Raw genomic sequence first — 72,089 nt, 5'->3', positions numbered from 1 at the left:
TCCTACAGGACTGTGTTGTAGAGACCTACAATAACCTTGCTCACTTTTTGGAGATCGCATTCTGTTTTCATTCTACAATGCCATCTCAGGTGATGCTGAAACTTGTAGTGTTGGCCAGTACAAAGTTGCCAACTGCCAAATCTCTTTCATCTTTCATCATGGGATCAAACTATCTACTCCATTAGCTCTAGGTGGCTAGGTAAACCCTATCCCCAATCTCTTCCTATCCCCTTCAATGCTCAAACGTTATCTGACACGCCAAACCAAAATGTCCCTAAAGGTCACTAAATGCCACAAGGCTACAATCTTTGATGGGGCATATCTTGGAGCTCGTGCAAGATATGGATGAGATTCCAATTCCTAAGGGACCATGTTGTAGAGAACTACAATAATATCTCTCACTTTTTGGAGATCACATTCCATTTTCATTCTACAACGCCATCTCGGGTGATGCTGAAACTTGCAGTGTTGGCTAGTACAAAGTTGCCACCTGCCAAATCTCTCTCATCTTTCATCGTGGGATCAAATTGTCTGCTCCATTAGCTCCAAGTGGCTGAGTAAACCCTATCCACAACCTCATCTTGTCCCCTTTAGTGCTCAAACATTCTCAGGAACGCTGAACCAGAATGTCCCAAAGGGTCACTAAATGCCACAGGGCTGCAAACTTTGATAGGGCATATCTCGAAGCTCGTGTGAGATATGGATGAGATTCTAGTTCCTATAGGACCATGTTGTAGAGATCTACAATAACCTCTCTCACTTTTTTGAGATCACATTCTATTTTCATTCTACAATGCCATCTCGGGTGATGCTGAAACTTGTAGTGTTGGCCAGTACAAAGTTGCCACCTACCAAATCTCTCTCATCTTTCATCGTGGGATCAAACTATCTGCTCCATTAGCTTTGAGTGGTCGGGTAAACCCTATCCCCAACCTCATCTTTTCCCCTTCAGTGCTTGAACATTCTCAGGTACGCTAAACCAGAATGTCCCTAAGGGTCACTAAATGCCATAGGGTTACGATCTTTGACAAGGCATATCTCAGAGCTCATGCAAGATATGGATGAGATTCTAGTTCCTACATGACTGTGTTGTAGAGACCTAAAATAACTTCTCTTGCTTTTTGGATATCACATTTCATTTTCATTCTACAACACCATCTCGAGTGATGTTGAAACTTGCAGTGTTGGCTAGTACAAAGTTGCCAACTACCAAATCTCTCTCAACTTTCGTCGTGGGATCAAACTGTCTGCTCCATTAGCTTTGGGTGGCTAGGTAAACCCTATCCCCAACCTCATCTTTTCCCCTTCAGTGCTCGAACGTTCTCAGGCATTCTGAACCGGAATGTCCCTAAGGGTCACTAAATGCCATAGGGCTGCGATATTTGATGGGGCATATCTCAGAGCTTGTGCGAGATATGGATGAGATTCTAGTTCCTACAAGATCATGTTGCAGAGAACTAAAATAACCTCTCTGACTTTTTGGAGATCACATTTCGTTTTCATTCTACAACGCCATCTTGGGTGATGTTGAAACTTGCAGTGTTGGCTAGTACAAAGTTGCCAATTGCCAAATCTCTCTCATCTTTCGTTGTGGGATCAAATTGTCTGCTCCATTAGCTCCGGGTGGCCAGGTAAATCCTATCCCCAACCTCATCTTGTCCTTTTCAGTGCTTGAACGTTCTCAGGCATGTTGAACTCGAATGTCCCTAAGGGTCACTAAATGCCATAGGGTTGCAATCTTTGAAGGGGCATATCTCAGAGCTCGTGCAAGATATGGATGAGATTCTAGTTCCTATAGGACTGTGTTGTAGAGACCTACAATAACCTCTCTCGCTTTTTGGAGATCACATTCCATTTTCATTCTACAATGCCATCTCGGGTGATGCTGAAACTTGCAGTGTTGGCGAGTACAAAGTTGCCAACTACCAAATCTCTCTCATCTTTCGTCGTGGGATCAAACTGTCGACTCCATTAGCTATGGGTGGCCGGGTAAACCCTATCCCCAACCTCATCTAGTCCCCTTTAGTGCTCGAACATTCTCAGGCATGTTGAACCCGAATGTCCCTAAGGGTCACTAAATGCCACAGGGCTAGAATTTTTGACAGGGCATATCTCGGAGCTAGTGTGAGATATGGATGAGATTCCAATTCCTACAAGACCATGTTGCAGAGACCTACAATAACCTCTCTTTCTTTTTGGAGATCACATTTCATTTTCATTCTACAACACCATCTCGGGTGATGCTAAAACTTGCAGTGTTGGCCAGTACAAAGTTGCCACTTGCCAAATCTCTCTCATCTTTCATCGTGGGATCAAACTGTCTGCTCCATTAGCTCCAGGTGGCCAGGTAAACCTTATCCCCAACCTCATTTTGTCCCCTTCAGTGCTCGAATGTTCTTAGGCACGCTGAACCAGAATGTCCCTAAGGGTCACTAAATGCCATAGGGCTGCAATCTTTGACGGGGCATATCTCATAGCTCGTGTGAGATATGGATAAAATTCTTGATCCTATAGGACCATGTTGCAAAGACCTACTATAAGCTCTCTCACTTTTTGGAGATCACATTCCATTTTCATTCTACAATGCCATCTCGGGTGATGTTGAAACTTGCAGTGTTGGCGAGTACAAAGTTGCCACCTGCCAAATCTCCCTCATCTTTCGTCGTGGGATGAAACTGTCTACTCCATTAGCTCTGAGTGGTCGGGTAAACCCTATCCCTAACCTTGTCTTGTCCCCTTCAGTGCTCGAATTTTCTCAGGCACGCTGAACCCGAATGTCCTTAAGGGTCACTAAATGCCACAGGGCTGCAATCTTTGACGGGGCATATCTCAGAGCTCGTGCAAGATATGGATGAGATTCCAATTCCTACAGGATCATGTTGCAGAGACCTACAATATTATCTCTCACTTTTGGAGATCACATTCCATTTTCATTCTACAATGCCATCTCGGGTGATGCTGAAACTTGCAGTGTTGGCCAGTACAAAGTTGCCACCTGCCAAATCTCTCTCATCTTTCATCGTGGGATCAAATTGTCTACTCCATTAGCTCTAAGTAGCTAGGTAAACCCTATCCCCAACCTCATCTTGTCCCCTTCAGTGCTTGAACGTTCTCAGGCACGCTGAACCAGAATGTCCCTAAGGGTCACTAAATGCCATAGGGCTGCAATTTTTGACAGGGCATATCTCGGAGCTCGTGCGAGATATGGATGAAATTCTAGTTCTAACAGGACCGTGTTGCAGAGACCTACAATAACCTCTCTCACTTTTTGGAGATCACATTCCATTTTCATTCTACAATGCCATCTCGGGTGATGTTGAAACTTGCAGTGTTGGCAAGTACAAAGTTGCCAACTGCCAAATCTCTCTCATCTTTCATCGTGGGATCAAACTGTCTACTCCATTAGCTCTGGGTGGTCGGGTAAACCCTATCCCCAACCTCATCTTGTCCCCTTCAGTGTTGGAACATTCTCAGGCACGTTGAACCCGAATGTCCCTAAGGGTCACTAAATGCCATAGGTCTGCAATCTTTGATGGGGCATATCTCGGAGCTTGTTTAAGATATGGATGAGATTCCAATTCCTACAGGACCATGTTGCAGAGACCTACAATAACCTCTCTCTCTTTTTGGATATCACATTCCATTTTCATTCTACAATGCCATCTCGGGTGATGCTGAAACTTACAATGTTGCCAGTACAAAGTTGCCACCTACCAAATCTCTCTCATCTTTCGTTGTGGGATCAAACTGTCTGCTCCATTAGCTCCGAGTGGCCAGGTAAACCCTATCCCCAACCTCATCTTGTCCCCTTTAGTGCTTGAAAATTCTCAAGCATGCTGAATCAGAATGTCCCTAAGGGTCACTAAATGCCACAGGGCTGCAATCTTTGACGAGGCATATCTCGAAGCTCGTGCAAGATACGGATGAGATTTTAGTTCCTACATGACCATGTTGTAGAGACCTACAATAACCTCTCTCTTTTTGGAGATCACATTCCATTTTCATTCTAAAATGCCATCTTGGGTGATGCTGAAACTTGCAGTGTTGGCCAGTACAAAGTTGCCACCAGCCAAATCTCTATCATCTTTCATCATGGGATCAAACTGTCTACTCCATTAGCTCTGGGTGACTGGGTAAACCCTATCCCCGACCTTGTCTTGTCCCCTTCAGTGCTCAAATGTTTTCAGGCGTGTTGAATCAGAATGTCCCTAAGGGTCACTAAATGCCACAGGGTTGCGATATTTGACGAGGCATATCTCGGAGCTCGTACAAGATATGGATGAGATTTAAATTCCTATAGGACCATGTTGTAGAGACCTACAATAACCTCTCTCGCTTTTTGGATATCACATTCCATTTTCATTCTACAATGTCATCTCGGGTGATGCTGAAACTTGCAGTGTGTGATGGAAGGATCTTAATTATATTGTTGGAAAGCGTATCTAGCATATCATTTTTGGAAAGAGAAATCATGAAACTTGGTAAATGTTTCATAAGTTAATGAAATGTGTCACTACCAGATTATGTAAACTTAGGATTATATGATCTCCAAGAGTTTGGTTATGTTCTTTAGCCTACCTTGGACGCAAGGTAGTGTGTAGCTTCTACTCCCTCTTTGTGAGTAATGTTAGTCACTTTGTATATGTAAATTGGTTTTCAATTGGGTATGTTATTTTCAACCTTAATGGTGATGAAGGATTAGCTTGAATCAGCTTGTAACTATCTAGCCACCAGATTTTTTGTGATTCCATCAAATGTGGGTTTTGTTCGTATTTATTTATTTATTTTTATTTTTTGTGCTCTTGACCTTTGAGGCTTTGAATTTAAACTTGTGCAATTTGGTTTTTGAAATTTTATCTTCTTGAGGTGGCTAGGAGGTATGTTCTATGTTGCTAGTTATGTGTTGTGATGTTCTCTATCAGGTTCAATGTGGAACATTGATAGAATGTATAAGGGAGTAGATTGCGAAGAACATACCATTGTCCTTTTTGTAATATACTATTTATTATGTTTTAATTAAAATCACTTCTAAATCCTATCTTCCACTTGGACCCATTCCTCTTTTGGAAATCCCTAAGATTGCCAATTCTTATTAATTCGAGTAGAGATAAGATGAACTAGATTAATATAGTGACCTATAGATCGAAGGAGGATGGTTAAGAAATGGTCTACCAGAGATCAGCCAAGGATAAGGATAGCATAGTAAGAAAATGATTATTTATCTGGTGGATATAAGTCTTTTATATAACAAACCATTTATATGCATAGTAAAAGAACTGAATATAGATTTGAGACATATTGATCACCTGCAGTCTAATCATCTTCACAAGTATGCAACTTTTGTTTCATTGTTTCATGTGGGTTTATTGAATTTTCTTTATGGGGTCATTTACAGATGGGATGTTCAAAGGTTGAGTTCCTATGGGCTCTCAATACTTCGACTATACTTTAAGTCAACGATTATCAATATGGGAAAAAATAGAACTCGTTGTATTTTGAAGTACTGAGAAGATGGCCTTGGCCTTCCCCAGGAGCTTCAGAAATGGGAGACATTAGGTAAGAGAGTGAAAATGTTACTATCGCTTCAATGCACATGACACAATTGGAAATACAAATTTTGATGGTAATCATTTTGTGATAAGGGAGAGACTAGGGATGATCATTGTTACTATCTCTTTAGTAGTGGCTTTTTGTTTTCTCTTGAATTTTGTGGTGGGGGATCAGTGGTAAGTCTCCTTGGATATTCCTTCTTATGATGTTAGTGACAAGTGTTTCTCTTTGAAAACACTTGTACAATCTTTTTTAAATTATTAGATAAAAACAGAGAATTGTAAGTATTAAACATGATTAGCCTTTAGTTCCTAGAAGATCTTTATTTCCCCATCAATGCATTTAGAAAGTTAAGTTTTAAGAAGATCATAAATAGAAAAAATTAGAGAAGCAATTAAAAAATTTATATTGATTGGAAACATGTGAGTCTTGAGTTTCCTCTGCCTTTTAAAGAACGTTCCTTAGCTAGCAGACCTAATTTCACATTCCATAAGAGTGTCATTGCGCTAAAGATTTAGGAAACCAACTGCTCTAAGATAAAGCTTCCTGGTCAATAATAATCTAGCCTATTGAGGTACATAATACTTCTCAATTAAACTTGTGTTAATTTAGTATTAATTTTGTAATTAACTACAATTTCAGTATCTGTGTATAGGGGGTGACTGAGAAAACTATTTGAGATCCAATTTGAAAATATATTTGTAAGGATCTCGACCAAGGTTCACAACTTCAATGATTAATACATTCATTCAGGCTAGAACCTCACTACAAAAAAAAAAATATAAAAAAGGTAGTGAATAACGTCATGTCTAGACCCAAATCAACCAATGAAAGTCAAATCAGCATAATGTGGAACAACAATATATGCATTGAGTGGGTTGTCATAAAAAAGCTTTAGAATAAAATTCATGTCTAGAATTAAAAGACCTTAAAGAACATTTATGCTTGTAACACAAATGGCCATTCAAAACTGAATATGATTACAATATGTGAAATAGCATTATAAGAACTTGTAATGCTCTTGTGAACATCGTGTTAATTCTTGTAAGAATCCCTAAGATCCTTGTTGTACTCAAAATTTTGTTGAAATTGAATTAATTTTTATCCTGTCAGTTAACTGGCTTAGGGTGATATATGCTTCTTGGATGGAATAATGAGTTCGTGATTAACTTTGTATTAAGATTCATAGCATCTTCTAGTTATTTACAAAGGAAATTTATAAATTAAGCTAATGTAATATGGCTTGCTTGAGAAAGATGTCTGTGTTCTTATTGATGGGTACTAATGACTATCCACATTTAGTTCTTCAATATCCTATTTGACAAGCTTTCCATAGACATTTCTTTGCCATACTAAGTATTTTTTAAAACATATTTGAGTAGAAGCACTACAGTAGATACTACATGATGTTTTAACAAATAAAGTAATGGGTTAAAGACTATTATTTCCAAGGTATTATGTCATAGTATTTTAATTGTAATGATCTTAGACTAATGATATTCTTAAAGGTAACTTTGACATGCAGCAAGAAAGACAACCTACAGCCAAGGCTATATTGTGCCTACAACCAAAGCCATAAATGCTCACAGCCAAAGCCACTAGTGCACATAGCCAAAGCCATGGATGCTTATAGCCAAAGTTATGAGTGTTCGCAACCAAATCCATGAGTACATGAAGTCGATGATCACAATTGTTTACAACTATTCACTAGAAACAACTTCTTTGCAGTTTTTGAGAAATAATAATAAAGCAAAAAAGAACATCTACTAGTTGGTAGACATAATGGAAACTCTCTAGCAATTGAATTTAATTTCATACATGCACATATCTAATTTAATGTCATACATGAACATATCTAATTTAACGTCATACATGAACAAACATATAATATAAAATGATAACCAATAATGTCATATACATTAACAAACACATAATATATTATGATAACCAATAATGTCGTATATGAACAAACATATCATATATTAACCAATAATGTCATACATCAAATAAATGTCATACATCAAATATAGAATGACATATGTACATCAAATGTATGTCAAATATGTCTCTCTGATGCTTATATATATACATGGGGAATGAAACAAGTCTCTCTCTCTCTCTCTCTCTCTCTATATATATATATATATGTATCAAATATCTCAACTACATCTTTTCCTTCCCACAAGGGGAAGGAAACAAGTCTCTCGACATCCTCTGCTGTCATGTGGAGGGAGATAGTGGAGATGACGAGGCCCTCCTGACACGCTCCCTTGACCTCTTGTTGAGGCTCTTCTCCAAGTCCAACTGATACAAAGAAAGTAGATATGAATCAATATTTATTATATGTTGAAATCAAATATATGTACATACAAAATCAATTATTTTCTTACCGCCAACAAATAGTCACTCTGTAAGTCCACCTCAAATGCTCGTGGACGATCAGGCATGACAAGACCCTACAAAAATTCAATAAATATAATCATGTATAAATAACATTAGAAAATTTGAGATTAACTAATAAACAAAAACTAAAATGAAGGAAATTCTTTCATACCTCCGTCAGTGGCTGTGAGCTAGCCACAGCTGCAGCCACTCCACTATCAACAGACTGTCACGGATGAGGAGGTGTGTCCAACATCATGAGCTGCATGTCATACAATACACATTATATCTAACATGAAACATGGAATAAATATAATCAAATGAATTAAATTAACATGAAACAACTATACTTGTGTGAAGCTTGTATGATGTCTCTACTCTGTGTCTGTGGTAAAGGTTGAGGGTCCTGTGGAGAACTGATGCACATGCATAATTTTTTTTGTCAATCCTTAATATGATCACGTAATAAATATATGTATTAATTAAAATGATTAAATTGATACATACCTCAGGACTCGTTGAAGGGACAAAAAATGGGCCTAGAGGATCGCTGCTAGGCCCAGCAACACTTTCACCCTAAATTTTGAACAATGTCAATAAATGCTAATTAAATAATCATTCACTATACATATGAAATGTGATCAAATTAGTAATTTACCTATGTGTCAATGCCAAATGTCTCGTTCAGGAACTGATCAGTGACAAGCCCATCATCTGCACCATCTCCGCCATGAGTGCTAAATGTGCATAGGGATCCGCATGAAGTACACATGTGACCACGATGCATAGAAGGCTCCCCCTCAACTAATGGGCTCATGGAATGGATGAGGGTCTGCGTCAAAGCATTAATGGTCCCTAGAGTGCTTGCCTCTACATATTCCTTCACAACTGAAGGAATAATCACATGCTCATGCTGTGGATGGACCATAAGTGCCCTAACTACATTAGGGTCACAACGTGCTCATGGCCTCTCAAATGATGAGCCCCCACCTCTACCCTGGGAGTCTAACATATCAAAATTTTTGGGGATCTCCCTAAGGAAAAACTCACAATATAATTTCTTCAAAAAATACATGGGGACCTCGTGATTGTTGCAAGGAGGGGTATCAAAAACCATCCACCATCTATCCCAAAAATTATTTCTAATAGCATCATGTATGCACCAATGGATGGGGAATCGTTTAGTACCCTCTCTAACAGTATTTTGCTCACCGAGTTTTCTAAATAATGCACATATACTACCTTTTGGTATTTCTTTTTTTTTAACATCTTCATATGACAATTTATTTGCATAAAATCTTTTTTGTTCATCCCTCTTAGCCTGCCAAATATCTAACTGACCACTAATTGAGCTTATCTGAGTGTTAATGGATTCGAGGGATGATGCCAATTGAGCCCTCATTGGATTGATTTGTCTGGATTCTTTCAACTGAGCAATGAGTCTTTCTAATTCAATTTTTCCTCTCTCTATTTCATTTATTATATTTTTTTGTGTGCTTGGCAAAGGTCTTGCAATTGGTTCAGGTTGTGGAATTTGTTGTTCTTCTTGAGGAGGGTTTCGATTTTGAGGTTCTTGAGGGTTTTGTGGATTTTCCAGTTGATTATGGACATTTCTTGATAAAAAATCAATTGAAATCCAACTAAATAAACAAATCTAAATGAAATTTGTAAAAACCTTACAAAACAATATCAAAAACCAATAAAACAATATGGAAAACATATTAAACAATGCAAAGTTAAGTTTATATCACTTACCTCATCGTTGTGGGTGTGATCGTTGTCTTGGATTTCGTCAGCGAGGAGGCATTTTGGCAAATGGTGGTGAAATTTCATTGTCAAACCCACGTACACGCTATTGGAGATCCAAAAAACAAGATGAAAATGATGGGCAGCGGGTCTGCAGCCCATCATATAACTTTTTTCTCATCAAAATAGCGTGTACGCGTTATTGAAAATTAGAAAAAAAAAAAACTTGTCATCTTTTTGGCACCACAACTCGGCGCATATGCCCCACATTGATGTCTTTGATTTTGCGAACAAAATTAATGGCAAAGATAGACAATGCACAATAGGTCAGGTTGATGGAAAATAATTTTACAAATGGCAAATTACTTTACAAATGGAAACTTTTTCGGATTTTTTAGAGTGTTCACACGAACATGTTGACATCAAACATGTTCGTGCGAACATACCCACGTTTGGGCGAACATACCACTCAATTTTTTCTGGCTGTCGCAAAATTTTGGGGGTGTGTTCGCATGAACATACCTATTATGTTCGCACGAACATGCAAAATTAGAAAAAAAATTAACTTTTTTTTCATTTTTTTTTCTCTTTTGACTTCCATAATTGTAGGAGAATGATCTCCTACTGTAAAATTAAAAATGTCAAAATGTGCTGCTTGGAGTAAGCTTTCCAATGACTATAATTGTAATACATATTTTAATCTTTAAGACTTTCAAATATGAGTTTAACTCATTATAGGTTCATTACCAATTCATTATTGATTGAACATCAACTGACACCTTGGGAAAATTAGTAAATTAGGTCAATTTTTTTTTGAAAAATATGTAAGAACTAGCTTATTGGGATACCTTTCTATTCAAAAAAATAAAATAGATTTATGATAAATTGACTTCAAATTATCTGTGTCAAACGGAACATATGTCTGAATTACGGTTCATGTCACTTCAAAACTTCATAAACTATACAATATTCAACCAAAATAAATCAAACCAAATGCATCCTCTAGATATTGATGTTGCAAATCTAACATTGAAAGAATTACTTCATTATAATTTCTAGGAAAAAAGTTATGTGTGGCAAATGGACTCTCACTCTTTAAAATAGTGAATTTTATTATGTACCACTTTTCAAAGGAGATAAAAAAAAATTGACATAATTTTTTTTTTAGATTAAAAAATATGGTTACAAAGTAGGAACAAAGTACTCAAAATCACTAGTTTATGTCATCTTGAAATTTTTTATAGTTTTGGAGATATAGTCACTTGAACGTAATGTTTGTTGCAAAAATATTGATTTTAGTGTCAAAATTGGTCAAAAAGTGGAACTCGTTATTGTGGGATCACCCAAGAGTAAGATTGGTTTTTTAGCTACCTCTTGTTTCAATGTTTGAAATGCCTTCTCTGTTGCCTCAGTCCATTTAAGATTTGTTTTCTGTCCTCTTTTGATGGTGTCTAGTATTGGTGTACAAATCCCAATGAAGTTCCTCACAAACTTTCTATAAAATTGTGCCAAGCCATGAAAGATTCTAACTTCAATCCCTATTTTAGGGGTAGGCCAATCCAATATTGCTTCCACCTTGCTTGGGTCCATTTTCACATTACCCTTGGACACTACGAAGCCCAAATAAACCGGCTCTTGCTGCATGAACACACACTTTTCTAGATTAATGGCCAGTTACTCTTCTTGGAGTCTCTTCATGACCAACCTTAAATGTTCAAGGTGTTTTTTTTTTTTTTTTTGACATAGATGAGTATGTCATCTATATATAATACTACAAATCTTCCTGTGAAGTCCTTCAAGACCTCATTCATCAATCTCATGAAGGTGCTTGGGGCATTGGTAAGCCCAAATGGCATTACAAGCCATTCATACAATCCATCTGTGGTTTTAAAAGCAGTTTTCCACTCATCACCCTCCTTGATTCTAATTTGGTGATAACCACTCTTTAAATCCAATTTGGTAAAGTACATAGCACCTCCTAAACAATCCATCAAGTCTTCTATTCTTGGAATTGGAAATCTATACTTGATGGTAATCCTGTTAATAGCCCTTGAATCTATGTAAAGTCTCCATTTTGCCCCTTTCTTGGATGCTAAGACCATAGGGACTGCACATGGACTAATACTCTTCTTAATTAGTCCTTGATCCCATAATTCTTGCACTTTTCTTATTTTGATATGGAGTAAGCTTATAGGCTGCTTTGCTAGGTAAAGATGCACCAGGTACATAGTCAATTTGATGGCTAATTACTCTTTTAGGTGGTATTACTGCTGGTGTGCCATATGAAATAATTTCCTTGAAATCATTAACAATTTGCTAAACTTCAAGAGGTATTGCCTGCAACTTCTTATCTTCCTCCTTTGGTTTCACCATGATAACACATCCTATGTTCTCCTCATCCTATGATGCTTGCAAGAACTTTTTACCACTACTAAGTAACACACTAGGTGTCTTAGAAGTTTCCCCTTCATTCTCTATTAAGGACTAAATTTTGAAAGTCCTCCCATCCTTCTTTAAAGAAATATCATTCTCCTTTCCATCATAGATCAGCTTTCTACCAAATTGCCATGGTCTTCCCAATAGAAGATGGCATGCATCCATGGGAAAGAAATCACAAAGCACTCTGTCTTTATAGGCTCCAATTGAAAACTCCACCCATGCCTTCTCATTAACTAGTACACTTTGGTATTGATTCAACCAAGTCAACTTGTAGGGGTTTGTATGGGGAACCTTTGTGAATTTCAGCTTCTTTGTTACTTCCTCTGATATGATATTATCCATTGACCCTGAATCCACTATAACCTTGCAAACTTTGCCTTGGATCTTGCACCTGACTCTAAAAAGAGCCCTCCTTTGTTTGGGTTCACTTGGATTAGGTTGCCTTATAAGTACCTTCCTGTTCATTAAGTTCTCACCCAGTTCTAATTCCAACTTGCTGACTTCTTAGTGCATTAGCTGCTGCTATCTTCTTGGGCATAAGCTACCCTCTTCTCAGTATTTGAGGTTGATGGTTTATCATGACACCTATAGGTAGGGTGTCCAAGCTGTCCACATTGATAACACTTCATGGTGGCAAAGTAGGAGTTGCTTCTTCTTGCTCCTCTTCCTCTGTTTCCTTGAGAACCCCTTCCTCTACCAAAAGATCCTCTTGTGCTAATTTTTGAACTTAGTTCCAAGAATCTACTCTCCCCATGGTTCCTTGATTCACCTCCTCTACTAGAACCACCTCTTTGACCTCCTCTAGAGTCTCTACCTCTTCCTCTATTCGTAGAAGTACGGTCCTTCTTTCTTTTTCATTTCTCTTCCACTTTTAAGGACATTTGATAACATTGATGAACTCTTTTAGGAGTGACAAGGCTCATGTCTTCTTGAATAGACCACTTGAGTCTATTCATATATCTGGCTAATCTGATGCTTTCATCTTCTACCACCTTAGATGTTAAGCATAGCTTTTGGAACTCTTCAGTATAAGAATGCACATCCATATCTTTTTTTCCTAAGATTTTCTCTCCTCCTATGCAGCTGTATTTCATAATCTTTAGGAATGTAGGCTTGTTTGATTTTAGCCACCATTCCTTTCCAAGTAACATTGGGACCTTTTCCTTCCTTTTACCTCTCTATTTGAACAAACTTATACTAGGTTAGAGCAGTACCTCTTAACCTTGACTTTTCCACATTGATCTTTTGAGCATCAGAGACACCATCACATTCAAAATGGTTCTCCATTCCTTCAATCCATTCCATGATGAGATCAGGATCCATCTTGCCACTGAATAGAGGAATGCCTTACAAGGCTTTGTTATTTATTTCCTTGATTTTCTTCAAGAAAGGATCTTCTGGTAAAACATGGTCTGGTGTTTGAGTTTCTTCTTCCAACTCAATGTATTTCTCTTTAGCTTCCTTCTCTTCTATCTACTCTATCTTCTCCTTGACTTTATTTTTTGTGTCTTGGACGTCGCTCAACAATAGTTCAAGTTGTGCCAATCTTTCTCTCAAAGACTTGTTGTCTTTTTCTTGCTCTTCTACCTTTCTTTCTTGTTCTTCAACCTTCTTTTCCAATTCAGCATTGGTTACCATTGTGTTGGAATCACTAGATTCACTAGGTGACAACATTTACCTTGCTTTGCACTTGCTTTGTCCCACACCTTAATAGGCTCTAATACCAATCTGATGGGGAGGCTTGGGATAGACTTGATAGTCTATGCTCCTGATCCTCAAATGGATCTAAGTGTTCTAACACCTCTAATGGTCTCTAGGATTCCTTCACACTCAAGGATCCCCTGACCTGCCCAAATCTACCCACCAAGTCAAGAATTCCAACTCATAAACATTGCAAGTTTGTTCCCTAGCATCCAACTCCCTAAAGACTTGTAAAGGAAATTGAGGGTTCTGAAAAATTTCCAAGTTCCAATAGGGATTGTGATGAGTTTTTAGGAGGTTTTACAACCTATTCTACATGACCAAAGTGATGGCAAATTTGGGTTGATACCCGATTGAAGACTTCATAAACAAGGCTACTAGTGGAGCCCCAATTAGGCCTCCTTGCAGATTTCTAGGACTTTTACCAAATTTCCCTTAAGGTTTCATCATAACTGGTAATAAGAACAATTTCTAGCAACGACCCATACTCCAAGATTTTTGAGCTCTCAAGCCTTCAATAGGTCGTAGATGCCAGTACCAATTTATGAGGGTTTGTGAGGGTTTTATGGATTCCCTGCTATCCCAATGTTTCCAACCCCTTCCAAAGCTCCTCCAATCTTCTCCTCCACAAAATTTTACCACCTAATACTCCTCTTTCTTCCCTCAAAAGGGTTTGACAAGAAACCCACTCCTCTACCTTGTTAAGGCTCTTTTAGTGCTGTCTGCTCCTTGGCCGGGTGCTGTTTTATGAAGCTAGGGCAAGGAAAATAAATTGCTTGCATGTGCATCCAAGGGCCCTGCATTTTTGTAAAAAAAAAATAGGGTCTTCACTTTAGGATTCCAAGGTTCCATGGTTTTCCCAAGATGGAAACCAAAGATACAACCCCTTCTTTACATGGTATGCCAAAACTGGCAGAATACAACCTATTTAGAAAGAATTAACAAAAACACTTGCAAAACTTGAAGAAACCTAACCTAATGATTGTACAAGGAATAATGAAATCTATACACACTATTCCATCTAAAAAATATCACAAAAAATTCTCTATTGACTTCAAAAATTATCAAAAACCAGTACTGTCACTGTTATTCAAGGCACAATTTGTTGTTCTGTACAATGGTTGTATAGTGACATTCTCCAATCCTTGGTTTAAGGTTTCTCATGACTTTAATAGTCTTCTCCTTGGGGTGAGCTCTTGGTTAGGGCTTCTTAGCCTCTTGGCATGGTTAGGTTCCATTAATGAAAAAGTTTCTTAGCAAAAGAAAAAGTTGCTGACACTTTTTAAGCAACTTTTGTTGCCTAAAGAAACCTTGCTTGAATGCTTCAATGACCTCTAAGGAAAGCCTATAAAGCACTATCATGTGTTCTAATTTAACTAAAACCAACCTAAGACTCCAAACCTCATTGATTTCAAGGTGAGAACATTCCTTGAATCAATGTGCCATTTACATAGGAAAGGCCTCTAAACTTCTAGGACCTTGACTAGACCTAGACACACACAAAATGAGCTTGAAGCTTTTATTCTAATTATATACTTCATAAGATCAGTTCAACATGTACCAAAAATGAAATGGTGAGAGCCCTTGGAAGGGTGCTCCTACACCAAAATTTTATGTCACACATGATGCTAATCTATTTAGTACTATTTGTAATAATATCACAAGTGACTTATCACTCAAGGAAATATCTTCAATAAAGGAAGGAATTTTATGGAAAATGTACTCTATCTTTTGAGTATAAAAAAGACATTGAAAACAAGATAAAAGAAAAAGAATCTAAACTTAAGAGCATCTTAGATGAATTACATCATCCAAATGCACAACTAATTCTGGAAGCAAGAATCAACAAATTTCACGATAAACTGAGATTGCTTGAGTTGAGGGAGGAGATAAATATAAAGAAATTTTACACATGATTCTAACCTATTTAGAACTATTTGGAACAATATCACAAGTGACTTATCACTTCTTAATACTTGTATCAAGGTATTAAGGAAATGTTTACAATAAAGGAAGGAATTGTATGAAAAATGTACTCTACCTTTTGAGTACATAAAAGAAATTGAAAATGAGATCAAATAAAAAGAATCTAAACTTAAGAGCATCTTGGATGAATTACATAATCCAAATGCACAATTAACATATCTAGAAGCAGGAATCAACAAAATTCACAATGAACTGAGATTTCTTGAGTTGAAGAAGGAGATAACTATAAAGAAAATTTTACTGCCAAGGGAATATCTTACCTTAAAAATTGTCCATGTGAAAAGGAAGGTCAAGGAGTGTACTAACACAAAATATTATTTTACAATATTTGTTTATTCTAATGTGAATGAAGTAGAACTAGTATCCTTTGGCTTATGTGCCTTAATCACCATATCAGAAGTAGCCAAGGATACATGGGAATAAAAAGTCACTAGTTTGAAGAGAAACTTTGGAGAGTTTATGACACTCATTAACAATCACAAAACTAGATGAGGAAGAGAAGGTTACAATTTTTTGACATGTATATAGATTTTGTCTCAACTTTTCTATTGATGTCAAAGTGGAGGAGTATTAAAGAAAATTATATACTTTATTGTAAGGAGTTATAAGTAGGATAAAGTATTGTGAAAAGGGGAGTAAAGTATGTAAATATGGTAAATATATAAAATGATCCAAATTTTTCAAATTATATTTTGGTCATCTGAAGAACTTCACAATTTTTGAAATTCTAAAGATTTTGGGAGTTAGCCAATTTTCTCACACATTGCCATCAATGCCAAAGGGGGAGATTGTTGGGAATTTGTCTAGGAGGATTATTAAGGATTATATATAGGGTTTTCATTTATGGAAACATATAACTTCTATGAAGAAGGAAAAATATTATAATAAGTTTTGGATATCTAGACTTAGAAAATTGTCTAAGTATAGTTCAAGAAAATGGTGAAGTCATACATTTTTCTCTAGAACAATTTTCTTGAAGAAGTTGAGGGAAGAAAGGTTATGATGTAATGATAAAGTTTCAAAGAGAACTTAAGAATATTCATTGTACAAACAAAGTTATGGAAAGTTTTATAGGTACATGTTATTTAGAAAGAACAAAGGAGATAACTTTACAAAGGAATTTTGGTTAAGGGATTGTTTTGGTTTACTTAAACAATGACTTAAAAAGGTTGGGACAAAATACTACATGTTAAACTTCACTTAGAAAAAACAAATTTTATGTTTTGGAAAGCCTACAAGGTATTGAAATTCAACTAATTAAATAGTATGGTATAAATGAGGACACTTTTTGTTTGAAAGAAGTGCATGGCATTCTGATTTAAAAAGGTAGGAGGAAGGTCCTAAACCCAGATAAGAAAAAAGGGAACAAACCATCTTTGCCTTGGGCCATTACAATCAAGCAAAAGAGAAGAAAACTCTAACCCCAACAGTTAGAGTCCCACCTAGAACTTACAAGAAATCAAAATAATCTAAACTCACCATGTTCTTCAAATAGTTTAAACCATCTATACATAAAACTAATATAATTCTAAACCTTAAGGGCCCATTTGTTTGCTGGGATAAGAATTGTAAATTATAATAGAAAAATAGAATGAGAATATAAATGGGGAATGAGAATAGAAAAGAGAAATTCCAATCCTATTTGGTTCACTTGGGATTTGATTGGGAACATGTTAATCCATTATTTTCTTGTACAAAAATGGAATAGGAATAAGGTCAATTTTTGTATTTTTAAAAATAGTTTTCTTAAATTTGTTCTATTTTAATTTATTTATTTTTGGTTAATTTTTTCAATAATGGTAAAATGGTTAATTTATTTTCATTTTTATTTTATTCATTGAAGTTAATGAGAAATTTAATTTATTTCCTTTTTTTATACAAATAAATATAATAAAATAATTATGTTTTAAAAAAATGTTAAATGTTTAAAAAAAAAAAAAAACTTGATTTAAAAAAAAAAATTTAGATTGGGAATAGGAATGACCTATTCCAATAACAACTATTTTTGGAATGGACATATGTTCATTTTAGGGGCAAAATTGGAATATGTTTGCCTATTCCCTATTCTGATTTTGGGTACCAAATAGAGAATACATTTCCTATTCCTATTCCAGCAAACAAATAGGCCCTAAACTACTAAACCTACTAAAAAAAATAAAAGTCTAACTACCCCAACAATAGTGGGGATTATCAGAGTTATCAATTAATAGGAACCAAGTCGACAATGTTGAGGGAATAGTAATATATTTTAACAAACCACATTTTAAATAGGCAACCATCAAAAAACCCAAAAAGTACCAAAAAAACAGGAAATAGGAACTAGGTTTGTTTGATGCTCTCCCAATCTTCATTAAGGTACTTGATCTCTTCAATCCAGTTCTTGATTTGTATGGCACTCTCTATCTCATCACACTTCTCCTCCTTGCTTTGGCTCATCTTTCTTAGTTTAATCTTCCCATTGGTCACCCTAAACACAACCTTTCTCATCATTTCCTTCTGCACCTTGCAGATGGTGGAAAAAACCACTCCTAGTTCAAGTTCAGTGATGGCATTTTTGAGCTTATTGTTTACCTCTTCAATCTTCTCATTAATTTCAACAAAAAAATTTTCATAGTCCTTATCAAAGTCTTCTAGATGCCTCTAAACAATGGAAGTGGAAAATTGTTTTTCCACATCCTCATTTTTATCATAAGACTTGATCTCTTCATCATCAAAAGTCCCTAGGTCCACCACCACTCTTGTTTCTTAGGGAAAATAGGTTTCCTCATTGGCATCCTTCGCTTCTTCCTTGAAATTTGTATCTTTAGAGGAGTAACCCCATCATTCTCTGACATTTTCCCCACTTCTATCTCTTTCACCTTATCCTTCATTTGGGAATTGTGAGATTCCTCCTTGCTTTCTTCCTTATAGCTCTTTTATTTTTTATTTTTTAATCTCGTTGATCTTCTCTCTCTGAATCTAGTGTTCCCCTTCTTATTTTTGGAGTCCATAAATATTTCCTCCACCTCAAAATTAGATAATTCCTCCTCACCATTTTTGTCGATGTCAATAATGTCTTCTAACATTTTTTTATTTTTTTAAAGGGGTACTGCCAAGGCTAGATTTAGTGGAAGCGTTCTTTTATTTTTTGGGGACCTCAAGTAAAATGTATGGTTCCATAGAAATATTGAGATTCTTGGACGTGGAGGTGTGAGGGATTTTCGTGAAATGAGGTGACTCCATTGGGGATTTATTCATGCAAATCTCTTCAATGACCATTGATAACTTAGGCCCTTTAGGTGTTCTAGGGTTCTCAAGGGGTGGGAGACATCTACCAAACCTAGATGGTGAGGACATAGATGATGGTAAAGGACAAAAATGATCCCTTAGTGAATAGGAGGGTTTTCTCCCAAGACGATGATGTTGAGCAGAGAGGAATACAAGAAGAACAGGATGCTAAATTTTCTCCATGTGTGAACATGTTAAGAAAAGGAAAATGGTAGCCATGATAAGTTATATACTAACTTTCAAGAGGGAAATATTTGATTAACGAGTAACATACAACGCCAAAGGGACTAGGAAGGGAGAGCCTATCATACACATTTCCAGAACTAACTCTAATTGGTTCTTCCACTCCTTCAAATAATTTGTGCCTAAATTTACTATAATCCAGTGTACCTTTTCTTTCAACTTGAACACCAATACAATCCAAGCCAATTGCTTCACCCATTATCTCTAGTGTCACCACAAATTTGATACTCCCTATCTCCACTTGACCCTTGTTCCATGAGTTAGAAAACTTAGTCGAGAGGGTGATATTGTGGCATTTCATTGCTTGGATATAGTAATATATTCTCTCCTTTACAAAATAACCCTAGATATCCTTGTTCCACTTCATTTCTTCGCTATTTTTGGGTTCTATACATTTCAATACACCACCCATGATGTTCTAATTCTCAAACAATTGGTTAGTTTTCTTGGGGCCCAATTTTAGCTTGACATCACCTTTTTATACAAGACCACTCATCATGGAAACTTTCTCTAAAAAATTGAAGAATATGGATATTATTAAGGAGCTTAAAATGTAGAGTGAAACTTTTCGTTTCCAAATAAGGGTGAAAAAAATTATAAGTCATAGAAGTTAAAATTAAAAAAATCTTGCCATAATTATTTCTCTCAATCCTGTCTCCTTACTCTTCACAAATATGGATCTTTCCCTATGGTTGATGTGACATATGCAGTAAATGATGCTGACACGTGACATAAAATGCATTGGTTGAGTGGGATACTTTTCAAATTGACTCCATAAATATCTAACAATGATATTATTAACCATCTTGGAAAATAAAAGAGAGAGATATGGATTAAGATTCACATGATTAAACTTTATTATTGAAACAATATTGGTCATATTTTTCAGCTTCAAGATGATTAAAACCTCATTAATATGAATATTGCAAATGACACTCGAACACATCTCAATAGGATTGTTTCCTTTAATGATCATAGGGCCTAAACCTACTAACTAGGTTGCTTGGCAGTCCACCAAGCATGTCTTGTACTCCTACCACATAAAATTATATAAATTTTTTTGATTTAAAACTATTTGATTTAAATCTTGCATCCCCTCCATCTTTGTCACCATCTTCCATTCTTCGTGGTTCAAACCCCACATAGCCAGGTAGTCCACAACTTTGTTCCCTTCTCTAAGGGTCTATTTGATTAACACATAACTAAATGATAAAAGTATTTTTTGCAATCATTTATTAAATGAGAAATACTCTACGAAAATTTGACTTTGTTTACAAGTAGGTCAATAATGAGCTCTGTATCTCCTTCCAACTCAACTTTGTCCACTTCTAATTCTTGTAGAGTTTTAATACTGAACCACAATGCTATTGCCTTGGCATAGTTATTGGACCTAATGCCCAATAGCTTAGCAAAGACAAGAATAATATCATATTTCCAATCTCTAATAATTCCTCTAGCTCTAGTGACACCAAGATTTCCCTTGGAACAACCATCCACATTACATTTCAGCCATCCCTTCTTAGGCATAATCTAGTAGAACTTTTTCCTTTTCCATATCTTCTGAAAGTTGATATCTATCAAACTTTGTTTGATATTCTAGTTTTGTTTTAGCCTTAGATCAATAAGGTTGTGGAACATAAGGATTTTGGAGAAACAAGCACAATTTAAACTATCTTTGGTGATATTTTTGATGATGTGGAAGATGGAGCTAATTTCCATCTTTTTATCTCTAAAGATTCTATTGTTTCTTTCTTTCTAGACACACCAGCTTACTATAGGAAGAATTATTTCTAGAGCATTAGTAGAGATAGGGAAAGACAAGGGAGAGACCTTCCATTATATCATCATATCCTTAATATTTATAGGGAATACCATGGCAAGATAACACTCCTTGAACACTAGATTCCAAATCTCAACCATGAATGGGCAATGTAATAGAATGTGACTGATAGACTCAACAATCTTTTCACATATGGCACATCTACTAGCCAACTTATGGCCACATTTAGATAGGTTGTCAAGAGTGAGGATTTTTTTGTGAGCCACAACTTGCAAAAAATAGTTTATTTTTGGTGGAAGATTATGGGTCCAGATACTCTTCCAGAATTTGTCTGCAACAAAAGTATCTTCAAGCAATTTGTAGGCCTAACTAATAGAGGAGGTCATTTCTATTATATCTCTAGATCTATTTTTCCTCCTGGGCTTAATTAAAGAGATTAGGGTCACAAAACAAGTCCATAAGAAAGGTAACCACCTCCTTACTAACATTCTTAATTCTTCTAGCCTCATGTTGAACATGCCACAGACTAATAGGGTCCTTCCATATGGCATTACCATTCTCCCATTCTAAGTAGTTTTCCACTTTCTCCCACACATTTACCTTCAACTAGTCTATTAGATCTTGGTTGAGTTCACCACCTCCTTAATAGGAACATCATCCTTCCAAATTGCTTCCCAGAATAGGCTTTTTTATACCATTTCCTATTTGGGTTTGACTATCTCTTCTAATTAGGCCCTTGGTTTTCAAAATGTTCTTCCATAGAATAGAGTTACCATTGGAGTTATTCTTTCTTAGATATAAATAGGAAGGACCATAGGATGATTATTCAACCCTCATGATCTTCGTCCAATCTTTATCTCCTTCTAAAGTTAACCAACCCAACTTAGAGACAATATCTTTGCTCATATTTTAAGATTTCTGACAACAAGGCCACCATCCTCCTTTGGTTTACATACCTAATTCCTATTGACAAGAGTCATTTTCCTATTTTCCTCCACTCTTGACCTCAAAAATCTCTTTTGGATTTTCTCCAGGATATCTACCACCTTTGTAGGCATTAAAGAAAAAGACATAAAGTGCACAGGGATACTTTGGAGGCACACTTTAAGGGGAAGGAGCTTACCCCAAAACCTTAATTCTCAATGACACTATTCCATTTTTTATGGCTCAGTTTCTTTGGGGAGAAAGGAAGACCAAGATACATATCCTGGAGACTTTGGATTTGACATTCTACTTCGACATAAATGTTTCTTTGCATGTCTTGACGAGTGTTAAAAAAGAAGCGTTTTATCTTATGAAAGTTAATATATTTGCCAAAAAATTTGGTATAGTTATATAACATGGACTTCCAAGCCTTCACTTCAAATAAAATGGCTTCTCTAGAAAGGACAATGCCATCCACAAATTATTCATGAGTGGTAGTGGGGATATTAGAGGCCACTTTGACCCCACAAATAGCTTTATAGAGATTCAATCTATTCAAGTTCCTACTTAGGACATCTTCCACAATTATAAATAGGTAAGGGGAGAGGGGATCTCCTTTCTTAAGGCCTATACTAGTAGTTAAAAACCCTAAGGGGTACCATTGACAAGAAAAACATAGCTTGTTGAGGTGACATAGTTCATAATCATCTTGTGGAACTTACCAAAGAAACCAAATCTGGTTAACACTTTATCACGAAAAGACGATTTAACCCTATCATAAGCTTTAGAAATGTAGAGCTTCAGAACCATGGTTAGTTTAACATTGAACTTCATTGAACGTAATGCTTCATGAGTTGTAATGACCACATCCATAATATTTCTCCCACCAACAAAACATTTTTGATTTTTTGAAATGATTTTTGTCAACATTGGCTTCATCCTATTCACGAAAACCTTGGCTAATGTTTTTAAATAGTATTACAAAGACTAATAGGGAAAACATCTTCATATATATGGGGTCAATTTTCTTAGGAATGAGCACAATGTAGGTTTGATTAGTTTTATTCACCATATTAATAGTTCTAAAAAAGTGGCAAAAAACTTTGAAAATATCCTTTGCCACAATATCCTAATATTCCTATAAGGATACTAAGGGAAACCCATAAGGACCTAGTGATTTGAAGCCTTGAAAGGAGAAAGCAATGCTTCTAACTTCCTCTCTTTCAACCTTTTTGGTCATAGCAGCATTGTCCTTGGGAGAGACAAACTCGAGAATGAATTCAAGTAGATCATGAGGGTCTTTGATTCCATCATCAATAGCTTCCATTTTTTAGAAGTAATTAATGGCTTAAATATTAATATCAACTTCCTCCATAACCACCCTATCATTAGAAACTTTAAGAGACCTATTTCTATTTCTACTCTTATGTTGCAAAGAGGTATAATAGAATAATTTAGTGTTCCTATTGCCTTCTGTAAGCCATTGGATATTGGATTTCTACTTCCAAAAGTTTTCTTCCTGGGAAGAGATAGAGAACCATTGCAATCTATAAGATCTTTCCAATTTTTGGGAGTCCAGGTTATTCGAAATATCTTCAACTTTCTTCTAGAAGATAAAATTTTTTCTTTCTAAGTCATTTTTCTTTTGAAAGATATTACCAAAGGACACTTTACTCCACTTCTTGACCTTTTCTATAATAACTTTCAGCTTAAAGTTTAACTTTAATAGAGGAGAGCAATTGGCCAGGGTCTACACCATCAATGTGTGATATTACTATTAGGATTTAACTATGTAGTTTTTGAGTCAAACTCATTGACCATGAATCCATCTCTCATGAGGTCTCTTAACTTTTCATTGGATTTCCACATTATCTCAAATCTAAAAGGTCCAAAATTTCTTTTTACAACTTTCCATTCCACGAGCATCGCACTATGGTTTGACCTCATTCTTCGTTTAGCCTCCAGAAAGAATTCATCAATATTACTCCAGTTGGAAGATAGAGAAAACCTATCCAATCTAATTTAGATAAGGATTTTTCTTTTTCTCCTATTGGACCATGTAAACCTTGCCCCTTTGAGGTCTAGGTTTAACAAACTAATCACTTAGAAGAAATCTTTCAAGTCTGCCATACTATTGAAGAAGTCCTCAGAGCCACCTAGTTTCTTCGAGGGGTGTAGAGGAGTGTTGAAATATCCAACTAGCATCCATCTAACATTCTGATTACTCTACATCATATTTTCAAGGAAGTCCCATTGTTTCTTTATTTTCCCTCTTGAGTTCATAGCATAGACATTCACATTATTCTAGTACCAACAATTAATGATGTCATGGGAGACTAAAATAATTGAGTTCACATCAAAATATAAAATAGTACCTTATATTTTGTTCACATTCCAGATGATAGTCATCTTTCTAGAAGCACAATTGGCTTCTTAAGAGATGCAAGAGGACAACAGTTAGATGTAGGGCATCATCTTATCTAGGTTTTCTTTACTAATCTCAGTTTCTTAAATGAGCACCATATCAACTTTAAAATGAACTAAAGTACTTTTCATCATATATTTCTTAAAGTGACTATTCAAACCTCTTACATTCCCGGAAAGTATTTTGACCATAGTAACAAAGGTGAAACTACTCTAGTTTCTGACACACCAAAACCCTACAACCAAAACACTCAGTTATAACCATATAGGGACTCCATTGCCTACCAAAATATTCTTGGGGTCCCTCAATCATTTAGTGTGGTGTTGTAATGTAATGTTTTAATATTATGATGCACACTTTATATTATCAACTTATTGATGCAAACCTGATGAAGTATGGCACTCTATAGTTGTGTGATAAATTTTTGTGAAGAGAGCTACAATAGACAAATCAAATATTGAAGATATCAACATAGTTAGGAAGTTCTTTGTATCCATATCTTTTGTGTAAAGATTTTAACTATTGTATATACATGTTTGAGAAGTCTGCCTGGCTTGCTACTTTTGTAATTATAATATGGACTCCTTACAAGGCTGAGGATTCTAACAAAGCGCAATCCGCTAACAAGGACATTACACTATATGGATGTAATAGAATTCTAATAGGGTCAATATCTTTCACAAGATACTTTTGATTAGCGGATCATTTTTAGGTACCAACCCCACTAGGGTTTTCCCTTGGCTAGGGTTTCTAGTTAACAAATAATGGCGTTATGAGTTGCATTGTGATACTATTATGTTTATTTTTCTATTTGATCATATATTTTGGTTTTAAGATTTTTAATAATATCCATCTAGTTGATAAAAGGTTTTTAGAGAATTGATTCACCTCTCCCCCCCTTTCAATATTCCCTATTTCTAACACTTTTTTCATACAAAAGATATCCAACCCAAATTGAAGTAGCTACATAGTAAAATTATAGCAATAACGGAGTTGTGTACCATGATTTATTGATATTGTAATTTAATATGATGTTACCATGAACACTCAAAATGTATATCTCAAAAAAAAAGATGAGAGAAATAATCATTTCTTTTGACAACAAAATTTAGATTTAGATTTCATCTCAAGCACAGGGTAACAAAGTGATGATAATAGAATCACAAGCACACCACAATACTCTAATACATTTCTATATGAAGTCAAGAATTTACAAAAAAATTCATTGTATATCAGAGAAACTTTTGTATCTAAATGGATCGTACATGTTATTGTAGCTTAGCACACTTCCATATATTTATTTTTCTCACATAAAGAGATAAAGAAAAACACACATGGAACAAAGGAAGCCATCACCCTAAGTCAACATCCCTGCAACAAATACATACCATATTAGTTCTAAATATTTACTCACATTGACCAACAAACACATGTACGTGTCCTTCAAAGTAATTTAACTTAACACAATTATATCTTTCATCCCTCAATATTGGATTCAAAAAATAGGACATTTCCCTTAACATTAGCTTAAATCTGGTTAAATGCATCAACCTATACAACAATTACACACTAAAGTGGGACTTTTCTTCATGTTAGAAATATATTTATAAATTTCAATGAGACATTCTAGAGATTTAAGCAATCTCTGAGATCTATATGTCAATGCTTTGTTTCACATGATTAAGTCTATATTCAATTTCAATATCCAAACATATTTCCTAGCATAACCACACTGAAGTGATAAATTTAAAGATCTTTTCACATTCCCCTTAATCATGCAACAATTACACCTTAACCATGCAACAATTTCATGGAAAACCATTACACATATAATGGAAATTCTATGACTTTTGGTTTAATATGATTCTAATTGTAGCTTGCAATTGAATGTAGTGCTAATATGTACATATAACTGGCTTTTCTAACCCGTTCCAATAATGGATCTAGAATCTTAAAGTATGAATAAAGATTTTTGAATATAGGGAATGCTATTGTCGTTTGGATTTTTTTTTATCTTCAATTAATGTTTGGATCCAAGAACCCATCTTCATTCAACTAGTGTAACATCAATCCTAGGGGACATTAGGAAAATGGGCCTCATTTTTAGGAAGGGGTGTTTTATAGTATACATATAGAACTTGGAAGGGGTGTTGTATAGGCAAGGAGAGGATATGATAGGAAAGAGTGTTGTATAGTATACATATAGAACTTGGAATGCTAGTTATAAAATTATGTTTCACTAGAACATACCAAATTAAAATAGTTGAATAGCAAAATTGCAACATGAAATAGAATCCTTGAACATTCAATAGAGTAGCATATTACAAACCCAAATGACATTTCAAAGTAAAAAATAAAATAGAAATTCAAGCACCGATCTAAATGGGACACTTGAGCACTCACGTACCCAATGTAGAGATAGGTACTTTAAGATTTAGAAGCATGATGTGAGTCCTCGTGTTAAACTGCATTCAACCTCTCTAAGACTTTCTAGAATGGAAATTGAATGCAGACAACGATTACCCTCCCCTACTCTACATTATAGAGACATGAATATAGAAACATGGCTGCTCAAAGCCAACCCCATGAAAAGAAGCTAAATCTCCAAGCAATTTGACGGTCACGCTTACCTGTATGGAAACAACATTGTTATTGATTAAAGAATGAACAGATAGTTCACTCATTTATGAAGTAAATAAGTTTGAGAGATTATACTAGTGAGCAGAGAGAAAAAAAGGAATCCAAGCACTCCCACAAATGTAACCGCCAATGCGACCGCTTTAAAAACCGGATGTTTCTTGTTTTGAAAAGCGTAGGCGGAGAGAAGTGGTGGAAAGAGCGCAAAGAAGAACTCAGCCAAAGCAAGCGATCTATACTTGGAGACTACTCCGTTATCATACTCTTGAAAATTTAGGGGTATTACGACGATAATGGTGGCAGGCAGGAATGCCATTCCAGTGCACAAAATAGAGAACAACAAGATCATCCCTGACAAGGAGATCTTGAGCCACGCTTCTCCTTTGTCTCTCAGTTGTCGCGTTAACCAGAAGAAAACCACGGAAAGGGAAGCTGTAAAAGCCACAGTGTCGGCCCATAAGAACAACCGGAAAAGCCTACTAAATCCTAGCCTCGCTGCTCCAGAGTGTATACTAATTTCTTTGTCATCTTCAATTCCCCCTGGGACTTGAAAGACGGCTGCAAATGTGACGGTAGCAATCAGTGACGCCACAACTACCTGAGTATCGGTGACATCTTTCTCGCTCAATGAATCATCAGCCGAGGTGATCATGGTGTTCTCATGATTTGAGCAACTGATCACATCCACATATGGTTTCAACTCAATTTTAGCTAAACTTTCCGGATAGTTGCTTTGTTTCCACCGTTTACCTCCTGCAGTTTCCAATTTCTGTACAATAGCGGCGCAATTGGGGTTGATTCTTGCTGCTCCAGATGCTATGTCAAGTGCAGTCATGTCTTCATTGTTCAGAGCGTTCACGTCCATATCTGGAAAGGAAACAAGCCAATCCACAATCTACACCAAAAAAAAATCTCATGACATCATTATTTTTCCATTCCAATTATACTTCTCACAATGTCTCAATCTTTTTCACTTTCTTTTAAGTGAGGAATACTCGAGCCCATTACTTCTTAAGGAAGGATTCCAATTTAGTACAATTCAATTCAAAATCATCTAAAGAATTGAAAAAAAAACCAGGAATGTAAACCATAAAAAACACTAGGGATTGAGCAACTACTGAAAATAACTAACTGACTAATAAAAGAATCCTGGCATAGTTTAAATGCTTTAGCTATTAATCAATATGCATTATGGAGACTTGTAGGCTGCACTCCTTTGGAGAAGCATTCCTAGCTTTCACTAGTAAATTTAGGCCTAAATTTCGATGCGAAAAGGTCAAAATTTTGACAAGAGTAGGTTGATAAGGCGACCAAGCTTGCTGTTGGTCTTTTTTGGTCAATTTTTTGGTACACACATTCTATGTCGAAATTTCGACGTCATAAAGGTGGACTTACCAACGCGAATTTCGTTGATTTCCCTAGTCCAAGCTGAACTGTTATTTCCTCATTTGTGGGCGCCGCTGGTGGAAATTTCAACATAAACCTACACCAATTTGGCATTGAAATTGTGACGAAAACACCTCACTTTTCTACGTCGGTACCATACTCGCGACGTCAAAGGCGACCAGTTTTGTGTCAAAATTGTGACCAAAATACCAATTCTTATTTGCATTTGTGTTGAAATTGAGACCAAGATATGTAAAAATTTCGATGAGCTATCCCAGTTATTGTAAAAGCTTTTCTCTCATAGGAGCCTTCTAAACTGCACAAAACTTGATTCTAAAGTGTAATTGCTCGGTGCATGAGAGTCAGGGTATCGTGTACATTTCTACCTCCACACCATTGTTTCATTCGTCACATGATTTATTTCATACAAAACAATGGGAAGGATGAAGAAATGTGCACGATATCCTGAGTCTCCACCGAGCAATTATGCTTTATAACTCAAATTTTGAGCAGTTTAAAAGGCTCCTATGAGAGCAAAGCCTTTGCAATAATTGGCACAGTGCGTCTAAATTTTGGTTCCTGCAGGGAAAAATAAAATTAGGAAAGAATTATTTATCAGGAATGAAAGCCAATAATTTCATCTAATTTTCAAATAGATAAATGTGACAAAAAAACTTATAGTCCCAATCACATCATCATAAGAGCGCATATATAACTATAACTATAACTATGTCTAAAACCAACATAATTTACAAATATCCACAATTCAAATATTATCCCTTGATGTTTTCTTTAATGCAAAGTTTTAAGTCAACTATGTTATCGCCCTGGATATAATACCAAGCTGTCATTAGCTAAAGACTATAGCAAGATTTATGATTTACAAATGCAAGGAGAACTACCCAACCAAAGTAGAAAATGACATGAAAAGTTAACAATCTATCAATTAACAATCTAGATGAAATATTTCTAGCAATGGAACTGTACATTATAGAAACAAAAAATTGCCTTAAAATTGACACCTCACCAGTTGTTCATTTGCATCCGTAATGGCTTCGCAAAAGTTGAAAGCTTACGATTTGTCAAGAACACAAAAGGCACTTGTAGTTCAGCTGCATCAATAAAACTAAAGTAGTTCAGTTGCATGGTGAGGGCAAGAGATTGTCAATATCGATTGTGGAGTTGCAAATACGTAAGCAATAAACATAAAAAGGTAGTACAAGATTTTAATAGCAATTGTGACCTTCACAATTTTTCTCAGTAGTTTTGGGTCATTAAATTGGATAAAAATTTGATAGTAAAATGTGAAAGAGAACACACATAATGTCACATCAAAATAAGTTTGCATCCTACATATTAGTATGCATCAAAACTGAATTTTTACCTCCTCAATCTATTTGTATCAATAAAGAAATAAGACATTTTTATAATACAAAATTCTTGAACCCTATTCCACTATAATCTTTCAAACCTGCAAAATAAAACAAAAGCCATAAGAACTAAAATAAAAGGATTTATTTCTAACAAACTATCACAGATGCTTTGTATATACCTTAGGACATGATACAAGCTGTTTTACAAGAAACACTTAACATTCCACTTTTTTTCTCTTTTACTAGAGTGATGATAAACTATATGCAAAGTAGAAATAGTGCAACATAATAGATGATTAATATCTACAATTTTAATACTGAAAATTATAATGAATGTAATACTCACAAGTGTCGCTACCTAAGAGAATGCAACCCAAGTTTATCATGATCTCTGTAGCATTCATTGCATTGGGAATATCCTACTTATTTGCAAACACCAGTAACACTGCATCTCATAGTTCATCTTACAAGAACAAGAAACTTAAATGATAAAAAAAATTCTACAGATAACATGAAAATAATTGTTAAAAGAATGAGGCCAATTTTACACATAATAACCAAAGTTTCCATGAGAAAGACATGAAATCTTCTTGATCCATTTTCCAATTTTGTTTATACAATCCTAAAAATTCACTTTGATAGTTCTGACTAATTGAAGGATTTTATTTTCTTTATCAAAAAAGTGTATATTGTAGTCTTGGCTTCTTGTATTTTTCAAGATAGCATCATTACTTTTCTAGTATTGTTCAATCTGAAAGGATGATATTAATATATTGTTTTTTTATAACAGCCAAAACAAGTGGTTGTTAACCTTTACACAAACAAAGGATGAAAGCATAAACATAGGGCATTAACAACATAACAAAAAAAACCTCTTCCTATGCACTTGGACAAAAGTCTAAGCAACACTATTGTTAGGATTACAACAAAGGAAACCCCACTACAACCTATCAAAAAGGCCCAAGAGTGATTATTTAAGAGTCAACATTATCAGTAGAATTTTGTTCAAAGCAGAAGTGGGAGCAGCAACTTCAACAACATAGGCCACAAGGCTAGCGGGCATCACACCTGAAATACGGTCTAACATCCAAAATTATGACAAGAATGGAAGCGATAGAAGTCTAGCTTAGACCAACAGCATGAGAAGCATCAATATAATAATAAAAAAAGTTTCTTCTTCATTAGAAAACAAGTCCTCAAAAGGAAAATCTAAAACACAATCAGAAGCTCTAATTGTCAAATGGTCATTTTTCACGACCCTCCATCAAGTGACAACACCTATTCAACACAAAATGGAAATCGTTAGGCATGTATCCTATAGAGATGCAATCTCTACAACAAAATGGAAAACCCTCATATTCAATGCTTCATCCATGGCCTCTCATCAACCATGATTGAAGTGGAGAGATCTCTATTTCAACTAGAACACAAACATAGAATAGCCCAAAATTGTACTAGATCCATCCAATTTTAGGAACTAGCACATGGAATTTCCAATGGCCTTGGGCAAAACAAATCACAAAAGTGAAATGAAGATGAGGAAGGAAAACCCAAACATAACTCACATAGGTATAGCTCAATGTCACCAAACATTAGGGACTTCAAAGAATTAGTCACCCAACAGTGTAAATCTTAGAGGCACTAGAGACTCTAAGAATTTATAGACCATACTTGTGCATTGATAAAAGTCCATGTTATCAGCAAAAAATAGTACAAACTTTGCATAAGACTTTACAGCCCAAGCATAGCTCCTTCAACCAAAATTTGATAGACAATTAATTATCTAGAGCATTCAGCGGGTCTAGAACCACCAACAAGAGCAAATATCCTAGCACCTAGAAGCCTAGCTTAGCACTACACCAGGAGAGTCAAACCCCAACAAAAACCATCCAATGGATCTCTTCTGATGGGGTGTGTTATGAGTATATTAAGTTCCCCTCTTTCTCCATAGTGGAAAACATCATGAATTTTGAGTTCAGATCTACGTTATGTAATACTACTTTACTCAAGTTTAGAGATCATTACAGTATATTCAGAGATACTTATTATATGTACTCTATAATAAATGATAGTGTAATAGCATACTAGCATCAGAGTTCATAACCCACATCAAAAGTGGTTAGTTACACAAGAAGAAGCATCCAACATGGGACATGAGAAACAAATTCAGATTAATTTCTCCTCTATTATCAGAGGATCATAGTAAGGCACAACACAAATTCTCAAATATAAATAATAGTCAACTATCATTATACTTAGATCCCTATGAAAATGTAGCACTGAAATACAATATACGTTGGAGTTAGGAATTTGGTTGACAACCAAAATCAATTGAATTGAAATAAGAAACTTCACCAAAGAATCAACTAAATATGTAAATTTAAGCATACTTTGCTACTCAAAATGTTACGACTTCTTCCTTGTTGACCTTAAAATCGTGACATTTTCTAGTTTTATGGGGGGAAACATGATCTCTCCAGCTGTTAGTTCTAAATGGCTTCCATCTTAGGCGCATAGAGTCTTTGAACTAGATAGATAAAATACACAACCATGCTGAAGACCATGGAAATAGAGGATAACCTGGAAAATACCAAACAACAAGTTGGATGATGATGAAGACTACAGTGAAGGTAGAAGATCCCAGATATCATCAATTAATACCAAACTACCAAATGGAGTATACAATCTTGAAAAGATAAGACACACCTTACAACTAAATGAAACTCTAGAAGCTACCATCAAATGGCGTGACATTGAATCATTATCAATAAATGAATACAACATAAAGAAGCTACTAGATATGGTATTTCTATTCATTTTTCAAATGAAAGAGTGCAGTAGGTATGCAACGACGACTAAGGAAAGTGAAATTTCACACGATTTTCCATGTTGATGTTGAGATACAGACCTGTGCAATCCAATCTCCCAAGGAATAGACAACACCACATATCACCATCTTTGCCAAAATAGGATTCGGCATAAAGAAATTTTAGAATAGTTACTAAAATGGTCATAAATTATGTTGTTATAGTAAAAGAATACTTTAACTTAAGAAAAAAAACTATACAATATTAAAGCATGATATCGTGCTTTAAAAACTAAAAAGGTACCTATAACGAAAAACTTCATTTCAACTTGCTAATTGGTTGTCACTATTAACTATAAGCTTATCTTTAAAGTTTGAGTTTCACTTGGTTTCGAGAATAGTTAAATATTCTCTACTTAACAGGGCCAACCATGTGAAGGTGGAAGCTCATTTGGCCCCTCCCCCCCCCTAACATCACTCTAAATTCCCCATTAACATTTAATAACATTCAATTCATCCATTTTTGAAATATAACATTCAATCATTATAATCACATGATAACATTCATTAACACATAAAATTCATAAACACACAACATTCATGAATAATTCAAGAGTAAGTCATGCATGAATAATTCATTAACACAATATTCATTAACACCCAACATTAATGAATAATATTCATGAACAATATTCAAGAGTAAGTCATTCATGAATAACCATTTCTTGCCGTTTCTTTTTTTCATAAAATTTCTAAGAGTAATATCAATGTCCTCGTCATCCCCCTCCTCTACTAGTTCTAACACACGTCTCCTCCTCATCCGTTCAGGAACATCATGAGGCTGTTGCACCAAAGGGGGGTCCGTTGCAATAATAAGTACTTCATGAGTTAAATTTGCACCATTTTATATTAGTGAATTACGAGTTTTTATTTAAGTAAAAGAAATATAAATCAAAAAATTAATTTAAAAGAAAAAAAATAGATTTTCTTTACCTGAATGTGCGACATGATCTACCTGCTGATCAGTCTGAACATCCTCCGGCACTCGTTCAACACAACATGATTCTATATCCTCAACACAAAAAGGTTACACCAAGTTCAATTAAAGGTGTTAAATTGTATTAATAATTATATAATTAGTTTTAAATAACAAATGAGCACCTCCATCGATAGTACAATGCACATCAGGGGCTTCATGATGCTGCATATGATCTGTGTCATGATTAACAAGCTGCATTGCAATGTCATGCACATTATTATCAAATAAATTATTGCTCAAGTATTCAATTTCTAATATATATTTTGACATATTTACCTGTGCGCATGATGCAGGAGACTATTTGATTGGGGCAATGGAAGTTTTTCGTAGGCATTCAGCCATCGTTTCATAGCCTTGCTTAAAGGCAATTTTTTTGTGTTCTTTTGTGGCCTCCAGATTAAAATCAGCGCCCTACACTTTTTTATTAATTAAAAAAATTATTTGCATTTTATAAATAATTTTTCTTTGCAATTCATTTATTGCTACTTACAACGCGTGCTTTGATTTTTGAATATCCCCCAGAGCAAAGTCTGTGCTGCCCAACCTTTTCCAGCCTCACCTTTGTTGCCTTTGATGTTTCCTGCAACCTATGAAAAGTTTGAAATATGTTAGATGATATAGATATAAAGATCAGTACCAAATAGTGGATTATTATATATTGGTATGAAGGTTTTAGCATAAAGTAGCATGTTCCACCAAAAATATGAAAAAAGGGAAGAAATTATAGCATCATACCTTTAATTGACATGTGTAATCATGCTATTCATCCATGGAGTTCATGCTATTTATCCATATTCTAACATGCCTCTCCATAAAATTACACATCAATTTCTACAGTCTATATTATCCATTGTCACACAAAGTAAACGATAAGCTAAAAGTTCAAACAACTAGTAGATTTTATAGATTAATTTTTTTTCCATCAAAGATAAGTCAATTTAGTTGAATGGGATGTGAATATATTTGGTAAATTGGGGGGGGGGGGGGGGGGGGGCTTCATGGAGGAACCATTGGTTCAAACTGCAGTTTAGAGTCTATACGCTTAGTGGAAAGGCATGAGTCTAGTAGCATTACCTTGGTATCATTACCTGCTGGTTCTTGATGTCTTGTAGAGTATCCATAGGTTCCACACTCAAAGTGTTTTTATCCCCAAGGCTGCAATAGGTATAAACTTGAGGGCGAATGTCAAATTTTAGATTGTTTTAGTAGCATTCCTTTTTACCTGTAGCTAAAATGTAAGTATTTTTTTGTTTTCAATTTAAAAGACATCACATTTGTGAATCAAGTGCTTCTTTAGCCTCCACACTGCATGGAACTAATTTTATAAATGGTGGTTGTAACTAAAACAAAATCCCCACTAATTTGCTAAGATAACTAGCAACTAACAAGAACTACCTAGCATTGTTCTAGTAGAAGACTCATGACTTAAGACTTGTCTTAATCTATGTTTATTTTGATTGCTTCTAGCAGTGGAGCACCATTCAGAATGTTTGAGAAGATAAAAAATGTTACATCATAGTTTGGAGGATGTTTCGTATAGTCTACATTCACAACAAATGATTTCAAAGTTGACAGTTGGATAGAAAACTGTTTAAATAAGCTTCAACTATTCTTAAAAGTCATACAGTAAAAGAAGAATTAAGGATAGAAAAAAATAAAAAGTCAACTTTAACACTTTTACTATAGAAATTACGAAGATTAGTATGCAATCATGTTTAAACCATTCGTTTTAATAATGCCACATAATTTTGATCCTATAAATAAGGTATAGAGTTTAAGAAACAGTAAATTTCATAGAGTGGAAAGAAATAGCAAAAATTATCAGCATTATTTATAAGAATGAAATTTGGGTTAGAGTTTTCCAAAAAAAAATTCATAACTTTAAATGCTTGCAAACAAATGCTTTCATGCAGATTAAAATAACATAAATGCTTACACTTGTAGGGGACATGACCAATAATGGAGAATGCATGCACAACTCCTCCAAATAAGGGAAGCATTGTAGAACTTTGACATTAGAAAAATCTTCATCATCAGAACAGGTGATTTTCCTAATCGATTTCACTTTTGCAAAATGTTCCAGAAGTTGAGTGTCAGTTTCCAAATAGAGACATTTAGGTAAATAGAAGCTCACCATTATCTTAATGGACAAAATACAATCAATAATTCTAATGCTTTATAAGAGTGGAAAATTCACATACAGTGTCATATATATAACATTGACATGTCAGAGCGGTGATACAATCAAAAGATCAAAACTAAGTGCTAATCAGAGCACTATCAATATCTCAAGTCTCAAAATGATACATCAAATATACAATGAATCTCATGATCAATATAAAGATAGAAAAAGGAACAAAAGATAACATGGACCTAACTATAGCCTTCCCCCTCATCACTAGGAGGAGGAGGAGGAGTAACATTTGTACGTGCAGGAGGCACTACACCATCAGAAGCTCAAGTATAATCAAAGAACCTTGAGACATGTTGAACTAGAGGTACTGCATTTTCATATACTACATAATAATGAGCAGCCCGAGAGGTATGATGACAGGTTTCATCTCGCTCTAACTCTATCTATCTCTTTAGCTCTATGATCTTAGACCATAGATCTACTATCTCATAGTTCCCCTCTTCTAGCTAGTCATGCATCTCTAACTATAACTTGCACCTGTAACTTGCCCACCTACCTCTGAGAAGTCCTCAATCTCTCCCTCACATGTCATAGAGAATCTTGAGTCTGTGCTAATACATCTCCTATGGGTGAAACCTGTGGAGGCTAATCTGGCATGTCATCATCCCCTCCTCCACCCACATCCTATTGTGGTGGCTCCTCTACCCTATGTCTCCTGGCATCATCTCCTACTACACCCATGGTGCTCATCTCTCTATGAGTTCTCACATGAGTAGGCCTATGTGCCTATTCATTGTTGCTCAATCTAAGATCCAATCTAACGGTATGAGAAGGAATTGTAACTAGAACTACCAATGGCCATTATAATGGTCTCTCCTCCCTCAAAGGATGTTCTTGTGGTTTTTGAACATCAGGGTGTGGTGCCTAACTAACTACCCCTATAGGATCACTTATATGAGGAAATGAATGTGTGGCCAAATGCTCTATATACTAGGGAGTGACATCATCATTCACTACATCTAGAAAGTGGTCCCACCTATAAATGGTAAGGTGACTAACATCTTCCATACATCTAATTGGGTCTAATCTAGGAGAACAACCTTTCTTTATCTCCTTGGTGAAGCAGGTGTAAGTACAGTACTCTTATGATATACTGTATTGATAGTCGAATTGTCTCTAGACATGGGTTAGCAGAAATCTCTCTATCTTCAATGAAGAATGGTCATTCAGTGGCTAAGATACCAACATGAATCCTAGCTAGGAGAAGACGTCATCTTATGGCTCTATGCCTAGCCATGGTCTATAGGTAACATACATCATGTCATCCAAATGAAGTCTCAAATAGTTTGTCTTACCTAGTGTAGGCTAGATCATCTCTCCACAATACCAATAAATATAAATCTACAAGGGTTGTTGTCAGTCCTCAGAGATAGGAACATAATTGTTGTCATTAACTTGTGTTTCTAGCATTGAATGTGATGCTTATTACTTTTAGGAGACTAACCATTAGTAAAATTCTTGAAAAGTTTTTCAAAAAAATTGTATTTGTCATTACAATTACTGAATATCATTTATCACCTATACTACTAACACATACAACTATGGTACATGTAGTTGAGCATTACCATATTTTCAAGACATAATATAGCTATATGTGAAGTTATAAGCACACTATTTATATCTTCTGTAGGATTTATGCCCAGATTGAGATATATATAGTTGTGTCAGCATTGAGATTGAGATTTATAAGCAATTGTGTCAGCATATGAATTTAGGATTTATAAGCAGTTGTGTTAGTTATATCTTATGTAGGATTTATGCCTAGATTGAGATTGAGATTTATAAGCAATTGTGTCAGTATATGAATTACATACCTTTCATCAATAGATAGATTAAATTGATCTAGTTGAAATTGTTGATACTGAAGTTGAACCCTAAATTTGCTCATTAATGTACTAGTAGTTAATACTATTGCATACCTTTTCAGATTTGCTGGTGTACTTTCTTTTGGACATTCCCCTTTCTCCTTTGCATCCAAAATGAACTCATTCCAGTCCCTCACTGAAACAAAGGGAGGACGCTTATACCTCGGGTTTAGGACAAGGCTCTTTCTATATGTGTCCCTCACAACCTTAAGATTTCTGGAAGCTTTTTGTAACAATTTCTTATGATAAAAAATATTACTACCAAACTCATGCTCTATATCTTTGATGAGCTAATCTTTTAATTTTCGATCTTGGTAGTTCCACCTTTTAAGAAAAAACACAAAATTGTTAGATATAGCTAGTATAAGAAAAGACCTAAATGAAAGGAAAAATGTTGCACCAATTAATGATATGAAAAAAAATAGTGGGATAAAATTAGTTCAGTTATGATGTTCCACCTTTTACGTATGGTGGGCCTGAATCTTCATAGCGTGAGGTCATAAAGCCTCCTATAAAATGTGTCATTTCTTGCAAAAAATGTCATGGGATAATTAATAGTAAGAACCATTAAAATTAATCATGTGAAGAATACTTTTCATAGTGAATAACAAATACATAAAATGAGATACATTTCATCTTTTTACGATCTATTTCAGGGTTCGAGGATCAACTTTACCAAAATTGACCAAAAAAGAAGTTAGTATCTTCTACTAAAAGCATGAAATTGCAATGTATCAAATTACTAAACTAGAGAATTACCAGTATAGACAAAAGGTAATTGATAATTTAGATGATACAATCAAACCCCTAATAAAAAGGAATTCTAGAATAATTAAACAACTTGCACAATACGACATACTAAAGAAGGTCATGAGGCATCACTCCACATCAAAAGCCCTTGCATTCACCACTTCCTATCATGTTTACATCTTGCAAGAAAATCCTTATTACAATATAAAAAATAATTTTTAAAAGTACCTGGAATCTTAGGACATTTCAAAGGCATTGATTCATTATCGTCAATCAACAATGATGTCTGCATAGCTCTCGTGCTAGAAATATGGGTAGCTCTAGGAAATGATGGTGAATTATTACCAATACATGCACTATGATATGTATTTGGCGGCGTACCAGATGGTGCATCTCTTACCACACAAAAAACAATACCCTATGTGATGCACCCAAGATTAAAGTACATATTATCAACTCATAATTAACAAAAAACCAAATATAGCAAAACAAAGATTTACCAGCTAGACATCCCCTTGTTGCCGACATTGTAGTCGGCAATCTCATATGGGCGTCTGTCAACCTCATAGGAGTCTCCTGCACTGGATGACTTGAACAATACATTGTTAGTAAAGACATTTTGAAATAATAAAAGTAAGAGTTAAGAAGTTATGAATGTTCGAAATAAAAAATTCCTTCTAACTTGTCAACTAAAAGATTATTTTACCAGTGGTAGTCAGAGGTTTGCTACTACCAGCCTCACCGTGTTGTCCTTGACCAAGTTGTGGATCAGTTGCCAAAAATTCGTGTATAACAAGAACTTAGTAGTTAAAGTTTCTTACAACTCTTTAAAAAATTTGCATCAATAAAGTATTTTTGCACATATTACATATTTTACTTCACAACATAAAAGATTATAAAATATAAATCTTTATTGAACTTTTGTTATGACTAAATATTCATTGGAGCTTACTTCATAACGATGAGCTTGCGCTCTCAAATCTGATAGCCTCTTCATCATCTCCTCGGATTCCATATTTGCCTCATCCAAAATTTTCATTGCTTCTAAATTAATTTTTAAAATGTGTTTCTTCAACATTTTTATGAAATTGGGAGTTTCAGCAATATCCTCATCAAAAGGTGTAGCTAGTGGCTCGGTACTTACTGATGCTGCTTTACCCTTATCCTGAACATCAAATTGTGAGAGGAATATTAGTAAAACTATCATAAAAACTAAAAAACCATAAATAAAATAATGTAATAATATAACATTTTTCAACTATCTAATTTGTACAATTTCAAAAAGGTTTACCCTCGCTGAAGAAGGGGTGGGAGTAGCATCCTGGTGACCTCTATCATCTGTCGAATCCATATCGTCCTATCACAAAGATTAAACATAAAAAATTCAGCTAACTGAAAGCAATAGACAGCAAAAAAAACCTTATTAACAAAATGATAAATAGTATTTACATTGTAAATAAAATAACGTAATAATATAACATTTTTCAACTATCTAATTTGTAGAATTTCAAAAAGGTTTACCCTCACTGAAGAAGGGGTGGAAGTAGCATCCTGGTGACCTCTATCATCTACCGGATCCATATCATCCTGTCACAAAGATTAAACATAAAAAATTCAGCTAACTGAAAGCAATAGACAGCAAAAAAAAACTTATTAACAAAATGGTAAATATTACTTACAACCCTCATGATAGTAACTTTGTTTGTATCTATGCGATTTAAATGGTAATTGATTAGCAGTTCTTCCCCTGCACTTATTGATTTTATTGCACAAACAAAAACTTCATTCCCCTCACGCGCCTCAAATATGCAATTGGGTTGCTTACTAGTTGAAGAAGATCGTGTACTATTTATAAAACCTGCAATATTACCTATTGCTTTTGGTCTCCCATCAATGTACATAGAAAATCTTTTACTTTGATCATTTTCTTTGCATTATATATAATTAGCTGATACCCCATACCTACGCATAATTTTTTGATATCGAACAATCCGCATCCAATCATTGTAATTGTAACATGGACTAACATACTTGAACAATTCGTCAACTTTTTTGTAACATACCTTTATCCCATCCATGGAAAATAGGCCCAAACCATGTAATGAGGATGGAGCAATGCGATATATCCTCTCATTAACACAAAAATCTGTGTTAATTGGAGGTAGCTCATTGGGTACCCATTCTTTCTCAATGTGTGAGTACCAAAAGGCACCTTGATGTTGCCTTTGGTCTCATCATCATAAGAACATGGCCCCCAATTAGCAAGGAAAAATTGCATGCATTTATCAAATTTTTTTCTATTCTTTTGACCTCTAGTTGATCTCCCTATTTTAGCTGTACTACATGTAGAGCTTTCATCTACCAGTTCCTCATTTCCCTCATTCGATGTAGATAGATCTAACAAGTACCTATTTGGTGGGTCCTGCAATCCATCAAATGGAAAGTGAAAGTGACAAATATAAAATGTAGTAAGTTGAAAGTGATTATAGAATTATATTTCTATATGGACCTTCTTTGTCTATATATACATTATATGATTATATAATATATCTATTTATAACATATTTTCTCAATGATAAACAAGAAGAATATAAGAAAATTATGTCTATTTATTGACTTATACCTACTAATCCATGTCACTGTGCACAGTCCATGCCAAACGGGTCAAATTTCCTATAGTCAATTGACTGTTTGTGCAAAGGGTGATAATCAGACACAATATAAACATTGGTAATTATAAATAACATATGTTGTAATCATTAGAAATAAACACAATAAATATGTAATCAAATTTCCTGAATATGTTAATCATTTACCTTAAGTTAGCTAAAAATTACATGATACAAGTTTGCTACAAATAACTTAGAAGACAACATGAACAATAAGCAACATCGCAAACATGAACAAATTTCCCTTATATATGGAATGGAAGATCGTCAACAGAAGGGGTGATGATGTACTTGTAGTCAATTGACTATTTGCAAAAAGGGTCATAATCAAACACAAAATAAACATTGGTAACTATAAATAACATATGTTGTAATCATTAGAAATGAACACAATAAATATGTAATCAAATTTCTTGCATATGTTAATCATTTATCTTAAGTTAGCTAAAAATTACATGATACGTGTATGCCTCAAATAACTTAGAAGACAACATGAACAATATGCAACATCGTAAACATGAACAAATTTACTTTATATATGGAATGCAAGATCATCAACAGAAGGGGTGACGAAGTTTGTAGTCATTGATTATCTTCATCATCATCATCATCATCATCATCATCATCATTGCCATCATCAGCATCATCATCGCCATCATCATCACCATCATCGCCATCATCATTGCCATCATCACCATCATCATCACCATCATCACCATCACCATCATCATCATCATCATCACCACATCATCATCATCATCACCATCACCATCATCTTGATCTTCATCATCTTCAATATCTTCTTTTTCCATAACATTATACTTTATCAGCCTTCCTCTTGGATCATGTCTAACAACAAATGACCAACCCTGTTTATGTGGAACCTCTGAGTAAAACACTTGCTCACATTGGCTTGGAAGAACATAGGGCTCATCTCCAACTAGCTCAAACGACCTTGTGATCATTGTAAATCCATTATCATGTTGAATAACCATTCTATCTGGATCATTTTGATTTAGTCGTAACCTGTACCATTTGATGACGAATAGAACTACTTTGAAGGTGTTAAATTCACACTCAATTATATCATCCAAGATGCCATAGTATTTATTTTGAGATTATTGAGGATGTATGTTGTTTCTATATGATATATTGGTGACCTCAAAAATTGCAGTTATCCCAGAATCACAAGTTTTCTCTGTGTCATCCAACCTTTTTATGCGAAATTTGTGGCCATGATAGTACATAGCTTTGTGGTGCTTTACCTTCAATTTTTTAAGTGTGTGTAAATTATTTGCATCGTGAGTTGATACGAAACATACGTCGAGTTATGATCATTAATAAATTTCTACATACCTCTCCACCTCTTAAACCCTTTACTAGATCAACTACAATCGACATAACATTGGAATCTCCATTACAATGAGCTTCTGTAACCAATGAAGCAACACCTTCCCATGTTAATGAAAAACCATTTTGTTGACATCATTCAATCCATTCCATCATCCAATAAAGATTGTTTGCAATATACAAATGTATTTCATCCCACTCTCGACCACCTATTTCAAAAAAATACACCAATTAAAAAGAACTTATATTGAAGATTTATAAGAATTAATTAACTACAATAACATCTTAGATTTACCTCTCACTTTCCTCAATCTACCTTTGCCCATCAAGTACTCCCCTTCAAATTTGTTAATTGAGTTGGGATCCCAAATATGATCTACATGGATCTTTGCTGCAAACTTAGGAAGATATTCACTAATGTACACCATGGTATGGTATACCACATATTCCTCCACCATAGAACCCTTGGGATGTGCTCTTTGTCAAACCAAGCCTTTCAAAAGTTTCAAGTGCCTCTCAACCATCCACATTGACCTAGTTGGTATAGGTCCACATAATTCAATCTCCTCAACTTCACGTATGAGGTAGTGTTCTTGTGCATTGAAAAAACTTGGAGGTAGACACTTTTGAATTTCACACATCAGAAGAGGAATTTTTCTCTTCCAATATTTCATATCTTCTTTATTGATTTCTTTAGATGACAACAACCTCATGTATTTTCCAAGATCATATATAACCTATTTGACATTTTTGGTGAAGTGGCATGGGAGAGATAGAGGTAGAACGTACTGCAATATTTGTAAAATGATCTTGTCAATATTTTATAAAAGAATGCAATAAAATCTACATGTAGTATATAAATATATAGTGAATACAAAATAACATGAATTACCTTAATAAATGTATGCCAATCATGTGTTTTCAACCCTGGCCCAAATTTACTTTTATTTGATATGACATTGTTTATGTTCGCAGCAAATCCTGTGGGAAATCGTATTTTTTTTATGACTTCTTTTATAGCATTGCTCTGCTGCTCTGACAATAACCAAGGGCACTTGTATCAATCTGGTCTCCATTTTTTATTTGATCAAATGCCATTTTTCATTGCATGGTTGGATTCTTCAATGTCACTACAATTTTTGACAATTTGACCTTTGTCACGCCTTCCATCCAAGATTTTCCATAATGTCTCTGCTACATTCTTTCCAATATGCATAGGATCAAACAAATGCACAATTGGGAGTTGCTCATAGTATGACAACCTAGTAAATTGTGTAGGATAAAGTTTTAGTCCTTTTGGAAGTTGGTCATTGATGTCTTGATGACTTTCACAAGCATCAATCACAGCATCAGTGAACAAAACACAATATCAAAATATAAATTTGAAACAAAAACCATCAAATGGAATGACATTACCTCGATGATTTATTTTATTGTATGCCAAATTCCACATGCGAGGTGTCATTCTCTGTGGCTTTGACGTAGTCCCTTCTATACCATTGAAAAGATGTTTTTCGATAATTCGGTACTTATGATTTCTTTGCAGAAAATGTCTATTCTCATCAAACACCTACTTTCTTAAACTTTTTGAATGATGAGATTTTGTCTTTGGACCACAAATTGGACATGCAAATTTACCCTTTGTCTGAAGACCTACAAGATGGTTTATAATTGGATTAAATGTGTTAACTTTGACATACCAAAAATGAGGTGTCAAGAAGAGAACATACCACAAAAATGTGTTAGCCCAGGGGCATCGTGTATTGTCCATACAAGCATTGCAAGAAATTGAAATTGTCTTTGTCCTATTGATCTACAAATGTCATACATAGTAACCCCATTCCATAACACCACCAACTCGTCAATAAGGGTTTCAATATATATGTTGATATCTTTAACTTGATACTTACCTAGTTGAATGAGAAAAAACATTACATAATTATTTTGACCATTTGATGGATTAGTAATAATAAATTAATTTAGATGACCACTAAATAAAAAAATACCTGGAACAATCAGTGTTAGCATTATGTGCTCTCTCTTTATGGACAACTAAGGAGGTATGTTATTGTTGAGAACAAAAATAGGCCACACTGAGTAAGTAGATCTCATCTCTCCATAAGGATTGACACCGTCTGCTGCCAATGAAAGCTTGAGATTACGAGGTTCTTCTTTAAAGTGTGGCCATTTTCCCTCTATTTCCTTAAATGTTGAACCATCTGTAGGCATTTGCATAATGTCATCTTGACTTCTATTGCGTGCATGGTAATCCATAAATTGTGCCAAGCTATTGCACTTGAATAATCATTGCAGACGTGGAATAATGGGAATATGTCAAAGAACCTTGCAAGGCACCTTTTTTGTTAATCGATCTGATTGATATCTATTGATATGACAAGTAGGGAATTATGTTGCAAATTCATGCTGTTTATGATATATAATATGATCGTTTGGACATGCATGTATTGTTTGATACTCCATTCCAATATCTTTCATGATGGCAGATAATTCTCGGTACGATTGAGGTAGAATGTTTGATGGTGGTAACAAACACTCACCTATCAACCTATGACCAAAAATATAATTTCTTAATTTAAAGAATATTAATTTCTATACGAACCCAATGTTAATTGTAAGAGAACTACGAGTAAAATAATGGAAGAAGATGGCATACCTTAACATACGTGTCATTGCTACATTGGATAAACCATTCATAACCTTCAAGTTCACCAACAACAATACAACAACAAGAAGAGTTATTTTGGAGCCTTCATATAGGGACTGGTGTGCCTTCTCAAGTAAAGGTACATCAAGCTCTGCATCATCATCATCATCTTGATCATCATGATCTTCATCATCCTGGTCTTCTTCCATGGTATCATTACCTTCTACTTCAATATTCACACCTCCATGTTCCCTCATTTGGAAATCCACATTCTCCGAATTATCATGGTCCATAACATGAAACTCAAGGATGTTGACCTATATGAAAATGATGACCATATATTAACCATGACCATGATGTCATCATCAAATCATGTCTTATGTAATTTATAAACTATTAAAATACATACCAGTGGGCGATACTCTTTTCCCCCTTCAATGTGACCATGTTGCCTACAATGTTGCTCAACTATTATGATTAGATATCTTTGAGTCTTTAAGCCCTTACACATTTTGCAAGGACAATAACATTTTCCATCACCTTTTATTTTTAAGTTAGACCACAGTCTAACAATTGTCTCCCTATTTTTTTATGCATTGATATCATCAGACATGGTCTTTCTTGAATGGAATGACTCGTTGGTGGAAGAAGGATGATTTGTTTGCAACCTGCAGATGGAGTAGTAAGAGGAAGACACATATAAAAGGGAGTTAGGTCTTTGAACCAAGTAGGAATTAGGACATGCTGGAGTGGGGTCAACCCAAGATATTTTGGAATCTTGAAGAACCTGGTAAAGGGTATCTGGAAAGGTGAAAATAAACAAGTATTTTTACAGCTATAAAGAAGGAATCGAGAGCATTATAAATAATGAAGAAGAAACTTAAATCCATACAACTTCACCTCTATTTACAATTTGACCTTTCTGAAAGTGAAATATGACAATATACAAAATTTCCAATCACATTTTCACTTAAAAAAGAACACCAAATATACCTTTGCTATAATATCTTCTTCAAATTCTTCACTATCAAATTCTTCAGAACTGCAAGCTCCTGTGCAGAAAAAAGATGAGATGTACTAAGTAATTTTTGATGAGCAATATTTAAACAAATCAACTATCAAAAAATTGATTTATGAATTCAGTTGCTTTATTATGTACTGAAGACTTGGCAAGATGTTCCCAAGTCTATCTATAGAATGCCTATCTGCATGGTTGTTTGCAAATAGTCTAGTATGGTGCCACTCTTGAACAACAAAAAATGTCACTAGGGATGGTAATTTGGCTCAAGAGATGCACAAGCCTATTGACACCACAAAATTTTTAGTTCATATAGTATTCAGCTGTCTTCTTTAACAAAATCCAAAGAGAATACAAACAAACTAATGAGCCGTGTCTATCTCAATTGAATAGCAAGTACTATAGTGAGTATTAGAAAACTGACCTTGCGAATAGAATCTAGTTCATAAAGTATTAGGAAAGTGACCTTGCTGATTAGTTTAACCTAGATTGGTGAACAGAAAATTTATAATAAAAATCTAATTTTTTCCACACTTATTCAAACCATATAATGAAATGACAAAAAATGAATTGTATACGAATCACTCTAAATTCTTAGCTTTTAATACGCTTCATAGATGAGATTGCATTATATGGTTTGAACAAGATGTAGAAAAAAATGAAATGACATAGATATAAACATTCTCACACCATAAGTGAAGCAACAATTGCATAAAGCTTTATTGCAAAAAAATTGTCAATATTATTTACATTGTACATACTTGTTTATATAATGCTTCAATTCCTAAACTAAGAAACTATAGCTAGTGTTCTAACCATGCATAAAAATAAAATTACAGTGCAGATGTATGAAATTATATGCATAACTACTCCTATACTAGTTTATAATTACTATGGAAGCACAACACTACAATCACAATACCAAATCCAACTCCATAACTTAATCCCAATCCCACTGCCCACCATCGACTCTCCATTATATCTTTGCTACTACCACCTGTAGTCTTATTTTGTTCTACTTGATGCTCTCTACAACCTAAACCATAACCCAGTGTCGTATTTTCAAGGGGAAACCCATGAAGGTTAGGGTTTCCTGAAAAGGAGGAAGCCTCAAATGTTGTGAATTGTTTTCCCTATTGTATTAATCTTGACAACATGTTGTTTGAAAGATTTAATACTTTGAGGAAGGTTAGATTTGAAAATTTGAAAGGAATTTTTCCTGACAACTTGTTTTTTGAAAGACCTAGAGACTCTAAATGAGCCATGTTTGCCAAGGATTCAAGAATTGAACCACATAGTTGATTATTTGAGAAGTTGAGAGAAATTAAACCTTGGAGGACTTCCAATGCTAGAGGAATATTGCCTGAGAGGTTGTTATGTGAGAGATCCATGAACTTGTTTGCATAGATTATCTTCTCATATGTTTGAACCCTTCCTTTTATCCAAATTGTTACTTCATCCTCAAACTTTGATTCATAAGGAGAGTCTAGATTTAAATCAGTGAAATAAGAGAAGGTAAGTCATTCATCAATAATTTGAGATTGATTGACCATAGCATATAGATTACTTAGATCTTGAGGGATACTTTCTAATAAACAATTACTCGATAAATCTAGAATTTGGAGATTCTGCAACCTCATAAGTTGGGATGGAATTTTACCTTTGAAATTATTAGAGGTTAAGCTCAAAATTTTCAAATCTTTTAGCTTTTCAATCCAAACATGAATTTTACCTTCAACTTTATTAGTTCCCAAATCAAATATTTTGAGACCTGTTCAATTTGAAAGGGACAGAAGAATATTACCTTGAAACCTATTGCCATTGAGATTTAGTGCATAAAGAGCTGTGAGATTTCCCAACTCCTCTAGAATCTCCCCTTCCAAATCATTGTGAGCCAATTTGAAAACCACTAATTGAGAACACGACCTGATAGTTGCAGGGATCTTGCCTGTCAGCTTGTTATTTGACAAGTCCAAAATGCCCACTCTATTTGAATTTGTGCAAGTAGAACTTGGAATTTCTTCAGAGAGGTTATTTCCTAACAATGATAGAAAGATTGATGCCCAAATATCTGATGGAGGTCTAATGTTTGGAATCGAGCTGTTAAACATATTATCTAATAGATCTAATAGGAATGAAACAAAATCTAGAGTAGGAAGTATGCCATACAATCTATTCCCTTGCAAATCCACCTCATAAAATTGATGGGATATCTGCCAGGGTAGAGAACCTTCGAGATTGTTATCTGAAATAATGAGCATATCAAGATTAGGAAGATCCCACATCCACGAAGGAATATTTCTCACAATGTTGTTACTTGAAAGATCTAGTTCCTTCAATTCATATTGTTGGGACAAAAATGCAGGGAAAGCACCTTCTATATTGCAAGACCTCAATGCCAAGTACTCCAAATGGTCAAACTTTGGAATCCAACTTGCAAAATATAGTAATAGATAATTGATTTTTAGAAAGGTCCAATCCTCGTAAGTGAGTCATATTTTTGAGCATCTGAAATGAAATGTTGCCTCTTAATCTGTTGGAAGCAAGCGCCAACACTTTTAAATTGGCCATCTTCAAAAGAGAATCTGGAATTGTTCCTGATAGCTGGTTATCGCCCAGATGCAGCTCACTTAATGTTGAAAGCTCACATAGAGAGGGTGGAATCTAGCTAGTCAGATGATTATGGCTAAGTAACAATACTCTTAAACTTGCCAGCTTTGAATTAGAGTCTAGGATTCTTCTTGACAACTGGTTGTTACTGAAGTCCAGATGTGCAAGGGATAAAAGGTTGTCAAAAGAGGACAACATAGTTCCCTCCAAATTATTATGAGACAGATCCATGGTCTCAAGTTTTGAATAGTTTGCAGCAGAATGGGGATACTCTCCACTTAAATTGTAGCCAGAAAGAGATAGAACAACAAGTGAGTTGGAATGGCCTAAAATGAAAGAAAGGTTTCCCTTCAAGTCATTATTACCACTAAGGTCAAGATTTCTCAATTTCGAACAGGGCATGAAATTGGAAGGGATGGAGCCATTTAGATTACTGTAGCTGAGATCAAGTGAAACCAATGAAGATGCATTCTCAATCCAAGAGGGTAGTTTAGATGGGAATGAATTCCATGATAAATGCAGATGGGACAAAGAGGCTAAATTTGATAGATCTGGAATATTACCTGACAGCCCACAACTAGATAGTTGAATCTGGGTGAGATTGTGAAGACCGCTGAGGGCCTCACCCCAGCACTCCGAGCCCATTGTCAAGTTCACTTCATTCATTCCCAAGAATTCAAGGCTTCTCAGACCTCTGGCCCATACATCAAACTTACCACCCTTAAATTCCCAATATATGAAAGATCCAGATGACGCAAGCTTGACATATTTCCCAACACTAAAGGAACCTCACCGCCAAATCTAGCATTTGACAAGCTAAGAAATGAAAGCCTCTGCAGTTTTGGGAACTGTGGAGGAATAGAAATACCTTGAAAGTAATTCTAGCTGAAATCCAAGTGCTGTAGGTGTTGCAGATCAAACAATGATGGATGAATTTCACCACTCAATTGATTGCTTAGATCAAGGGTAATCACATGCGATGTATGATAATTGTAGCCAAAGCCCTCCCACTCGCAACAATTCAATCCACGCCAAGAGGATAACTGACCCGAGGAAAGATAAAGGCCACCCTTGAAATCTAACAGAGAACTTCTCTCATCTTCGATACATGCTGTTGAAATTGACATAGTAAGTTATGGAGTTGGATTTGGTATTGTGATTGTAGTGTTGTGCTTCCACATTTATGAAAATTACAGTGCAGATGTATAAAATTATATGCATAACTACTCCTATACTAGTTTATAACTCCTATATTGTGATTGTTTAACTCCATCACCCAAGAGGATGCCAAAAAATATTAACTTTTACCAGAGATGTCAAAAAATTACATTTAGAAAAATCTAATTTATAGAAATAACTGCAGCAGGTAAAGCACATTTGAAATATAAAAATAGACAACTTATGTATATAAATCCCAGAATCGTTATGATTCAAAATATTACTTGAATTATAATTAATAATTATGGAAAGTTTTTTTTTCACTGCAGTCAAAATCCGTTAACAGAATGGGTGAAGGTAAGGTGGGGATATACCAAACTCGCACTGTAACATGGTTCCACATTTATATGACACTTTTGAAATATTAAAAATATATAAGTAGTTCACCATAGTTTTTAACTCTCAAAATATTAAAGAAATGATATTCTATGATGCCAGTGTTTTTCCTAAATGCTAGATAAACTACATTAGAGATGTATAGTATTTCATATACTACTACTCAAGAGTTCTAATCATTTCAAATTGTAATAGAATAATTACTATATATTAAATGTACATTTATCTCACATGGCCTTTACCTTATTTTTCACTTCTTGTAATGCTTATTTATGGATCATGTACAAATGTGTTATGAGTTTTGGAAGATATTACCTTATCTCATAGACATCCTTGGTATCAAGACTAGCTTAGTTGTATATATGCAAAGCATATTTTCAACATTTCCATTTAAAAGGATACTTCTACATTTTCCATTATCTCCTCACTGAAATACAAAACACTAATTTTGAGCCATAAGTTTCCATCAATAAAATACAGATGTATTGATAAGACACAGATCAATGCAAAAGCAAAGAAGAAAAGCTTGGTGAGATAAGGCCACATAATAGAAGGAAAGAAGTATAGGAGAAAATTGTTAAATAGGCACACTAAATTTCTCGTGGAGAACATTAAAATAAAGTCAATGAATTGAACTTCTATAATGCTCCCAATCCAGGCAGTCAATGCACCACTACAAGTGATAAACGTGACATTATTAATTACCCTTACAAATACCTATAACTACTTGAAAAAGATAAGATTTGTGCATCTCAAATGCAACTAGAAATTTTTTGCTAACACTATTTTGTAACCCTATGAATAACATGCAATTAGTGAGAGCACCAAACTTCCATTAAGTTTCAAGCATATTCCATTTAATGTAGAAGAAAATAAATATCAAACCAGCCAGCATATTAGTTTCCTGATTTCCACCAGTTCTGGAGGACCTATAAGAAAATGAGAGGGAAATTCCCTTAGTGATGTAACATAAATAATTATTTTTCTTGGCTCTTAGTTGAAGAGGTTTCAGTACAAGGCTCACACTCCCATACCAAGTAACAAAGATGACTGGTGTTCTTCACTACCAATTAAGAATATCCCAATCTAAGGTTTGTGCTCTCATATCAAGTAACAAAAACAATTATGGTTCTTGGTTCTTATCAAAGGGGTTTTTTAAGCTAGGTCATAGGCTTCCATACCAAGTAGCAAAAATAATTATTGTCCTTGGCACTCAACTGAAAAGGTTTCAGTTTAAGGCTCTTGCTCCCATACAGACTAGAACAAAAAAAATTATTGCTCTTAGCTTACAATTGAAGAAGCTATAATCTAAGACTCATGCTCTCATATCAAACAATAAAAAATTATTATTATTCTTGATTATTTGTCCAAGAAATATTAATCTAGAACTCATCCTCTTATATCCAATAACAAAAATATATAATTTGCAACTGTCAATCCAAAAAGTTTCACTCTAAGAATTCTACTTCCATATCAAATAACAAATATAATTACTGTGTTGCTCCCAATAAAAAAAGTTCCTATCTAAAGCTCATGATCCTATATAAAATATTATTAAAAAAGCTAAGATTTCTTCAATCCATAATAACTTCTCCAAATACAGAATATCATTCATCAATTTTACCAATAACCAAAGTAATTGGTAGACAAAAGGTCACAGGCTACAGATTCAAACCATTGGAGTGTCTAAAAGAAATTGCATTGTATAGCTGACACAAAACGTGAGCCAAATTGTTGCATGAAGCTTAAAATAGTGAAATATTTGAAGTCAATGAAGTCAATCATAATGTAGGTTCAAAAAATCTAAATGTTTTTGGTAGAACTTGCTCAACACACTGAATTAAGATCTGAATTGTTAGTTTTTCAGCTCCCAAAAAGTAGGATGCCACAGCAAAAAAATTGCCTTGTTAGGACAGCGTAAATGAATATCTCACCAAGCCATTTTATACATGAAATCAAAGATTATCTTGGTTATTTTCTTTGTTCAATTCAATGGGCTCAATATAACTTCAATCTCTTTTCATAAGTACTGTTGTTTTCAGCTGTTATATGGTACATAGTATTACAGTTGTTTGAAAGTTTTTGTAATGCACATTCAAAGCCCTTCTAACAGACAGTTTGATGGACCAGAAGTTCCACAAGATGAATACAACACGTGGTTGTAGAAGACCGGGATGCATTAAGCAGTCAGTACTGAAAAAGTAGCACAAGATTAATGCATGGAGTGTTCAAACCACTAATTTTGGAGAAAATGCCGCCAACATGGAGTCCCCAAGCGCATTCTTATGAAACCCCTTATAGTGTGGTTGAATTGACACCACATGATGGAGAAGGGAACGCTTTCTACTGTTGAATATAGGAGGATAATAAATCATGTAAATCATGTACCAACTAACAATACATAAACAAGGGCTTGAATGCAGAAAAAGGCACGATCCAAGGCTTGATCGTGCATGAGGAGTTGAGTGCTTGGAAGAGGGGACGAAGCCATTCATGGTGAATCTGTGTGGAGTCTGGACAAGATAGAGGGCAACAAAAATAGACTGTGGGAGTTACCACCAAAATTTTATATATTACAACCCTACACAATGTCGTGGTAAAGAAAACCATATAGCGCTAAACTCATACCTGTTACAATGGTCCACACAATGCCGAGTCCTCTCTTCCAGAACCTGCCCTTGAAAATCTATGCCCTCCTGCGAGCGAAATGCGAGAAGTAAAGGAGTTGATGTGGTGGGTCAATGGAGGTTGACCACCGGCACATGAAGAAGCAACCCTCACGCCAAATGAAATGTGTTATATTTTTGCCCTTTTTTTTTGTTTTATGTTGCGGTGTGTGTCGCAATTGCGACAAAAATAATTTGTCACAATTGCAACCAACACGGGCATGTTATAAAAAAAACAAAAATTTCCTTTATAACTCGACCAACCAACCCATTTAAAATACTTGGTCGCAATTTAGGATAAAATGCACTAGTGTTTTTTCCCATTGGTGTCCCATATATAGCTATACCCTTTCTCTTAGTTCATTATAGACTCTCTAGGTCATGTCCTGCCTATTTGGATGGATGATAATGTGTTGGATTATGAGGACTTTGGCAATTCTGAATAGAAAATGCAGTATTTTTCACACTAGTGCCATATTCAAATCAAATTATTTATCCTCTAAAAAAGAAAGAAATGATACAAATCAAAAGAAGAAATATTTTGCATCAAAGTTAGAAATGTAGTTGATGATGAAAATAATTCAATAATTAAAGCCTCCTCACTAAAAATATGAGGATTTGTGATTGCAAAAACTTGTTTCCCATTGATTTTTTTCTAGAGCCCACGTTTAGTCTTTTTTAATCTCTCTTTAAGATTCCTTTTTCATGGGTTTAAGGTAGTCTTTATTATTTTATTTGTTCATTTTCTATTACAAAAGGATGGGAAAAGACAAGACAGACAAACCCGGGGATCCACTCCATTTATTGCCGCCAAATGTAATGTGGTATTGTGAAAAAGGTCATGGTCGCGCTTCACCAATTCTGCTTTTCCATCCTCCTTTTCTCTCTTGAGTAGATTCTTTATTATTTTGAAGTGATTGTGCTCGACGGCAAAATGCAGAACAGATTTATGATCGGAACTGCGTATCTCAATAGAGTCGGGCCATTCCAAGATAAATTTATTTATCATGTTCCAATCGCCTTTTATGGCTTCTACATGAATTGCGCACCTTCCACACTTATCCTTCCCTGTCATTAGGTCGTCATGCCAAGAAATATCATCAACACGATAATTTAGTATAGCATCTAAAATTTCAACTTTTCCTCCATACACGGCCGCATGCAACAGCGGTGTTGCCCCTGTATCCAATTCAATCCAACTTATTCCACGCAACTAAAAAAAATAAGTTCATATTATTGCACGCTGCGCTTTTAAATGCAGTTGTATAAAGTTTATTTCTATAAGGTTATAGATCACACTTATTCAAAGAGAAAAATAAAATAAAATAAGATCATAGAATCCAATCTGAAAAGTATAACAGCGAGGTTGAGAAACAAAATCTGATAATCAAAAGCGACTAATCAGGTCTCTAATTTATTATATTCTTTTCTCAGTTTTAAGGAAGAAATTAAATTTGGAAAAATAAATAAATTTTTCCTATTTCACACTTTTAAATTAGAAATTAACAATGTAACAATGAATATTTCACCTCCCCATTGTGGAGAAGATTGATGGGTTCCGGTTGTATTGTCCTAGGGCATTACTCCCAGCAAATGCATGGCGATCTCCACATGGCCATACTTGGAAGCTATTATTAGAGCCATCTCTCCAAATCTATTGCACAAGGCAGCAGAATCCCTGTTGTGTCGCAGTAGAATTTGTACTAGATCTAGACTACCAATCTTTGAAGCTTCGTGAAGTGGTGTATTGTTATCATTATTTTGAGCTTCAGACAAAGTGGGCTCCTTTTTGAAAAATAGAGATAATATAACGCAACAGAATACTCAGGATGTGAGCGCTAATATCTCAGCTACAACCATTCTATTTATAACTGAATTAGTAATAAATGTATAGTGCATTCTAGAGAAAAATTTAGTTGTGTATTAATGGTTGTAGGTGAGAAAAATGGCTATAACCAATAGTGGATGGATGCACATTTTTACATGGGTTTCTAGAGGCTTCTCTGGTCTATGCTGATCAAGTCAGTGAGTAATTAATTTACTTTAACATCCCCCCTAAATTAATTACAATAGCTATACTTAACATCTACTATCTAAATATCCCCCCATAATCTACATATGATGGGTCTCGGCCTAAAGCCTTGTTAGGTACCCATTTACAATCAGTTATCTCCTAAATACACTGGTTGCAATTCACAAAAATCCCCCCTCAATGACAACCATGAGACAATTATGTCATTGCTCTTAAGCCCAAAATATGTCGAAGAGATACAAACTTGGCTTCACTTAAGGCCTTGGTGAATAAATTAGCAATTTGGTCCTCTGTCTTGCAATATTAAAGATGAATCACCTGTTGTTGGATGAGATGCCTGATATAATGATGATAGACCTTGATATGTTTGGCGCGAGCATGAAACACTAGATTCTTAGATGATGAGATGGCACTTTGATTGTCACAATGAAGTAAAGAAGGTTGTGCATGATGTTTCTTGAGGACTGATAGGATAGCTCATAGCCAAGTGATTTCTTTTGTTTCTTCATTTGTTGCAGCATATTCAACTTCTGTAGTGGATAGAGCAATGGTAGACTTCTTTTTACTACACCAAGATAGACAACATAATCTGTAGTGGATTTACGATCATCCGTGTATCCTGCCCAATTAGAATCTGAATAGCCAATAAGAGAAATATCTCCATGAGATGAATAATAGATGCCCATTGTTAAAGTCCCTTTCACATATCTTAGTATTCTTTTAGCTGCTATCCAATGTGGGACTTTAGGTGAACTAAACAATTTGAAAACCACACTAATTGCAAAAGAAATATCAAGACGAGTGTGTGTCAGATATACAAGACTACCAACCAATTGCCTATAGAAGGTAGGATCAACATCTTCACCTTCCATGTCCTTGCTTAACTTTAATCCTTTAGCAATTGGAGTAGACACACTTTTGCAATTTGTCATTCGAAACCTCTTCAATAAGTCTAGGCCATATTTAGTTTGAGTAAGATAAAAACCATCATCCTTTTGCCATACTTGTATACCAAGAAAATAGTGTAGAAAACCAAGATCTGTCATCTCAAATGTATCTTGCAAGCTTAACTTTATATTACTGATTTTATCCATGCTATGTCTTGTGATAATAAGATCATCGACATAAAGCACAATGATTATGATATCACCACCATCAAATTCCTTGACATACAAATTTGGATCATGAGGACTATTATGGAAGCCTTGAAGTTGAAAATATTCATCAATTTTAGCATACCAAGCCCTTGGAGCTTGTTTGAGACCATATAAAGACTTCCTTAATTTGCAAACCAAAAGTTTTTTCCCTTGAATTTCAAATCCTTGTGGACGAGTCATATAAATCTCTTCATCAATTTCACCATTCAAAAATGCATTTTTAACGTCCATTTGGTGTAGAGGCCACTTAAAATGAGCTACTAATGCTATAATAGCTCTAATAATACTAATCTTTGCTACTGGGGCAAAAGTTTATGTGTAATCAATCCCTTCTTTTTGTGAATACCCTTTGGCCACTAGTCTTGCCTTATGCTTTTCAATACTCCCATCTAAACATGGTCTTATAAACCCACTTATTGTTAAAAAAATTATTACCTTTTGGAAACTCTACCAACTTCCAAGTGTTGTTCTTTATCAAGGAATCATACTCATTTTTCATAGCTTCTTCCCATTCATGTTTTCCTTTGGCCTCCTTATATGTTTCAGGATCATTAGTCTTCATTATGGTGGTCATTAAAGCATAATTAATTTGATAAGTCCTTTGATAAATTTCTTGAATACTCTTGGTCTTTGGAGGAGGACTAGATTCTTCATCCATGTCAAAGGGTTCCTTAGAACTTTCACCAGTTTCAAAATCATTAGGATCTTCATGATTCTCAATGGCCATGTGTGGAATAGGAGTGGATATTGGCATATCATCAAACCCCTCATTAAACTTGACATCCCTACTTGTAAACACATCTTCCACACTAGGATCATACAACCTATATCCTTTCCTTTGGTCATCATACCCCACAAAGATGCACTTAATGCTTTTCTTATCAAATTTCTTTTCTCTAATCTCATCTAGTACATGGGCATTGGCTTCACATCCAAATACTCTAAATTACTTAACATTTTGTTTTCTTCCACTCCAAGCTTCTTTAGGAGTAATGTTTTGCAAAACATTTGTGGGAGATCTATTCAAAACATGAGATGCAATATTAATAGTTTCAACCCATAGAAACAAAGGAAGATTCTTAGATTGTAGCATACAACGTGCCATTTCCACTAAAGTCCCATTCTTCCTTTCAGAAATACCATTTTGTTGAGGATTATATCTAATAGTCATCTCTCTTTTGATCCCATGATGCTCACAAAATGATTTGAACTTATTGTTTACATATTCTCCACCATTGTTAGTTCTAATTCTCTTGATCTTATTTCCATTTTCATTTTCTACAAGAGCTTTAAACATTTCAAATTTGTTAAACACTTCATCCTTTTGTTTCAATAAATAAACCCAAACTTTTCTTGAGAAATCATCAATAAATGTTAAGATATACCTAGCTCCTCCCTTTGATGTTGGACTCATAGGACCACACAAATCACTATGGATAAGTTCTAGACTTTTCTTTGCTCTCCATGTAGACCTCTCAAAAGTGTCTTTATGTTGTTTACGAACCATGCATCCTTCAACACACATTTGTATTTAATTTTATCCAAGGTAATCCATCAACCATATTCATCTTTGAAAGAATAGCCAAACTTTGATAATTTAAATGACCATATCTTTGATACCATAACTCACTTAAGGATGATCTTGTAGTGATATAAGCCTTCTTATCAACACTAGCTTGAAATTTATATAGTCCATCATTCTCAACTCCTCTAGCCACTATTTTGTATCCATCATTAATATTCTTGATTAAACACTTATCTGAATAAAACTCCACCTTATATCCATGTTGAGTTATTTGACTCACTCATAGAAGATTTTTGGCCAACCTACGTACAAAATTTACATTATTTATTTCCAAATTTTTGCCATCATTACCTTTCATTGAAATTGTACCTATTCCTTCTATGTCATGTGAACTATCATCGCCAAGAAATATTTTTGCACCTCTTGTTGCTTCTAAAGAGCTAAAGTTATTTTTGTTGTGAGTCAGATGTTGGCTAGCTCCTGAATCAATATACCATGTGTTACTTGAATCACCTTTAGTAGCCAAAGAGGCTATCATTATATGATGATCACCCTCTTCTTGAACAAAATTTGATTGCCTTCTTTGATTAAATTTGTTTTGCCATTTCTTAAAACATTGATCACTTTTATGCCCTTCTTTTCCACACTTGAAACATTTGATAGTATTTGCTCCTTTGAGATTATTATTGTAATTTCTCCATTAATTTTGTGGCCTTTGATAATTTTGCCTATTTTGATTATCTCTTTGTTGAGACCATTGTCTTCAATTATTTCTATATTGATTCCCTTGATTAGGTCTTTGATTTTAATATGTTCTTTCTTGATTATAATTCTTGTATTTCCCTCTAGCTACAAATGCTTGACTCTTGCTAGGCTCACTTGTAAACTTGTGAAGCCTTTCTTCTTCATTTAATAAAGCACCAGACACTTCTTCCAGTTTTATATTTTCAAATTTGTTAGTTGATTCTAAATTATGAATGAAATTATTATATTCCTCTGGAAGACTTTCAATTAAAAATTCTATGATTTCATCATCTTCATACTCAACCTTCATCATTGCAAGTTGATTTCTTAAGTTTTTCAATTTAGCAATATGATCATTCATGCTATCTCCTACTTTCATTTTCAAATGAGTTAATTGCCTCTTAATATCCATTACTTTTAACTTACTTGTTCTTTCATACATTGTTTGTAAAGTTTCCCATATTGCCTTTGTTGTTGTTAAACCTTGAACATGAGGCCTAATCCATGGACTAATTTGCCACAAAAGTGTAGCACATGCATTCATATCCTTTTTATTCCATTTCTTAAGTTCATCTTGATCCTTCGGTTCTTCTACCGTGACTACTTCCCATAAGTCTTTCATTTGTAAAGTTAACTCCATCTCACATTTCCAATTACCATAATTTTGAACCATCCAATTTTTCACTAACCACAAGATTAGACATCTCACTATCCATAGTTAAATTTTCAATCAATTACCAACACACATGCACACAATCACATAAGCATCAAGCATCTAGCAAAGACCACACCTTGATATTTGCCTTCTTAAGAACCTATCAAACAAGGACTTATAATAACTTTATCAAACTTTTCTTTTCTAAACAAAGTTACCACTTTCTATTCTTATCAATCTCTTCACAATAAATCTTCAATATCTCCACACATCTTGAGGCATATACAATTTATATCTTTCAAAGATACTCTCACTTTTCTCAAATATTTCTTTTAAAAGAAAACACCACCAATTCAATATAGAAACTATAAAGGCTTTGCAAATAACCATATAAAACAACATGCCCCTCACAAATTTCATATCTCAAATTTTTCTTTCATGGATACCTTGTCCATCGTATACAAGCCTTTCACATATGAAAAACAAGAATACTTTAGCTGCACTACTACAGATCCGTCACCACATTCAGACAGAGAAAAAAACTTACTTTTAGTATTGTTGCAAGTTGCAGATTTCTAACAACTCCTTGGAGCAGCTTTCTATCAACAGTTTCTTGCTCTCATCTTGCTTTGCACAGGGGAAGCCTTCTCTCATTTATCTTCTTCAAATCTTCAACTCCTGGCTTCAATAACCAACTAGCAAATGATGATTTTATATTCAGCAGCTTCTGTATGGACAGTCTTCTCACAACAATCGTTCTCAAACCTGCACTTACAACTCTCAACTCACTCTCAACTCAAGTTGCAAGAGTTCTCTCAGATTTTTACACTCATAGCTCTGATACCATGAAAAACATAGAGAATATAACACAGCAGAATTCTATTTATAACTGAATTAGTAATAAATGTACAGAGCATTCTAGAGAAAAATTTGGTTGTGTATTAATAGTTGTTGGTGAGAAAAACGGCCGTAGCCAGTAGTGGACGGCTGCACATTTTTACATGTGTTTCTAGAGGCTTCTCTGGTCTGTGCCGATCAAGTCTGTGAGTAATTAATTTACGTTAACACTTTTGAAGAATCCATGAAACAAGATCCTGATTGCGTTCCCTCATAGCAATATGAAGAGGAGTATCACCATGGAAAGTAACTTCAAACAAAACACGCGAGTTCTTCTGATATAAATCATCAACGACAGCAATAACGCCCCTGGCCAAAGCAAGATAGGGGTCTTTCTTTGTCTTCGGCTCGTCAATCTGAAAATCAAATTTCACAAAGTGAAAAGAGTAGTTCACAAAAATGCAACGACGTCGAACCCAATAATAGGACGGGATGCCACGTGATTTGTGAATCATATCTAGTTGTTTTATTATTACTTTTCAAAGGCAGAGAGCTCATGAGAATATAAAACATTTAAAGGAAATTTCCTCGTTTTGTAAGTTATACCTTGATTTTATAACTTGTTGGGCACGTCTTTTACAAGAGAATGATTGATTTGTACTATTTGTTTGCAAGTTTTCTTTTGTATATAGCTTTAAACAAGAGGAAGAAATTAAAAGGGAAGTTTCACGATTGAGTCATTATTATTTTTAATTTTAATTTTTAAAAGGTAGATAGCTCATGAAAATATTAAAAAAATGAAGGAAGTTTTTTCATTTTGAGTTATATATTAATCTTATAGCTTGTTGGACATGTCTCTTACAAGAGAATGATTGATTTGAATTATTTGTTTGTAAGCTTTTATTTACAAGTAGTTTTCAACAAGGGGAAGAAATAATAAGAGAAGTTTCATGATTTAATCTTATATTAATTTTATAACTCATTTTTTTTATCAAAATTTTTAATTATAAAATTATATATGAATTTTTGAAAGACTTTAGAGTCTTTGTTTGTAGTTAGTCCTTAACAATAACATGAATAATGATAGGATCTTCTTTTTAAACAATTTCTTGATTAGTAAATGACATGTTATTTTTAAAGCATTATAATTTTTTAAAAATTTCTAACTACCCTTATCAATGAAATGAAATGAAATAATAAGGGAACTTTCAGAATTTGAATGTTTTTAGTTATATATATTAACTTTTATTTTTTAGTTTTTGTGAAGTTTCTAATAATTAGTGAATGAATATAAATGTTGGACTAACCGTCAGTCTTCCCCTTCGGGATTCGTGACATGGGTTAACCACCTAATGTGTTCTATAAGTCTAGTAGTTGTATTAGGCATTAACAGGTTGATCTTTTGGTGCAATGATAACTCTAGCTTGTAACAAGTGGTATCAGAGCAAGGTTCCCTACATCAAGTTTAAGAACTTTGCATAGATTTTGGTTGAGTGGAATACTTATCTTTTATGGCTCAAGATAGTTCTTCAAAAGTTTCTATTTTTGATGGATCAGATTATGCTTTTTGGGAAGTAATGATGCAAAACATATTTCTTATCTATTAATGTTGATGTTTGGGCTTCTTTTGTCAATGGTTATAAAGTTCCTAATACTCTATGTACAGAACCTGATGAAAAGAGGAAGTATGAAATTTCTATACTTAACAATTTATCTAAAGATGTTTTTGTTAAGGTAATGCATTGCATTTCTTCTAAAGGAGTATGTGACAAATTTAAAAACACATATCATGGTAATGATAGAGTTAAAGAAACCAAGATACAAGATTTGAAGACCTTAAGATGGGGTAATGATGAAAAGGTAGAAAACTATCTCCTTAAGATAGATGAAATAGTAAATGGCATAAGAGGACTTGGTGAAAAAATTGATGATATTGATGTTGTTAAGAAAGTTTTGAGATCTCTTCTTGATACATTTGATTCTAAGATATGTTCTATAGAAGAAACTAGAGATATTAAGAAGTATACAATGGATGATATTCATGAGGTACTTTTAGCTTATGAAATGAGAAATTTTGGCAAGTAGGAATCTACAAGCAAAGAAGCAACATTCAAGGTGGAAAAGTAAGTGAAGAAAGTCTCTTTAGGATTAGAAGATCTTGATGTCCTTGAACCACATTTATCGAGGAAATTAAAGAAAGGAGTAGGTAAAAATGCAGTTTTAAATCATATTTCTAATGATAAAGATCAGGTTATATCAAGCACTTCATTCATGGGTAAAAGATACTCAAACATGTTCACTTCTCTCTTTAATGGATATTGCTTCATGTGTCATCAATATAAACATAGAATGAGTTGTTAGAGTAAATAATTAATATTTAATTATTTATTCTATTGCTTAAGTTTACTTAGGTCATGCATTTATTTAATATTTTGTATTTAATGCATGTAGTGGTTGTTGTTGACAACTCGGGAGTTTTCTCCATTTTTAGCATATTCCACTTTTTGTGGATATGTGCTGAGTTGTCATTTTTGTCCTCTACCTCCTTCCAGCTTGTTCTACAAGCTTCCATGAGCTCTTTATATTCGGGCTCTCTCTCATTGTAACATAATTTTTTGATCATCATATCATTTCATAGTAAATACATTTCTTCTTGTGTTTGCATTATGATGGCTCTCATGTCCGTTTAGGGTTTTGCCCATGCTCCAAGCTCCTCCCCTTCTATGGCTTCTCTTTGACAGGTTCGCATGCAGGTGATCTTGGCGTCTTCGGAGTTGGCTTTCCTCAACTCCAACATGGTATCAGAGCCTTCCTGCTGCAGCTTCGTTGAAGAAATTTTGAAGCCGTGATTTGAAGTCACAAACCCTAGTTTGTTTGTGCATTTTTTCTTCAAATCAGGGGATCAGCAATTTTTGGGGCACTTTCAGCCCAAACGGACATCACCATTGGATCCGAAAGGCCATTTGTAGTCAGGATTCATATAAAACTTTTCGATTTCGGACACAGGGCAATTTTGGCGAATTTTTGAGGCCTCCAGGAGTCTGCCGTACGGTCGTACGGACGCTGCGACGATTTTTTTTAAAAAAATATATATTCGGCAGCGCCGCCGCCGCGCCACCGCGGGGCCACCACCGCGCCACCGACGCGCCGCCCGCAGCGGCCGCAGCTGGCAGCGCCGCCCGTTCCGCGGCCTCCTCCCGGCCGCCGCTCGTCCGCCGCCCTCCGCCGGCGGCTCCTCCCGGCTCCGCCTCCCTGCGGCCACCTCCGCCGGTTCCGCCGCCCTTGCGGCCGCCTCCGCCCGTCAGCGCCGCTCCGCAATTCTGCAGCACAGTCAGCACAAATTTGTGCGTGACACGTGGCAGGCGTGCCACGTGGCCCCTGCCACGTCATCGTCCGTACTGCCACGTGGCAATGCCACGTGGCACTTCTTTTTTGCGGCGACGGCCTCCAAGCCGTCAAATTTAATCGGCTGACTTGCTGACGTCAGCACTGCATCATCCTTGCATGCACCTCTCCCGATTGCTTTTGGACCTACTTGTGGTTTTTTGGCCATAACTCTTGCATACGGAGGTATTTTTCCGATCCGAAAGAAGCGCCGGAAAGCTGGTTCCGAGACGGAGATTTTGGTGCAGGTATTTTTAAGTTTTGATGCTTTTTTACTGCTCGTTTTTTCTGTTAAAGTCCGAAGTCCTGTTTTTGACTCCGGCATGCATATCTTTTGCGTCCCATGTCTGTTTTTGGAAAACTTTATATTTTTGGAAAGCTGGTTTTCTCATCTTTTCAGAACTGTCGTCTTTTTTCCTCACTTTTGGCCTCTTCTCTTTTTATCATAGTTTTGGTGTTTTTGCTCTATGGTGGATATTTTGAGTGTTTTAGGCCCGAGGATCGTTTTCCTGGCATGGTTTGCTTTATTTCAGGCTGTACTTTCTTTTGGTTCAGCTCTTTTTCAGTTCTGATCATTGTAGCTATCCTTTTGAAGCACTTTTCTTTTTCGCACTGAGATAAACTGTCACCTTTACATTCTGGGAGTCATGAACGTTGTTTTGAGTTAGGTGTACTTGCACTATTTTCATAAAGCACCATGGGGGGGGATTATTTGTTTGCTGTTTAGGCATTCTCCCTTTGTCAAGTGAGTGTCCCTTCCACGACATTAGCCCCATGCAGAGTCAGTTAGACCGTGACTTTATCGGTGTCTGTACTTCTTTTCCTCTCTCCTCGTTCTTGGTTCGTTTGCAGAAGATTTTGGCTCACCTTCTCAGTTGCCTGTCATCACACCCCGTCTGCATTAAGGGGGGATTATGCTGTGTTCTAATGCATCCGTGGTTCGATGGTTCGATAGTATGAACTATGTATTCAGTGGTTGATCCTACATATAAGGCGATTGCAGTGGCTGGCTACCTATGCATTTCGGTGAGATGGGATCATCTACCATATAGACATGCTCGGCTCGTGCCTTCTTCTTCCATGGAGGTTTCTTCAGATCAGCAGTTTGACAGATTTGCGGCTCTTCATGCTTCAGTGATGCTGCTTCTTCATGATCACTCATTGTTCCTGTTTTAGGGGACATTTTCCCTAGTTGGAGACTTCTTCAGTTCTTCACTGGGTTCTTACCTCTTTTTGGGGGAGGGTTTTTCCCATGTGGTTTTCTCTCTTTCCTCGCTTACAGAGGTTGCATTCTTCTTGTATTGTACTTGGGTACCTAAAATGGCCTCGTTGCCGGGACCCATTATGCATTCATCTTAGCTTTGTGAGCTTAAGGCATTTCCCTAAGTTGCACTTAAGGGGGGGTGTTAGAGTAAATAATTAATATTTAATTATTTATTCTATTGCTTAAGTTTACTTAGGTCATGCATTTATTTAATATTTTGTATTTAATGCATGTAGTGGTTGTTGTTGACAACTCGGGAGTTTTCTCCATTTTTAGCATATTCCACTTTTTGTGGATATGTGCTGAGTTGTCATTTTTGTCCTCTACCTCCTTCCAGCTTGTTCTACAAGCTTCCATGAGCTCTTTATATTCGGGCTCTCTCTAATTGTAACATAATTTTTTGATCATCATATCATTTCATAGTAAATACATTTCTTCTTGTGTTTGCATTATGATGGCTCTCATGTCCGTTTAGGGTTTTGCCCATGCTCCAAGCTCCTCCCCTTCTATGGCTTCTCTTTGACAGGTTCGCATGCAGGTGATCTTGGCGTCTTCGGAGTTGGCTTTCCTCAACTCCAACATGAGTAATTGTAGATACATGTCAAGGAGGTATTCAAAGTTTCACTTTGGTTATTCCTTTCCTAAAATGAGTGGTTGAAGATGTTACAAATGCAATCTCTTTTCTCATGATATCAATAATTGCAAAACTAAGTTAATTTAGAATGATCAATATTATTCTAGTCTACAAGTTGATAACGAATTTGATACTAAAGTGACTAAGATATGGAGGCCTAAGATTTATAAGTCTATGTTTGTTCAAATGGCTCTACATTCTAAAGAAAATGACTTGTGGATAATTGATACTGGTTGTTCTAGACACATGATAGGAGATACAATGAAGTTTGACAAATTGATTAACTACAAAGGTGGCAATGTTATCTTTGGTGATGATTCTTCAAGGAAAATTAAAGGTTTGGGTTCTTAGATGCTTAGTGATAAAATGTCCATTCATGACGTGTATTATGTTGATGGATTAAAGTACAATCTTCTAAGCATTAGTCAAATTTGTAATCATGGATATGAAGTTATTTTTTATTACCATGGTTGTCAAATCAAATTAAAATCTTGGCAATTGGTTGCATCAGGTAAAAGATCTAAAGGGAATGTATACAATTTAAAAGATATCACAAATACTAACAATCATGAAGATGTTTGTCTTATGGGATAGGTGAATGAAAGTTGGTTATGACACAAAAGGCTTGGGCACCTGAATTTCAACAACTTGGTAAAAGTTAGTAAGCATCAGAAAGTAAGAGGTATGCCATGTCTAAGTAAGCAAGAGAATGTTATTTGTGAACGGTGTCAACATGGTAAACAAACAAAGGCATCTTTTCCTTCAAAAAAATATTTTGTTTCTAAACCATTGCAATTAGTACATACTAATTTATGTGGTCCTACAAGGAAAATGTTGTTAAATGGTGAAAATTATTTCATGATTTTTATAGATGATTATACAAGAATTACATGGGTAACCTTTTTAAAGTATAAATTAGAGACATTTAAAAAGTTTAATATTTTTCAGGAAAATGGTTAAAAATGAGTCTGACATGAAGTGCTTATGATAAGACAAAGGAGGTGAATTTACTTCAGATGAATTTGTTGATTATTGTGAGAAAAATGGCATCAAAAGATAATATGTAGCATCCAGGACACCTCAACAAAATGGAGTTGCTGAGAGAAAGAACCGAATAGTGAAAGAAATGGCAAGGACTATGTTGGATGAATCAAAAGTACCAAATAGGTATTGGAAAGAAGTAGTTCACACAGTAGCATATATTTTAAATAGGGCACAACTAAGGGTAAAAACTAAGTACACTCCTTATAAGTTATGGTATAGACATCCTACTTCTGTTGAGCATTTTAGAATTTTTGGAAGTATATGTTTCATTAAGAATTCTAATGCTAAAATAGTAAGCTTTGATTCAAGATGTGATGAAGGAATCTTTTTAGGATATTCTTCTCAAAAAAAGCTTATATGTTTTAATAAAAGGTTGAATAAACTTGTTGAAAGTGTACATGTGAAAGTGGATGAAGTTGTGCAGGATAAAAAGGAAATAAAAATGGTACAAGATAGTGATAAAGACTTGAAAGAAGTAGATAATAGAGTTGATAAAGGTAAAGAAGCACATAATAAATTTGATGAAGTTGAAAACGAGATAAAAGATCAAATAGAAACACTAGAACCCACAAGTAAAAAGGCAACACATGTTTTCAATGTAATTATAAAAAATAAACACTTCACAAAATTTTACACTTATAAATTTGTTTTAATAACAAGATCTTTGAGAGAGGTAGAGTCCCTGTCTTTTGTAAGTAATGGAAGGGTGCTTTGTAAGAAATGGAAGGGTGTTTTTGTATGTAGTAAGACACAGTGATTGAATAGCAAAGAGCAACAAAAACATTAAAACAACTTATCAGAAGAAGCATTTACAGTCATTTGTAATTCTATCAATAATAAAAAATTGTTAGTAAATGAGGTTTTCATTAATCAATATTGTTGGAGATGACTAGAAAATGAATTGTTAGAAAGTTTGTTGACATAAAATGCATTTAGAAAATTTAAAATATACAAATTTTCAATTCTTAATTTCGTATATTTATTCTAAAAATTTTAAACTTTGAAAAAATAATTCCATATTTTTAAAATAATGTTAAACTCTCATATATTAGAATTTGTAGTACCCTCCAATTCAATTTGGAATTATAATTAATTATTTTTCAAACGTGATTAGAATAACACAATTATGAGCATAGGAGTATTAGAATAACACACAATATTGACACTGGTACAAATGGATCTATGGTGTCCTCATAGCTATGAGCAGAATCCCTATTAAACAATATTTTTGGTGTACTCGGTAAGGAAGTGAAGCCAAATATAAAGTTGGCCAACGCAAGTTGTGAATCAGTCCCCAATCCGTTAGTTTTTTCTACTTGTACAATGAGTGAACAAATTGAATTCTTATTCCAATAAAAACAAAAGTTTAATCAATATGAATATGCATGTTTTTTTTCTTTCTCATTTCTTTGTAAACTAAGAAAGAAGTGAACTTTTTCATAGTATTCACCCAATAACTTTATTTTGGATTTTACTTTATTTGATTGAAAACTCAATTAGCCAAGATAATTATTTTTTCAATCTACATTTTGAAAGATTTTTTATTTTAAATAAAGTCAAAATATTTACATCTCAATCACTATTTGAATCAACTCAATTAACATAATATTTTTCATAATCATGATAGTAGTTTGAATTATCTACATCATAACATTTTTAATTTTAAGATTAATAGTTAATGTTTTAAAGGATAAGAATGTAACGCCCCACCAAGGGATCCAAAAGAATTAACCTAAAGTTTCACTAAGTTTGCTAAACATTTTTTTTTTTTAAAGTAAGAATGTATATCATACACATCAAACACATAGTAGCGGAAGCAATAACATGTAATCATCAACAAACATACATCACAAGTTACATTCCTTAAAGATCCCAAGACGTTGAGTCACATTTAAATTTAATTAATTCTAAGTCTAACAACTACCACATACATATGAAAGAATAATCAGAAAGTCCAATGTCCAAAATATACATTTGTTCCGATTGCCTCTTGGCAAATTAATTCGGAATGCTCAATCATCCACTGTACATGTCACAGGGTATGAAAGGCTTAAAAGAATATACATATGCAAAGATAAAGATACATCATCCTCAATTCCATGATACAAAGTACAGTAAAATAAATGAAATTATATACCATACATGATACATCCATCCATCGTAAAAAGATAAAACATCCACCATAAAATCTAACCATTCATCATAATAATCCATGAACAGAATGAAGGTATAAGCCAATAGTAATACTCCAGCCACGGTGTCTCGGATGGATCTCAATGGTAAGAGTAAAGCACTACCACCCGACCGCGTGGAACCTAGATGGTCCACTCGCACCACGCTGAGGAGATAGTCTCGAGTCCCAAACAAGGTATCAAAACACAAAACACAAGTACTCTCTAAGTTTGGGAAATCCTAAAAGTATACTAACTCAAAGGTTCAACATAGATAGACATCTAGACCCAGAGGCACCACAAAGACACGTAGGAAACCTGCTATGCAAGCGGGAAAGTGTCATCGCAAAAGTCACGTAGAAGTTACCTGAGAAATCCCTTAGGAATCCCGGGTCCCTAGTGATCCCTGCGGCCACTAGTATCCTCTCATATTGACAAGGCATACTACAGAATGCAAGGTCGTAACCAAGCGTTCTCTCTACCCCATCCTAGCCTGTACTAGCACTCAAGGCATGGGAGAGAACATACAATTATTTTATTAGGTTCATTTAAGTCAGTATTTAGGTGAGATATTTTCACTTATTAAAACAACTTACAATGGGTTACTCCAGGCAGCCTCTTAGGGCCTCGATCCCCATTGCAAGCCACTTCCCGACACTACACATAGATAACCTACCCTAGGCTCATGAAATCTCAATCAAAGAATCATAATAAAATCACCTCAGTCCTATACAAGCAACTGGAAAACATCATAAAAGATAAGCCACAATAATTACATTAGTTCTTCCTGAGCAAATGATAAGCATCAAATAATAATCTTATGATCACAACAGTTCTCTATCAGCAACTGAAGGCATTAATGATAAATCACAATATCCAATGGTTCTCCAACGAGCAACCAGAAAGTATCCCAATAGTAAATCACAATACTGATCGAAGACTCCAAAATGGTTAAGTCAGGTAACTCAAATACATACACCTCAATCTCACACAAGGAAACTGAAAAGCAAAACAACCAGTAAAAACATCCATATCATAGAGCACTCCATCGCATTACCATGGTTGGATTAAGAAAGATCCAGACCAAATCAACATAACATCACATTCACAAAACTCCCAAGCCTTTGGTAACAACCTAGGACTGGTCAATGCTAGGACAACTCGAAAACCCCAAACAAAGACAACATATAGATACAAATGTAAGTTCCATGTTTTGGTTTATTTGAAAACACATAATTCTAATTTACAGTAAGGTTTAAATCTTCATTTCAGTGTGGATTTGATTTGAAAATCATGCAATAGAGTTAAATAATCAGGTTTAAGTTTCCAATTAAATATATGTTTTGTGTAAGTTTCCTAGTTAACCCTTACAAGTCAACCCATTCATGTTTTTAAATAATTAACAAAGTTACCCCTATTTGAATTCTAGGTCAATTTTTCCAAAATAACTTAGGGGTAAATGTTTAATTAAATAATATAAATTGATCTTTGAATAAATTATAATTTATAAAGTATCAGTATTTGATACTAGTGGAATCAATTTAGAACTTCATTGAAAACTCTCATTATTAATTAATTAAAATTTATTTAAAATTTGTATATTTATATATAATTATATTACTCATTAATAATTTATTAAATTGAATAGTTATAAAAAATATTATATAATAATTAATATTTAATATTACTATTTTAATAACAAAATCCTTTAACAACATTATAATTAAAACCCAAAATATTAATAATCGATTTTCTTAATAATATATAATATTAATACAAATTAATATTAAAACAAAGTAACATAATACTCTTACCTGCGAATTAATATCAATCGCAGGCTTATAAAGCGCAGGCTTTATAAAGCTGTCGGTCTTTAATGAGCCGTGCGACCACTTTGTGATTCCCCATCGTAGGTACAACGTACTGCAGGAATCGTGGTCCGCCAGCGATAACAAGTAAGTGGTGTGGGTTTTAATTTTTATATATATATAATTTAAAAAAAAAAAAATTTAAATATATTAAAATTTATTATGATTAAAGTTTAACATCACCCTTTCATTTAATATGTAAATATAATTGAATTTATTTATTTTTAATTATAATTTAATAAAAATTAAACCCAAACATATATATATATATATAATTTGCAATTTTTTTAAAAAATTTGATAGGAGAATTAAGTATAAATATTCAATTTTTAATCTTGAATTTTCATTTCCAAAATCAAACCTTTTTCTAAATTTAAATTTCTCAATCCCATTTTAATCCAAACCCAAAACCCGATTTAATTACTAAATTTTGATTCGATTAAGGGAAGATTGTAATGATATTTTAATCTCCCATAACCAGATGAAAACATGAAAGATTCATTGTAATGGAATACAAATAATCAGATGCGTAGTCACAAAGAAGACAGGAAAGGATAACTGCGAAATTAATCCACGATCAAAGCACAAGACCTTAGCTGATCCTGATGCTAATACGAAATCCCTGAAAAACCGTGAGAGAATTCGCTCCCCTTCAATAACTTTCCTCTGAAAATCTTTCCTAGAATTCTCCTTCTGAAAATTCACTTCCAAAATTCGTCTCCCAAAATTCCTGTCTCCAAAATTCTTTCCCCAAATTCACTGTTCGAATTTTTTTTTTCTCCTAAAAAATGAACCCCCAAAGTTGTGATAAGGAGTTTTCTCCTCAAATCGGAGCACTTATTGTGCGTTCACCCAAGAGGACTCTTTGCTCAACCGAGTTAACTCCAAATTAACTTTTATTATCTTTTCTTTTATTTTGCATTCATCTATTCATGCACATTAAGTTGAATTATTAGATAACTTTATTCAATTTTCACTTAACTTCTATTTTTAATTAACTTATTACTTTTAAACGCATGCACACTTTATGAAATTAAAACAACATTATAATTTTCTATTATTTTATCTTTTAATTAATTAATTAATTTTTTTTATTTAATCTTATGCACAAGTCATGCGAACTAGAATCTTTTATTAAATAATTATATTTTCACTTTTAAAATTATTTTAGAAACTTAATTGATAAAATATTTATTAACTCAAATAATAATAATATTTAGCTTTTATTTAAAAATGAACTCTAAATATATTATTATTAAATTAACTAAATATTATCACGTTCTAAATTTAGACTTAAAGCTTTTATCTCCAAATTTAATTCCTTTTTATTTAATTAATTTCTCAATTAATTAAATGCCATTAAATATTAAAGTGTCATAATAATTCACATTAAATTAAATCATTAATTTAATCTTTTTAGTTAAACTTAATTAATAGAAAGTACAGCAAGGACTCATAAACAACATACTAAAACCCATCATAGAAAAACATATACTAAATCAAACAAAAAGGGTTATAATCACAAAATAACATCAGTTGAATCATTCGGAGGGTACTTAACTCAGATACTTGTCCTAATTATCAATTAGGACAATTAGCTAAAGGGTTTAGGATTTGGACTCAAGAGTTTATCTCCCCTCTCTTACCATTCATGCAAGACACAATATTCTAAGCTAAACAAACAATGGCAAGAAGTGGTGCATCGTGTAGATCCCGACTAGCAGGTGACTACGACTCCCTTCCTTAACC

At 34.6% G+C, this 72,089-nt stretch overlaps 1 protein-coding gene across 1 annotated transcript; it reads right to left on the bottom strand.

Moving 5' to 3' along the window:
* Positions 1-26,977: 26,977 nt before the first annotated feature.
* Positions 26,978-55,743, bottom strand: LOC149528635 (protein ACCELERATED CELL DEATH 6-like). Its single transcript, XM_089808060.1, has 5 exons — positions 55,662-55,743; positions 53,810-54,204; positions 27,763-27,975; positions 27,193-27,699; positions 26,978-27,073 (listed from the first exon to the last, which is right to left on the bottom strand). Exons 1-5 carry the CDS (start codon positions 55,741-55,743, stop codon positions 26,978-26,980), a joined length of 1,293 nt encoding a protein of 430 aa, XP_089664186.1.
* Positions 55,744-72,089: the final 16,346 nt, after the last annotated feature.

Source organism: Cupressus sempervirens, chromosome 11, assembly GCF_028749045.1.
Source record: "Cupressus sempervirens isolate cs-2001-9-10 chromosome 11, ASM2874904v1, whole genome shotgun sequence".
In the NCBI taxonomy this organism is placed as follows: domain Eukaryota; kingdom Viridiplantae; phylum Streptophyta; class Pinopsida; order Cupressales; family Cupressaceae; genus Cupressus; species Cupressus sempervirens.
Note: the sequence above shows the minus strand (reverse complement) of the source record. Positions and strands in the feature narration are given on the sequence as shown.

What these genes read in the sequence shown, in the direction of transcription:
- LOC149528635 (XM_089808060.1), bottom strand. Translation starts at nt 55,743, where the DNA reads ATGGGCATCTATTATTCATCTCATGGAGATATTTCTCTTATTGGCTAT. An exon ending in TAAATGGAGTGGATCCCCGG is followed by an intron (nt 27,976 to 53,809) that starts GTTTGTCTGTCT and finishes TTTTTGGTGTAG; the next exon opens with ATTGTGGATTGGCTTGTTTC. An exon ending in TGGCGGTTACATTTGTGGGA is followed by an intron (nt 27,074 to 27,192) that starts GTGCTTGGATTC and finishes GTTTCCATACAG; the next exon opens with GTAAGCGTGACCGTCAAATT.